The sequence below is a fragment of the Pholis gunnellus genome, assembly GCF_910591455.1.
Source record: "Pholis gunnellus genome assembly, chromosome: 1".
In the NCBI taxonomy this organism is placed as follows: Eukaryota; Metazoa; Chordata; class Actinopteri; order Perciformes; family Pholidae; genus Pholis; species Pholis gunnellus.
The window spans coordinates 918,612-976,111 of record NC_136528.1 but is presented as its reverse complement, the minus strand read 5'-3'; the positions used below and the strand labels follow the sequence as shown (position 1 = coordinate 976,111).

Below are 57,500 nucleotides of genomic sequence, written 5' to 3'. Positions count from 1 at the left end.
TCTGAAAACTGTTTTCATTCATTGTTCCTACAGTTATCAGTCCAGTCCAGCTCTCTGGTTCTGGTCTGACAGTGAATGAACTGGTCTGGACGTCCAGGTCCTCTGGTTCTGGTCTCTTATTGATCCAAAGAACGTAAACCTGAGGATCAGCCTGAGGACCTGAGAGCTGCAGGAAGTGTTGAAATATTTAAAAGTAAACTTCAAACGTAGCCAGGCCTTTGACTAAGAATGGTTTTATTCTATTGTTATTTCATTAATTACTCATTTCATTGTATTTAAGGTGTATATATTGTATTATATTGTATTGTTATTGCATTATATTGAAGTTGAAACACTGTATTCACGTTCTGTATGTAAGTTGTAACATTTTTTATTAGTATTTTTATTGTATTTAAGTTGAAACGTATTGTCGTTGACTGTTATTTTATTAGAGAGAGAGAGAGAGAGAGAGAGAGAGAGAGAAAGAGAGAGAGAGAGAGAGAGAGGCTGCTATTGGCTGAGCCCTGTGTGGGGGCGGGGCTTACCCTGTCGGTGGGGGGGTAGCTCTGCTGCACTAAGCCTCATTCTTCACGAGGAGCTGAGCGGAGACAGAAGAGAGTCTCTTTCTCCTCATAACGGAAACACCGACAACAGAAGACAGCACCGACACCGGGCTTAAACCTGACTCCTCCAGCCCGGCCACGGTGCACTGTCCTCGGGGTGAACTGTTCACGGACCCGGCCTCTTCCTCCGGAGCTCTGCAGCCTCTCTTCACCGTGTGGACACCTGGCTCCTTCTCTCCTTCTCTCCTTCTCTCCTTCTCCTCTGCGCGCGTGTGTTTCAGAACGGAGCGCACACGCACACACACACACACACACACACACACACACCTTGTGGATTGGAGGCTCGTGCACAGCCGTGTCCGTGTCTCTGGGTGGATTTGTGAATGTTTTTACGAGCTCTCTGGATTAACACTCTGGAGGAACAAACAGTGGAAGTACCAACCTGCACAACTACAGGAACAGGTGAGGGACATTTACTGTGTAATACTCAGAGAGCAGTACTGTTGCTCTGCTGCTGCTGGATTATATAGAAGAGTGTGTGTGTGTCCGTGTGTGCGTGTCCGTGTGTGTGTGTGTGTGTGTGTGTGTGTGTGTGTGTGTGTAACCCAGCTCCATGTGACCCCAGTGTTTGGTCTAACTGAGCTACATATCTGAGCCTTACACACACACACACACACACACACACACACACACACACACACACACACACACACACACACACACACACACACACACACACTGATTATTTGAAATGTAAATAACAATTCACTCCACACAATAATTCTGTCACATATTGATTTATGTAATTCCTTCATGAGGCGTTTTGATTGAACCTCTTGTGAGACCTGAGAGCAGCTACATGTGGAGTTAGTGTATAAATATGAAATATAATAACACGTGCTGCACATGATCAGAGGAGTTCATGACTGAATGAGTGTCTTCAGGGGGGTGGATGGATGAAGAGGGGTGGATGGATGAAGAGGAGTGGATGGATGAAGAGGGTGGATGGATGAAGAGGGTGGATGGATGAAGAGGGTGAATGGATGAAGAGGGGTGGATGGATGAAGAGGGTGAATGGATGAAGAGGAGTGGATGGATGAAGAGGGTGAATGGATGAAGAGGGGTGGATGGATGAAGAGGGTGAATGGATGAAGAGGGGTGAATGGATGAAGAGGGGTGGATGGATGAAGAGGGTGAATGGATGAAGAGGGTGGATGGATGAAGAGGGTGAATGGATGAAGAGGGCTGGTCCCTCCTGATCTTCTGGAAGACGTTTCAGTGTGAATGTGTCGCTGTAAACCGATCCGTGCGCTGCGTCTGTGATTAGTTATTATGAATGAATTATTGTTCTGGGTGATGCTCCTCCTGTGACCACAGCTGTCCTCAGATCAGGAGATCTTAAAGGTTTACAGCTCAGTGATATTTATAGTGAACACGAGTTCACAGTGACGCGTCTCAGGGTTTAGCTCAGCGCTAACGTGCAGCTAAGACAGGAAGTAAAGGTCTGCTTCCAACAACAAAGGTTCGATTTAAAGGCCTCGCTCACTCTGTGAAACGGTCCAAACATCAGCTCACGTTCTTTCACTTATTCTTCATTTCAAGACATTCAAATACTCGATACAATACAACCAAACCCGCCGTCCCCGTCTGAGCCGAAGAGGTGAACTCGTCTTGATGTGTTTCCTCGTCCAGCAGAGATCATCAGAAGTCTTTGTGTTCCTGTCACCGGATCAATAGAATCAACATTCTCTCTGTTTTGCTCTGCGTTTGGTCTCCACCACCTCCCGAAGGAAGTGAAGGATTCTCTCGAGCTGCTAACTTCTCTTCAGCCGCTAGTCTCTGCTGGACTGGAGCCTTCTCTCGGGGGACCAATGAGTCTGTGGTATTCACAGGTATCGATCGGCTTCAGTGATGGAAACGAGACGACCGGGGCTCATTGTTGACCTCATTGTTGACCTCATCGTTGACCTCATTGTTGACCTCATCGTTGACCTCGTTGTTGACCTCATCGTTGACCTCATTGTTGACCTCATTGTTGACCTCATCGTTGACCTCGTTGTTGACCTCATCGTTGACCTCATTGTTGACCTCATTGTTGACCTCATTGTTGACCTCATTGTTGACCTCATTGTTGACCTCATTGTTGACCTCATTGTTGACCTCGTTGACCTCATTGTTGACCTCTGTTCTGGAGCTTTCTTTGTCGTCTCGGCCTTGAGTTCGTCCGTCTCCGTCCAAGCAGCGTTCAAACTGTGTTCAAAATCCACCATCCATACATCGCTCCATATACATTATACAACTACAACATGTCGGCCCTTTTGTTTCGGACGTGTTCTAGAAGTGCGACTTGTTTATTCTCTACTTGGCAGCACCTTGAACTGAAGAGCTTTTGGCACCTTATCCGGTATTCGTGGTGTTGACGTTCTATTGGACTGAGGTTTGTTTGTTGGGTAACTTTACTGAATCCAACCTTGAAACGAGCCACGAGAGGAAGCTCTCAGAGATGTAAACCAGACGTCTCTGTTGGAATGTGTCTCTCTGATTATCGGTGTTTTAAGAGACGTGAACTCTTCTTGGATCATGTGGAACGTCTCCATCGCTCAGACTGATGCTCTCTGATGTGATTCCTGATCCTCCGCACGAGATGCTGCTCACTGTCTCCATGTTTGTTTAGTGAAAGAAAGTTAGTGTTGTGTTTGTCGTCTTTGTTCTGTCCTTCATCATTTAACGGCTGCGTGCCGTGTGTCCATGTGTTTGTCTTTTACGAACAGGCCGACTCGTCTGACGAAGGGAAAAGAGTCGATACGAGACTTTTAGAAACCTGCACACGCGTTCATTTCATGTAACTGTGTGCTGTTTCCTGGAAACAGTTGAACCAGACGGGAAATATCCTGCAAAACCCCCAAAACTAGGAAGCTCAGAGAGCCGAGGAGAACTGCTGAGTCAGCTGATAATTCTCTGAGAGCAGCTTTAAATACAAAAGAAAGATGTTTTGTTCTTGAATAGCAAGAAGCATGTGATCCATCCTAAACTAACATCTCCATGAAACCAGAATCCTAAAGGAGCGTCGCCACGAACACACCGGCGCTGGAACAGCTGCTACTTCTTTGACACTCTGCTGCTTCCTGTCGCTCCGACGTCTCCGCCCGACGGTTTAGAACCCTCTTCCTCCGAGCAGGAGGGAGCAGCGTTTAAATATTCATCACTTAGTCAGGTGAGCCACCGAGAAGCTTCACCTCCGGATGACTCCACACTTAACCCGGCCAGGAAGCGTGAAATCAGATTTAGGAAATGAGAAATTCCGTTCTGCGGAAAAATCTCTCAAGTGTGCGATTGCACTTCCTGGTGAGTCGCCGTTAAAGGAGCGCCTCAGATTTTACACCTGAAGATAAGCTTTCATGTGGAGTACTACCACAGTACTACCACAGTACTACCACAGTACTACCACAGTAGTACACTAGTAGTACAACAACTAGAAGAAGTACTACTACGGTCTAAAGATGTCATTGGTGAAGGGGTTCATTTCAAACTCAGTCTTTGTTGCAAACCTGCAGGTTGGACTTTAATGAAAGGACAGTATCAAGATGCATTGTGGGAAATTTGAATTTTGGCTGTGTGATGAATGAATACTCTAGTTCCTGTCGTTTTTAAGGCGATGCATATACTTCACCTTCTGAAACAATATGCTGCTGTGTTGTGCATTATTTTCATCAGCTTGTACGTTTCGATCAGAAGCTGAAACAGAACTCACGCTGGTTTCTGTCCACTGATGCAGAAATGTAAGTTTACTCGTTTCAGTTCCTCGAGGTTGTTTGTGGAACATGTGAGGTTTGTAATTAACTCAAGATGTTCTTATTTACTAAATCCTGTCAGAAAAGACAATATATAAAAGAATAGAATGTACTTTGCGTAATGAGGTGTGTTGGTGGTGAAAAGCTCATAAAACATCAAAGTAATCCCCGAGGTGCTGCGTGTTAGCAGCAATGTGCTGTTATTTTACAGTATTAGTGGATTCAAAGAAGACGAGGTCGTCGTTCAGACATTCAGGAGTCAAACATAATATTCATGTCGCTGCTTCCTGTGAATGCTCGATGTGTAGAAAGCCTAAAAGCAGAACGAATGAACGGGAACACCTCAGTGAGTAAACTTCTGTTATTCATGTTTCATAATTAGTCTGTTTCACCAGAGATGGAGATTGTTGGAACATTTGAATCAGACTTCAGATGAGTTTATATATATGAAAATAATATGAATTGTGTTTTTTGTACGTAGTTGGAGCTCAAACAAATAATAAAGACGTTGCATTTTGTTTGTTTGATACAAGTTATTATTTCATTCTCAGGACAGAGCCAGGCTAGCTGTTCCCCTCGGTTTCCAGTCATTGTGCTAAGCTAAGCTCCTCCTCCTCCTGCAGGGTTTTAACTCTGTGCTCTGGTCTTTAATGAGCTTCCTGCTCTATTGTCTGCACTACAGTAAAGTGGACCTAACCATTAGAATCTGGCTGATCAATATTTCAGAGCGGTATAATATGAGCGCTACAGCTCTGCTGAGTGCTCTGCAGCTCTTCCTCTTCTTCTTCTCTCTCTCCTCCAGAAACAGCATTTCATTCTTCTTCCTCTTTTAATCAGACACAAAAGTTCTGACTGCGTCCCGCGTTCACCGTCCTGCTGCTGCAAACAATCACTGCAGCGCCACACGTGGATTCATCCGCCGCTGAAAATAGTCCCCAAACAAATGCACGATTTCCTGCTGTTTCCTGTTTGCTGTTAATGGATTTGTTGACAATAAGAAACACGAAAACAACATTTTGACCTTTCTTTTTATTGCAGAATATCTTCCTTTACTTCATACGAGCCTGTTTTTAAGCAGCAGGGCGGCAGACAGACTGATAATAACCTGAATTAAGAACTATTATCTGCTGATTATGCCCATGGCTGCCTCCTCCTCCTCCTCCTCCTCCTCCTCCTCCTCCTCCTCCTCCTCCTCCTCCTCCTCCTCTGCTTTCCCCTTCGTGCTAATGGTTCCTCCATTAACCCCACCTGATGGCTGTGTGGGTGATTACAGATTTATTTACGGCCCGTGGCCACACACAATGAGAGATAAATAAGGTGTTTGACCGAGCAGAAGGGACATTAGCCGGCCGGGCGTCCACACACACACACACACACACACACACACACACACACACACACACACACACACACACACACACACACACACACACACACACACACACACACACACACACACACACACACACACACACACACACACACACACACACACACACACACACACACACACACACACACACACACACACACACACACACACACACACACACACACACACACACACGGAGGCTTCTGTCTTTAATGGACTCTGTAGCCAGAAGGTCCGACCGTGACGTCCTCGTCTCGCTGCTGTTAAAGGTTTTTGTTCTTCCTCTGCAGCACAATATTTAAAAATAAAATCAATACAGACTGATTTCCTCTTCAGCCTTTTAAGCTCTCGGGGCAGCGAGTGGAGTCGTCTGACGTATCGTCACCTTTGAGCTTCACTTGTTGGCGTCCAGCTGTTCCAGAGCGACATGACGCTTCCTGTGGAGTGGTGTTTAAGGACGCCGTGTCGTGTTTCTGTGTGATGCTTGAACCCTCATGTTGTGTTCGTTTCTTAGGTACAGCAATGATGTTCAATCATCCTAAAGTTGTCAGAAACCAAAACATCCTAATAAATATAGTTTGTACCTCATCACCAGCACATTACTAACGATTCCATCAGTATTGAGTGAGTTATTCCCCTCCATAGATCGTAGCTCAATCAGGATAACGCACTCGTTTATATACATATACTAAATACATGTTCAAACTATATTTTAGGTACATTGGAAAAACCCAGATGTAGATTGCATCAGTCTGCCATAACATGTTTCTTTCTACATGTGGTGATGTAGATAAATAGAGACGAGACGTCTGCTGTTCAGGGTCACATCGACCCGCTCGCTCATATGACATCACATCACATGAACCATTTTCTTTTTTTGATTACACTAATTAAGCAAGCAGAAGAAGTACTTTCAAATATCTGTTCTAGATGTTCAAACTTTCTAACGGGTCACTTTGACCCGCAACACAACAGGTTAGACTCGTGGAGGTTTGTCTGGAGGAAATGTTTCTTTCTGTCAAACATGAAAAATGATTTTTCATGACAATCCTCCGTTTAGACTTTAGTGTTTGTTTTGTACAAGAGGAAACCTCGACAAACGTCAGCAGGTCAACTACCAACTACAGCAACAAAACCACCAGCAACGCATCGTCTGAAGTCTTTGTGTCTCCGTAGCATTTTACAGGTGGAACAGAAATCTGAGACACAAAAACTTGGGAGCTGTCTCTTTGTAGCTGTTTTGTGTCTCTCTGTAGCCGTTTTGTGTCTCTCTGTAGCCGTTTTGTGTCTCTCTGTAGCCGTTTTGAGTGTCTGTAGCCGTTTTGTGTCTCTGTAGCTGTTTTGAGTGTCTCTGTAGCCGTTTTGAGTGTCTGTAGCCGTTTTGTGTCTCTGTAGCCGTTTTGAGTGTCTCTGTAGCTGTTTTGAGTGTCTCTGTAGCCGTTTTGTGTCTCTCTGTAGCTGTTTTGAGTGTCTGTAGCCGTTTTGTGTCTCTCTGTAGCCGTTTTGAGTGTCTGTAGCCGTTTTGTGTCTCTGTAGCTGTTTTGAGTGTCTCTGTAGCCGTTTTGAGTGTCTGTAGCCGTTTTGAGTGTCTCTGTAGCTGTTTTGAGTGTCTCTGTAGCTGTTTTGAGTGTCTCTGTAGCCGTTTTGTGTCTCTCTGTAGCTGTTTTGAGTGTCTCTGTAGCCGTTTTGTGTCTCTCTGTAGCCGTTTTGTGTCTCTCTGTAGCTGTTTTGAGTTTCTTTTGTCCACCTGATGAATGTAAATCCAGCGTTCTCTCTCTTTTAGCTCTGCTTTTGGTTTCCACCACCTCCTGAGACGAACATCTGTCTCTTTAGCTGCTAAACGCTCCACTGTGTTCACCAGCTAGTCTCTAACTGAGTGTGTCTGCTGTTAGCTGCTGAGTAGCTTCGTCTTAGAAGATGACGTGAGAACATCCATCAAGTGTTTACATGAGAATCTCCAGCTTGGTGAGGACAGGAGGTCTGTACTGTCCCTTTAAGAGGAAGACTGTTTGCGCTAGGAACTACAGAAGCTAGCTTGTTTTTATCCGTTGCTAACTTTTCTTTGTGTCCCTAAAGAAGATGTCTGAGTATAACGTTTTTATAATAAAAAAAATGAAAATACAATGTGATGAAATACTTCCAGAACCAGGGACTTATTTCCTCACTTCCTTTAATCTGCAGTAAAACATTCTTCTCTGCTTCTTTGTATCGTATTCATCTGAAATTGAATACGTTCTCTGATCCTCTCGTGTGAGGATCCAGATGTGTGTAGCTGGTCTCTTCCTGAACCAGATCCAGACCGCACAGACTCTGCAGACTAATAATCCGTCTGAAGCTCTGATTGATTTCAGTTTGCGTCTTTGTGCTGCTGAGAGCTGTTTGTCAGATTTATGCTTATTGAGCGATAACAAGCGAGTCTGATTCTGCTTTATGGCACATTTATACATGTTCCATTTTGAGTCACCGTCTGTCGTTAAAATGTCCTCTGATGGGAGTTTTATTGTCATCTATTCAATCATGAGTTTGTGTAAAGAGCTTTATTTTTGTGTGTGTTTTTTAAGACCGGTTGACATTTGAGAGAACGACGGGCGCTCTGGAGAAAAGCCAAGGATTGAAATAAAAAGAGAAAAAGCTTCTTTGTGGCTCTGAGTGGTTTGATGTCCTTGTGTTTTTTTATTTATTATTTCAGCTTCAGTACGATTTCAGTTGGTCACATGAAAAGTGACAACATAGTGTAAAGAAGGAGAGAGAGAGCGGCTTTCTGCTTCATGTCTGAGGAGGAAAACATTGTGATTCTGGTTCAGGAATCAGAACGAACCCGATTCCCACATGTGGGTTGGGTTCAGGCTTCCTCTGCTCTCTGAGTGGTGGCGTCATGTCGGCTTTCTCTTTGTGTTAACGTGTGATGGGTTCTAAACACCGGTGGACTTGAAAACATGACGTTTGTCTGGAGGAAATGTTTCTTTGTGTCAAACATGAAGAGAGATGTTTCATGACAATCCTCCGTTCACAACTCATATTTGTTAGGGTTGAACTTCTGTCTCGGTCCCATTTTACAGGTGAAACTGTTTTGGACTAAGTGGACGTTTTGCATCTCTTTTGAAGCTGTTTGAGTCTCTTTGTAGCCACGTTGTGTCTCTCTGTAGCCATGTTGTGTCTCTCTGTAGCCACGTTGTGTCTCTCTGTAGCCACGTTGTGTCTCTCTGTAGCCACGTTGTGTCTCTCTGTAGCCACGTTGTGTCTCTCTGTAGCCACGTTGTGTCTCTCTGTAGCCACGTTGTGTCTCTCTGTAGCCACGTTGTGTCTCTCTGAAGCCATTTGGCTGCTCATTGTAACCCTTTAAGTCTGTTCTGAGTCTCCCTGTGCTGGTTCTGCATCTTTGTGGTCCTATTGTAGTAGTCTATTGACCATTGGGATTCACCCTGTGGATAACATGAATGACTTAGAACAATAGAACAGTATAAATCTGCTGCATTGAATCTTAACTGTATTCATGATTTACCTGAGAACCAGACGGACTGAACCTGTGTTCCACATCTCACATCTCTGTGTGTGGAAGGTGTTCAGGTCTTGGTTGAGGGTTTAGGGATGAAGCCTGACCTCCTGAGTCCTCCTCCAGAGCTGCTGCAGCGACGATCCGCCTTCAGCTCAGAGCTGCTGGTGGGAGGCCGGCTCTCATTTGACGCCTGTTATCGACGATCCTGCTGTTTCTGTCTCTGCGCTCCGGTTTGTGTGGAGCATGAAAGACTCGCTGTGTTTTTGGAGGCAGAAAACAGGTTTTCACTAACAAGGGCCTGCATGAAGAAATATCACATATGTGGAATGTGTCTGTTTTTACAAAGAAGGGAAGCTGCACGACAACGAGGATGGAATAATAAATAATATAATAATAAATCTCCACCTGGATGAGACATGGCTGCTGTTTATAGAGAGACAGACTGTGATCTGTGTGGTGCATTAACCCGGAGAGCTAATGGTCAGTAATGGATGAAATGAAACCCAAATGAACCAGGAGACAACCTCCTGATGCTTCACGTGTTAAAGCTGCATTCTCTCTAGTGTCCACCAGGGGGCGACTCCTCTGGTTGTATAGAAGTCTATGAGAAAATGACTCTACTTCTCTCTTGATTTATTACCTCAGTAAACATTGTAAACATGAGTTTATGGTCTCAATCTCTAGTTTCAAGTCTTCTTCAATACAGCATGATGTTCATTTAGTAAATGATGGTCCATTTAGAGTCACACAGACCATAAAGCAGGGGATGCTTTAGGGGCGGGGCTACACAGTGATTGACAGGTCTCTACCAGAGACGTATACGGTGTCTCTACGTCACTCCTCCTCAGTCCAGATATGGTCACTTCCTGTTCACTGGTTGCAGAAAAAACCAAGATGGCGACGGCCAAAATGTCGAAGTCGAGGCTTCAAAACTTCTCTTTCTGTATTTAGAAGTTTAAATGTCAAAGACTCGTAGAATTTGTATTCCTCCTCCGTTTGATTCTTCTTCTCTTGTGAGAAGATTGAAACAAGTTGCCGTTAACTTGAGTTGTTGGAGGTGTTTTGGTCCTAATGGGTTCTGTGTTTACCCTGTGTGTGTGTGTGTGTGTGTGTGTGTGTGTGTGTGTGTGTGTGTGTGTGTGTGTGTGTGTGTGTGTGTGTGTGTGTGTGTGTGTGTGTGTGTGTGTGTGTGTGTGTGTGTGTGTGTGTGTGTGTGTGTGACTCCTGCAGAGGAATATGAATGGGTGATCATTGAGAGGAGGTTCGGGGGGGGGGGGGGTGGGGAGGCGTTTAATCCTCAGGAGGCGTCGCCTCTTTTGTCCTCGTCTTTCTCTTCGTATTGAGATGAGCGGAGAGAAGCTGTTCTTCTTTAGAGGAACATGAAGTCCTTCAGAGCGATTTACATCTCAGAGAGACCTGGACCCTGAGCTCAGACCAGGTCTACGCTTTGTTCTCAGATGTCAGTTGATGGACGATGTGACAGAGGAACAAAGGTACAGAATGAAACGTCCTCGTATCAGGTCATTAAATCAGATTTCAGAGTAAACACACGCATGTAGAGGACTTGAAGGAAGAAGACCAACGTGTCCTCAAAGAGACTCTCTTCCACCACAAACACGTCTGATGTGTTGAGCGGATCTCAGCTCAATCCACTGATGACTCAGCTGTTCTTTGGTGAGTATTTTGGTGCTATTGGTCCTTTTAGTTGATGGACTCCGACTAAAAGGTGAAAGAACAGTGAATTCATTCAGGACGCTCTTCGGCTGTTTGTGGTTTTATAGTTCAGAGTCAGAGTTGAAGAAGCTACGCCGTCTTTAGCGTCCTGACTTCTGCACGGAGACACGATGTCAGTGTGTGACGTGGAACCTCCTCAGATACGTGACGTTAGCGTTAAACCGATCTGGGATCAGTCAGAAGTTAGGAAGATAAAAACGAGCCACACTAACTGCTCCGAGCTGAATGCTAATATTGATGCTAACCTTTTAGAGTGGTGTCCAAATCGAATGTAAATTATGAAAACTGTGAGAAGTTTTGTGCAAAATAACGTGGAAAACATGAATTTAGACTTTTACAAATCCTCCTCATTACGTAGTTATTTCGGCCTCTTTTTTTATCCGTTTATTGCCGTTAAATCAGAGCACAGTGTGTTTATTCTGCGTTCAGCCGACGTGTCTCATGAGGTGAAGTGAACGCGGTGGACCGGTGGGTTCTTTGAGTCCCTGATGGTTTTGGATGTTCTCCACACGGAGCTGCTCCTCCGGTCCATTTTTAGACCGTGACGACGCTCGTTGACGGCCCTTGAACGCAGCGGAGTGATGAAGATCCTCTCTGCTGCTCTCAGAACAGCAACTACATCCACGAGTACACGTTGTTATAGCTCCGTGTGGGACCGAGGCCTTCATACCTCCAGCTCCTACACTGTGTGTGTGTGTGTGTGTGTGTGTGTGTGTGTGTGTGTGTGTGTGTGTGTGTGTGTGTGTGTGTGTGTGTGTGTGTGTGTGTGTGTGTGTGTGTGTGTGTGTAATATGTCAACAAGCCCAAAGTGAGCTAAGCTGGACTGTAAACAACAGATCTGTTTATGAGAGAATGAGTGACTTCTCCACCAGACCAGGGCTCAGGGTCCGGGGCTCAGGGTCCGGGGCTCAGGGTCCGGGGTTCAGGGTCCGGGGCTCAGGGTCCCGGGCTCAGGGTCCCGGGCTCAGGGTCCCGGGTGTAGCGATCCACGTATCGTTGGAGTATCTTCGGTGGAGCTGAGGGTGTAATGAAGCGCAGAGCGATGCTGTGATAACCTCATTATTCTCCACCGCTCGCTCCAAAGTACTCTGTCGACTCCACCAGATACTGAAGCAGCAGAGAGAGCGAGTCGATGGGTTAATCGTGCATGCAGAGTGGATATAAGCGTGTGTGTGTGTGTGTGGACCACATCTTTGTGCTGAAGCTGCTGTTACTCTGGTTGTTTAAAATGATCGTGTACTTACATCAGTGTGTTTTGGAATTTCTGCTTTAGCAGTTTGTCAATATTTAATTTCAATATTAAAAGTAAACTAATGGAAAAAAAATGTAAATAATGCAGAAATAGTCTGTGTTTAGATGGGGTTATGAAGCATGTATCCCAAACATTCTGTAGCTTTTTACTTGAGCAGCTTTTCTTCTTCTCTGATCCTTCTTCAACATACTGGTGAAATTACACGACTTTCAGTACCACGGTAAAAAAACAAAATGTTAAAACAGCTCATAATTCATCTCTAATTTCTATTTTATATTCATGTGAAAACATCTAACAATTTTTCTCAACAAAAACTACATTTTACAGATTACACGTGAACATCACTCCTCATTCTTAAATCTAACCGATCCAACCAACAAAGACAACGAGCGCTAGCCAATCAGAGGCAGAGTAGGGCGGGTCATTTCGTTAGTCTCAAGCTCTTACCCGGAACTTACGCTTTCACAAGAAACGATAAACCCAACTAAGTAGTTTAGTTGACTCAACCTAACTAAGTAGTTTAGATGTCTCAACCTAACTAAAGTAGTTTAGTTGACTCAACCTAACTATGTAGTTTAGTTGACTCAACCTAACTAAAGTAGTTTAGTTGACTCAACCTAACTAAGTAGTTTAGTTGACTCAACCTAACTAAGTAGTTTAGTTGACTCAACCTAACTATGTAGTTTAGATGTCTCAACCTAACTATGTAGTTTAGATGTCTCAACCTAACTATAAACTACATAGTTAGGTTTAGACTTGGTAACAAAGTATCTGTTCACTAACTAATTGTATCTTTGGCTGATTTTTATCTTCTGACAGCAGTGAAAACATCAGTGAACCTCAAATCATTTTAATGTCAGGCTCTTTAAAAATATCTTTACATATTTCTGTTATGAGTCTCCCCCCCCTCCTCATTGCTGTATGCTGAGCAGGAGTAGAACTGTAGATGAAGCTTTTAACCTCCTCCTCCTCCCCCACCCTCCAAGCCAAACCAGAATCCCTCCCAGAGTCCCTGAACTCATCTAAAAATCTCTCTTATCTCAGCTCCTCCCTCTCAGTTTTGCAGCAGGCAGCAGCTTCCTCGGCTGTTTGTACTATTACTGAGAATTCAAGAATCCACAACCTAAATTCACCTCGACATCCAACCTGAGCTGCTTCTGCTGCTTCACGCTGAACACGCAGAGAATAAACCTGCAGCCCTGCAGCACTTCACTGCGTCACTTTGTCACTCTAGGCGACAACATAACTGCAACTGACGGGAGGGAAGGAAACCTGAACAAACTATAATAATAATTATAATAATAATAATAATAATAATAACACATCTGTAGATTGTCATCATCTGATTATCTACGGATCGTTCACACATCATTCCGTCCTAAACTCTTATTTTCTTAAAACAAACAAAGAAGGCCAGAATCTGAAAACAAATTCTTGAATTAAATCAACTTATTTTAAGGATTTGCTACAAATAGTGTAATTTTCTTGATTCTACTGTAGAAATCTACTTTACTTTCTCCTTTCAAGATGCTGACACTCGTATCTGGAAATTAACCGCTCTGGAATTGACTGTCAATGTGGCAAAATGGTGTCTTCCACCCAGTGCATTCTGGGCATTCCGTCAACCTCCAGGTTCTAAAAAGTAAAGTCGATGCGTCACGTGTTAAAGCTGCATTCTCTCTAGTGTCCACCAGGGGGCGACTCCTCTGGTTGTATAGAAGTCTATGAGAAAATGACTCTACTTCTCTCTTGATTTATTACCTCAGTAAACATTGTAAACATCCTCAGTCCAGATATGGTCACTTCCTGTTCACAGGTTGCAAAAAAGCAGAGATAGCGACGGACAAATCGCCGGACTCGATGACATCACGATGACTTTGTCCACTTGTTATATACAATTTATGGTTTTATCTCAGATAAATGGGGCAGAACAGGACTGTGTTTATCAGCCGTAACAAACCATCAGTCATGATCTTAGTTTTGTTCTCTGTGGCGCCGCCTTTGGCGACACGCTGTAACTACAGCTGTGGTTTCGGATCTCGTCGTTTCATCGTCTGTAGTCGTCGTCGCTCTTTTTCCTTCCTTCGTTCATAGTAACCGTTTACGCTGCAGTTTGATCTCAGGTCATTTTGTCCTCTTTGTGTCATGTTGCTTTGAAGAGTCTCACAAAGTGCTGAAAGCCAGACTTCATAACGCCGCCAAAAGAAAGCTGCTAATTGGCCTCCAGTCCGGCTGATTGTGTCTGTGATGCTGATGAAGTCACTTCAACTCAACTCTTTATTTTTTATATTTTTACATCCTGTCAATTCAGCTGAAGTTGAACTTGTTGGCACGCTGATGGAAGTAAAGCAGGACGGACTGTGTTTGAATGTGACGAGTAGTGAAATGGATTTATTTTAGCTACGTTGTATAACTTTAAATGAGATTAGTATGAATGTGGAGATTATCTCGATTTAGTCGTTGTTTGTCCTGCTGCTCTGCTGAATATGAATTATTTTTATCTCAGGACACGAGCAACATGTCGTGTCTCTCTTGTCATGTCTCTCGTGTGGCGTCTTCTCTTGTCTGATGAATCAGGATTGTCTAATCCCTCATTACGCTGACCATAAACACAAAGAAGACAGACACGGGGACACTGTCCTCTGTCTTTCATGCACGTTCGTCCTCAGAAACATGTGGACGCGTCTGAGCTGAACTGATGAGCTCATTTCTCATTAAATCACGTTACTGCTGTAAGAAGAAGAAGACCGGATAGATGACATGCATGTAAATGAATGTGACTCCCCAGAAGACACAAAGAGAAAGACAGACCCCCCCCCCCCCCAGCTCGTATTGAGCTTTAATGGCTGCTGTTGTTTCACACTCCGATCCGATCTGGCTGTGATCCTGTAGCCATCAGAGGGCTGTTAGCACACAAACAACAGCAGCAGCAGAAACAGCCTGGACCTCCTGCAGTTATCACACACACACACACACACACACACACACACACACACACACACACACACACACACACACACACACACACACACACACACACACACACACACACACACACACACACACACACACACACACACACACCCCCTCCTTGATGTGGATGCGGATTAGGCCGTCGGCGTGCAGGGTGAGGGTCCGTCGCTCCGGCTCACGTTCTCCTGGTTCTTCTGGCTCCGGCGTCACGCCGCCTCGCTGTGTCTCTGTTTTGCTGCAGAGACGAGCCGCCATCTGGACGGAGCAGCGAGCGCCGGGGAGGACGCCGTAAAGACAAGACTCTCTTTTAGTGGAGGTTTGGTGTGCCCCCCCCCCCCCCCCAGAGCCTCCCTAAAGTCTTCTGTAATGAGCTCAGCCTGCAGACTCTGACTCTGGTTTTACTGGTTACAGAAGCAGTCGGTAAAGTTTCTGTCCAGCATTCTTCAGCGTTTTAAAAGCTTTTTCTCCTTCAGCTCAACTGAAACGTCTCGCTGCCACGTTACAAACCAAACCAAGTGTGAGGAGACGTCGTGATGCATCATACGGTTCAAATGACATCTTATTACTCTTCGTGTGTTTTCCTACCAAACTTTCAGCAACATATGTCAGTTTCTGCTCGTTACATGAATACAGTCTTTTCAAAATAAACTTCTGTCTTCACAGGAAACTACTTAGTTCCGCTTTAGACAACGTTTAGTAGGAATAGATAGTTTTTTGGGGTTAAAATAAGGATGGCGGTGTCGTTACTGAAGTACAGAAGTTCCGTGACAGATGCATCGTCTCCTGGAACGTCGAGTCCGGTTCAGTTTTGGTGGTTCAACCTTTGTTGAGAGGTGATGCTGTCTCTTTTTTTTCTCGTTACTGATATATTGCAGCTAAAGCACTGAAAACTAAAATGAATTTGTGCTTATTTTTAAATTAATTATGGAAACACTTTACGTATCTTCAATACAGCATGATTAACCCGGAGAGCTAATGGTCAGTAATGGATGAAATGAAACCCAAATGAACCAGGAGACAACCTCCTGATGCTTCACGTGTTAAAGCTGCATTCTCTCTAGTGTCCACCAGGGGGCGACTCCTCTGGTTGTATAGAAGTCTATGAGAAAATGACTCTACTTCTCTCTTGATTTATTACCTCAGTAAACATTGTAAACATGAGTTTATGGTCTCAATCTCTAGTTTCAAGTCTTCTTCAATACAGCATGATGTTCATTTAGTAAATGATGGTCCATTTAGAGTCACACAGACCATAAAGCAGGGGATGCTTTAGGGGCGGGGCTACACAGTGATTGACAGGTCTCTACCAGAGACGTATACGGCGTCTCTACGTCACTCCTCCTCAGTCCACATATGGTCACTTCCTGTTCACTGGTTGCATTAAACCAAGATGGCGACGGCCAAATCGTAAAACTCCAGGCTTCACAACATCAGTACACAAACCAGCAGACTAAGTCCTCTTCTTACATCCGGTCTGTGGTGCAGAACCGGTCTAGTTCTGCTTTCCTCACGTTGAAACAACACAAAGATGGAGGAACACTGGTGTCTGAAATGTTGTTGTACGTTTCATGTGTTTCAAGTTTTGGAACTTAAAAAATGATGACAAGAATAATTTTCACACTAAACTCATCAAATTAAGTTTTTGTTGAGCTAATTAGCATAACCTCCCAGGAGGCTTTGCGTCTGAACTCTCCAGGAGAAACCTGGTGCCTCAGATCAGCAGCCTTCACTCCACAAATCAAATGAGAGGCTCCGTCTCACGCTGCCACCGTGGAAGTGGTCGCTAATGTTGCAGTAAAAGCCTGAGAGGTTGGCAGGCGTCTGAAAATAGCTCCGTGTTATGAAACACAAGAGAGTGTGTTTGGGGGGGGGGGGGGATATAACACAACCATGAATATGAACGTTTATGATGCTCTGAAACAGGATTTTACAACTCGGATTATTCTTTGTCTGCAGGTTTTAGTTTAGTGTTACTTACAGCCGAGTATATAAAGTATGCAGCTCTTTGTTTTTATCTATACAACACACGGTGGTTTCATCTCCGCGCTGCTGTAACGCCCGACGTGAAGCATCGTCTCCTGGAACCACAAAAAATATCGATTCATGCTCATTTGTATGAATTTTTTAATGAATGTTAAAACATTGTTTCAGCTTTTCTTTGTGTGTGTGTGTGTGTGTGTGTGTGTGTGTGTGTGTGTGTGTGTGTGTGTGTGTGTGTGTGTGTGTGTGTGTGTGTGTGTGTGTGTGTGTGTGTGTGTGTGTGTGTGTGTGTGAGAGACTGATTGATGTTCTCTGCTCGTGGCTGCAGGTGACCTGTAAGACTTTTAATGAGCTTTTACAAGGTGACACACACACACGCACTGTTTTCCAGACAGGGCTGACCCGACATGACCACAGGGCGCCCACAATGCCTCGCTCTCACACTCCTAATCCCTGACCTCTGACCCCTCCTCTGCACCGATTGCACGGGTAAAAAACACTAGGATGTGTGTGTGTGTGTGTGTTAATGAGTTAGTGTGGTCCTTCAGGGTCCAGAGGAGAAATAAAGACTTCATGAATATTTGAATAATGTGTTTATTTCTTCTGTTTCCTGCTGATGATAACGATCATAAAGTGTGTTCATCGTTACTGATCGTTCCTGTTGTTCTCTTTGGGTCTTTGTGTATCTTGCTCTGCTTCTCTGCTCTGATGACATTCACTACATTTCTCCGGACGCTTTTTAAAACCGTGTTTTCTCTGCTGAACTACGTATGAAAGTTATTGAACAAACTTGAAGTGAAGAGGAAGCAGAACCTTCATCTGAGTCTTTATGAGTGTAGGTTCACTCGTTGCATAAAGAATAAATCCAACTCTTCAGATCCTGTTTATTCTAGCGGTGTGGTTCTAATACAAATAACTGATAAAGATCATCACAATTACAAAGAAAACAATTCAACTCTTTTGTTTAGTTATTATCTCTGAAAGTTATTCATCCAACATTTGTGTCTACAAGATTAACCGAAGATTGAGGCTCCACCTACTTTACATATTGAACTATTTCCAGCCTCTCCTCTCCTCACACAGTAACACAGTGTCACACAGTGTCACGCAGTGTCACGCAGTGTCACGCAGTGTCACGCAGTGTCACAGTGTTACATATTGTCACACAGTGTCACGCAGTGTCACAGTGTTACATATTGTCACACAGTGTCACGCAGTGTCACAGTGTTACATATTGTCACACAGTGTCACGCAGTGTCACGCAGTGTCACGCAGTGTCACAGTGTTACATATTGTCACACAGTGTCACGCAGTGTCACAGTGTTACATATTGTCACACAGTGTCACGCAGTGTCACGCAGTGTCACGCAGTGTCACGCAGTGTCACAGTGTTACATATTGTCACACAGTGTCACACAGTGTTACATATTGTCACGCAGTGTCACAGTGTTACATATTGTCACACAGTGTCACAGTGTTACATATTGTCACACAGTGTCACACAGTGTCACGCAGTGTCACGCAGTGTCACGCAGTGTCACAGTGTTACATATTGTCACACAGTGTCACACAGTGTTACATATTGTCACACAGTGTCACAGTGTTACATATTGTCACACAGTGTCACACAGTGTCACGCAGTGTCACGCAGTGTCACGCAGTGTCACAGTGTTACATATTGTCACACAGTGTCACACAGTGTTACATATTGTCACACAGTGTCACACAGTGTTACAGTGTTACGCAATGTTACATAGTGTTACATAGTGTTACAGTGTCACACAGCATTACGCAGCGTTACACAGTGTTACTCCCCCCCCCGCCTCCTTATGTTTGACTCTGTAGAGTTCATGTTGCCGCTCTAGAAGGAGGAGAGTTATTTTTTTACAGTCGGTCGTTGAGTCATTGGTATCGATCCGCAGAACCTCCACAGATGTATTATGGGATGTTTTCTCTGCAGGACCTGAAGCAGCAGGTGAAAAAATGAACCAGCTGATAATAGATTCTCAGGAGAACCTCTGACCTGAAGCCGACTCGCTGTGTGTCGATGAGTGTGTAGGTGGACAGAAGAGGTGTGTGTGTGTGTGTGTGTGTGTGTGTGTGTGTGTGTGTGTGTGTGTGTGTGTGTGTGTGTGTGTGTGTGTGTGTGTGTGTGTGTGTGTGTGTGTGTGTGTGTGTGTGTGTGGGCAGCTCATGTTTACACTGAAAGAGATGCAGAGAAACTCTGATCCTCTGCTCTCTGAGTATAAACTCCATGGTTGTCCTTAAAATAATCCAACAAACTTTAGTTTTTCTTCTTATTGATTTATTTGTACCCATCATCCCCGTTGGTTGTGTTGGTGCTGACTGATCAACAGAAGGAAGATGTGTGTTTGCTTTAGTTCTGTCTTTGTCGTGATGGACTCTAGTTTATACTTTGACAACAAGGATTTCTTTCTCAGGTCTTCATCTCCTCAGAGGGCCGTTTGAGGGCGAGGATTTGTTTTTTGGGGGTTAAATTGGAATTAAAGATGTCGTCACACAGCGGACCAATCAAAGCCAAAGAGGGGTGTGTGTGTGTGTGTGCGTGCGTGTGTGTAATTGTAGCTTTTTAATCTAAACCCTTTTAGTGAGCTCAGTGTCAGCAGTCCTGATTTCCGAGAGTGTCGTCTGGAGGAGGAGGAGGAGGAGGAGGAGGAGGAGGAGGAGGAGGAGGAGCTACTGCATCAGGTGCACCCCCCCCCCTCCACGGGACTCTTCTAGGTTCACCAGAGAAACTGGAGCCTTCGTCGCCCTCCTCTTCCTCTTGTTAATGTGCAGTGGAACAGTAAAGCGTGACCTCTGACCTCCTACCAGGGAGGGAGGTGTTGATGTTTTAAGAGTAAATACTGAGTGTTTGTTGAGACCTGTTCTCCTCTCAGAGGAGAACTAATGTTTCACTCTGCTCCAATATAAAGACTTTAACGCCATCAGAGCCTCATGGGAAATGTAGTTGTTTGTTTGATGCAGCGTTGTTGAACACACCCGTCTTTGTTGCATCTGCTTAACTACAAACTGTTTGGAAAAACACACAAAAAGACACAATAAGTAACAGTCACACAACATACAGCCCTGCTGTAGAACATGTGACAGCGTACGTAAAGCGACCCCGATCTGTCTTCATCAACAGAACGAGGACGTGTTGAATCTGTCACACAAATATATGATTTCATATTTAAAAAGGCTCAGTAATCTGATGAAACAGCTGTCGCTTCATCAGACTAACGGGAGGACATCGTGACTTTGGGGACTGTTTTCAGCGGCGGATGAATCCGTCAGACCTCTAGTGAGCCGATGAGATGATTAGATATTAGATTAGATTTATACGATATCAGAGCGAATATTCTGTTTAACAATAGCCGACAGACTGAGCGTTACAGTGGTTACCTCTTTATTCTGTATCTGCTACTCATTCAGTCTCTTTGTCAAACCAGAGATGGTGACGGTTGGAACAGTTGAAACACGAACAAAGATTTATTTACTAAGTTTCTGTTTGAAGAGTTTTACAATCGTGGAGATAAAAACATTTTCACTGGGGTTTGGTGGCTTTGAGGTCAGCGTATTAATTGTATGTTTTGTGATGATATATTATAATAATTGTCCAAATGTTGATTATTGTCATTATATATATATATATATATATATATATTGAAAATGACAGTGTCCACCTTGGTGTCATATTTCTATCCAGACGGTTCAAAAGCTATGAAATATAACGCGCCATAATTCGTAAATATGCCACAAAATGATTCCTAATGAACTGAGAGGTTTTGTTGTCGCCTAAACCCAAGTTACTACTTCACCATCTTTTCCTGAACGTAACAAGTTTCCTGTGAAGACTGAAGTTTATTTAGAAAAGACATTCATGTACCGAGCTGACGCTGAACGCGCTGCAGACGTTTCATTGGCTCTCATAGAAACCTTTTCTTGAGGATCCGATGTTCTCTCACTGCTGATAGAAACCTGACGGCTGCAGAGACGTTGGTCCTGAATGAAGACTGACGGTAACCGTTCCCATCTGGAGACAGAAGCCAGACGTTAGTGGACGCTGGTCGGTGTTCTAGAGGAGCTTCAGTAGATTCATTCATTAGTTTCACCTCTTTAGAAACGCATCAGAGCCGTCAGGTAGAAGCAGCCTCGGGCTCTGGACACACTTTGCATTGCAGAAGGTGATTCCTGGCATTGCCCCCCCCCCCCCCCCCCCCCCCAGGCTACGACTCCACAGTGAGCGTGACTCTTTTCCAAAGCAGAGATGAGAGTCTGCTCCCGGCCTCCTTAATGAAGCATCTATCAGCAGAGTCTCTTTAATCACAACACAAGCAGCCTGTCGGTGAGGACCTCTACCTTCATGCCTCAGGATTCACTCCCAGCTAAATCATGTTTGGCAGATGTAAAACTACGAGTTTATTTCTGCACACTGTAGTTTACTCCAGGTGAGGAAGTGTGCAAGTCACGGAGGAATCCGACCATCAAAAGACCAGTTCTATATTAAACCAGGTCCATAATGTACAGCAGGTGATCCTGGTTTAGATTTAGTTACTGTTTCACTATCGTGTGCTGGAGTTAAATGAGATGAGATTCTGTTTAAATGTATTAGCATTAAAATGATCTTCATTGTTTTCTGATTAAAATAATTATTCTCATGAAATTGATTTTAAATGCAGATGCTCGGTGTTGCAGTCTAGCAGAGAACATCGTCATCGAATCGACCCTTCGCTAAGCCCCGCCCCTCGAACGCAGACTGGCCAATCACAGCGTAGCATCGCTCTTCTTCTTCAGGCGGGTTCTACTGGATTTTGGAGCTCGTCCTGGTTCAACGTTGTGTCGTGATACTCGTTACCCGGAGAGGTTGAAGGAGATTTCTAAAACGTTAGCGGAGCGAACATTAGCAGAGCACGTTAGCACAGCATTAACTAGCATTAGCACGTCTATGCTACGCTAGCTACTGAATGTATTTGAATGATTGTAACAGTGTTGTTCTGTCTGCACCTCCAGGTGACGCTGTGGTTCACTTTTACACTTCAGCTTCTATCTTTATCTTTTATCCTTCAAAAAATATTTTATTAGAATAAAAACTTATGAGTTTTGGACTTTGGATGATTTATAATATATGAATTTCTTATATTATAAGAAATCCTACGTATCCTCTACAAATACTATAATACTAATAATATCAGTGACGCTGTGTTGGTATGACTGCATGTCTGAGATGTTGTAAGTTGATTTACAGAAACAACGATTGTTATGTTGATATATTTCTATGAATACAAACACATTAAGCTTCATAGCCTACACAGCTGAGTGCAGAGTGGATTCACTACCGACTGGTTTCTAATAGAAACAAAGCACAACCAGCGTCTCTACCAACAGTAAACCCGTTCACATGAAGACCACGTCAGGTTGTAGACTTTGTAGTTGACGTGCTGCAGGAGATCGGTTCACTGCAGGAGATCGGTTCACTGCAGGAGATCGGTTCACTGTTCACTGCAGGAGATCGGTTCACTGCAGGAGATCGGTTCACTGCAGGTGATCGGTTCACTGCAGGAGATCGGTTCACTGCAGGTGATCGGTTCACTGCAGGAGATCGGTTAACTGTTCATTGCAGGAGATCAGGCTGAGGAAATGTTCAAAGTTCTGCTCATACCGAGGAAACCAAATCCAATCGCTTCTCTTTTTTTCTGGTGTTGAAAGACTTTTACATTCCACAGAGTTCAAAAGAAAAAGGGACAAAGCTCACCCTCTATTATTCCTGACGGTATGTAAGGTGACACCTCCCCTCTCTCCCTCTCTCCCTCAAATTTCTCCTCTCTCTTTTCCACTCCCCTCCTCCTCCCATCTGTCTGACGGATCTGAACTCGTTTCAGTAAAAAGGAGAGCAGGAGGAAGCAGAGGGGGCTGAAATCAGAGCCGGGGAGGAGGAGGAGATTTATGGCATGTTTGTGCACGAGGAGGAGGAGGAGGAGGAGGAGCAGAGAGAAAGGGAAGGAGAGCATGAAGCAGCGACAAGAGGTTGAAGAATTGGGACAAAAGTCTGTCCGAGAGAGAGAAAAAAAAAGAGTTGTATTGTCGGAGCTCTGAAGGAGGAGGATTAGAGGAAGAGGAGGATTAGAGGAAGAGGAGGAGGAAGAGCAGAACTTGGACTTGTAACCACATGTTTAGGATCACACAAACATCCGAAGGTAAGACAACGGGTCAAAGGTCCTGAAGGTTTTCACATCAGCTGCATTAGTTTAGATTTAAGACACAAAGCGAGAGGAACGACGGAGCTCCGAGCTTCACTTCAGACAGCGTTGACTTCTCTTCATCTGTTTAACTTTGAGACGTTCGTACGAAGCTTCAGAGACGCTGGTTTGTGGTTTGAGTTTCATTTGTACCGTTTCTTTGAGATATTCTAGTTTGGTGCATTTAAACAACACGCTTCACTCTCTGGTTCATTGTGTTGGAGAGACGGGAGGAGGAAGGCTTATCTGGTAACCTCGGTGCTCCAACGATCACGAGGTTCTGTGGAGGTTTATGAACGAAGCTTTGAATGTCAGATGTTATATTTTATGTCATGAGTTCATCTGAATATAACTCGTCATTTCTGTCTCCGCTGGAGAGCAAACCGCAGCTACATGTAGCTTTTTAAACGTTAAACGCCAACAAATACAGATTGAAGCAGAATATTCCATTAGATTAAAAGAGGTGAACGCTCTGGAGTCATTGGAAATGTTCTACTCACAGTATCATACTAATAATATGAGTGCAGTGTAGATATAAATGCTTTAGACACAGGGAAACAGCTGAGCAGCACTCCAATGCTGAGTTTGGGATTCAAACGTCAAAGTTATGAATGAAGCTTTGAGTCCAAGAAGCCCAGAAACACGTCTAAACATGTAACTTCTTCCTGCAAAGCAATTCATTCTGTACAAAGCTGCTGCTGTTTGGTGAACAGTTGGTGTTTACATGTTTACACGTTTACACGTTTGGTTGGTGTGCTGTGATGAATGTTAAAGATACCTGAAGCTCAGAAGTAAATTATGAATAGAAATCATGTCTGAAGAAGCTATGCAGCAGATGAAGTACAATGCAACAAACACAAGAGTACACATGATGAAGGTTAATAGAAAACTGATCCTTCTCATCTCTTATCGTGTTGGTTGATGTTCCTTTATTATTATTTAGCCCAACGGTTCATTCTCGACCTTTGAACCCTTCACGAGGTCTCCTTACTGGCTTTTTCCAGCTTTCAACCACATCTCAAAGTCTTCATCAGTGGATGCTCTGTTCTCTCTATTCTCTTTGTAGTTCTTTGTAGTTCATTCTCAGCTGATCGCCGTAGCAGCGCCGCGTTAAAAACCCGCCGTGACATCGTGCAACCAAACGAGGAACGTCTGCTCGTGCTCTTGACGATAGCTCGGCTTTGTGCAGGACGTCCCGTGTCACAGCTGGTGAGGATTCTCTCTGACCAATCGGAGGTCTGCGGTGTCTTATCTCCGCCTTCTCGTCTCGACAGCGGTGGAGCCAAAAGAAGTTAAAAGAAGATATTTAAAGGACCAAAGCTCTTTGATTTAGAAAGAATCCTTCTCATCTACGTCTATAGTATAATACTAATAATATCAGAGTAGCCCGGTCTTTATCAGACACCATGTAGAAGCTTTGGGGCTTCTAAGTATTCAATACAGCCCAGAAATAAGTCTAAACATGCAACATTTAGTTTGTACAAAGCTGTTCCAGCGTTTGGTGAACCATTGGAGCATTGATGTGCTCTTATGAATGTTAAAGATATCTGAAGCTTAGACGTCAATTATTAATACAAATCATTTAAAGGATATTATTCCTCCCTTTGCACCCAAAGCTCTGTTTTTGATTTCATCCCCTCATATTTCCCATTTTCTAAAAGTTAAAGGTTTGACTTTTAACTTGGAGTCCATGCAGTTTATAAAGCAGCTCTGGATTCATGGAGATCATTAAGAATTTAAAGGGACTCGATGTGAAAGCATTGAACGTCTGCAGACCTCGGGTCAGGTTCTCTGTTGCTGGTTGATTGATCTGATCGGATGTGATCACGTTATCTGAATGATATCTTTAGTTTAGCGTGTTAGCTTCCATAATGGCAACATTTTTGCTACTAGAGTTCAGGCTGTTTTGGGCTTCAAACTATTTTGATCAAATACAAGTTCTGCTCGTGTTAAAGCTGCATTCTCTCTAGTGTCCACCAGGGGGCGACTCCTCTGATTGTATAGAAGTCTATGAGAAAATGACTCTACTTCTCTCTTGATTTATTACCTCAGTAAACATTGTAAACATGAGTTTATGGTCTCAATCTCTAGTTTCAAGTCTTCTTCAATACAGCATGATGTTCATTTAGTGAATGATGGTCCATTTAGAGTCAAACAGACCATAAAGCAGAGGATGCTTTAGGGGCGGGGCTACACAGTGATTGACAGGTCTCTAAGTCACTCCTCCTCAGTCCATATATGGTCACTTCCTGTTCACTGGTGGTTAAAAAACAACATGGCGACAGCGAAATCACAGAACTTGAGCCTTCAAAACATCCACAAACCAACGAGCGACGTCACCATGACCACGCCCACTTCTTATGTACTGTACAGTCTGTCGTTTAAATACAGTAATCTGATTACTGCTGGTCAGCAGTGTGTGTGTGTGTGTGTGTGTGTGTGTGTGTGTGTGTGTGTGTGTGTGTGTGTGTGTGAGGTCATCAGAGGGAGTGGACTCGATTACTCGTCTCCTCTCTTATCTCCTTCCTCCTCTAATGCAGGAAGTTCCCTCCGATCGTTCTTTCAATCAGGACCGTCTCCGGTGTGATTAGCTCGGCGCTAAAAAGCCCTTCAGTGTGAATGGGGGCCGCGGCCCCCGACAGGCCGGAGCTCTGCTTTCAGCTCCTCATTTCATCATCGTAGGTTTCTCCTGACCGACGGGGTTCAGTGTGAGGAGAGACTCCTTCACACATGTTACGCTGATAATGCCAGAAACAGAAATCAACAATCAGAAAACAGAGGGAAGCCTCTTAAAGTCCTCTCTGGTGTCCTCTGTCCCTCGCTCTAGTGTCCTCGCCGGGTTCTTTGAGTGTTGGAGGCTGAAGAGGCCGATAGACCTCGACTCCACCCGGCTCCACCCGGACCTTATCTCCTCACTCTGTCCTCTCCTCATTGTTTCCTGAATCTTCTTGTCTTCTCCTCCCCCCTTCTCTCTTTTCTTCACCTTCTTTGTGTTCTCACTTATCTTTCCTCCTCTACAGTTTAATCTTTCTTTCCTAGCTTCTCTCTTCCTTATCTTTCTTTCCCCTCTCCTCCTCTCCTACCTTACCTCCTCCTCCTCACGTCTCTTTATCCTTTCCTATCTCTTTTCCTTATCTTTCTTTCCCTCCCTCTCTTACCTTTCCTCCTCCTCCCTTCCTCCCGTCTCAGCACCTTTCCTTGCTCTTAACGACATGCAGCGCATACCTCCACCTGGTTAATGACCTCATAAATCATCTGGTGTTCTCTGAAGCTTCTACACGTCTCACGGTGTTCCAGCTCTCACTTCCATCCTCCACGTCGCAGCGTTTCTGCCTCGTCGTGTTGTCGTCGACTACAGATGACATGTGTGTATATATATATATATGTATATATATATATATATATATATATGTATATATATATATATATATATATATGTATATATATATACTCGCTCCTAACGGATTCTGTAACCTCATCATAACTGTATTGAAGGCCGGTCAGAGAGCAGCTTCCTGTGTTTGGGGTCGTAGGTTAGATTCCCTTTGCTTGGCTTGTGGATCTCTGATTGTGTCTGAAAGCAGTTGAAGGAGCTGCACAGTGAACGTCTTCATGAGTGGAGGTAGTTCACTCTGTGGTTATATGTGGAATATGTTCTCCTCTTTACCTTCACCTCTACCGTTATCTGCTGTCTCTCCGTCCTCTAACGCTGTGATCGAACCTCTCGGAACACGTTCGGCCTCCGGCTGTCGGTGTGTCTGTTGTGGTGTAAACTCACAATCACACCGACGGACCTCCTGATGGAGGCGGCGGTGTTCTGAGAGGCAACATCACTGCTCTAGTGAAAGGAGTGTTTGTAGAGATCAGAGATAAAAGCTTCAGATCTTTGACACCGAGGCAAAGAGGAACATGGTGTTAATAGAGAAGTTAAACTGGTATTGATGCTATCAGGAGTCTGAGATACGTCTGCTGCTGCAGAGAAGGAAATCGTTCCAATGTGAAGCTGGAACCAGAGCAGATCTGAAGACCTGAGGTTGATGATGTTCTATGTTCTATGTTCTATGTTCTAAGGGCGTTAGAGGAACATTAAGAGGTAATGTGAGGTGTTGGAGAGTGACCGGCTCCGATATGTTCTTCCTTTAGTTTGACTTGTTGTTTGGAGCGTCTCTTCTCTCTCTGAAGGTTGACTGCGTTTCCTCTCGTTGTCTTCACCGGTTCCTCCAGCACGACCCGGTGTCGGTTCACGGCTTCAATCATTTGGACGTATTATAATATTTGGGTAATTCATCCTTCACACAGAATGGAATAACTCAACATACATGACGGATCATGATTTCTGTCATTAATTAATAATAAATAAAAGATCTGTATTTTCTCTATAAAGAGTTTACATGATTACAGGTCATAGAATCAGGTGTTCAAAGGAAACACCAGTTCCTCAAGGTTTCAAGGACCAACCTTGAATCTCAACAGAGAAAACGCCCCAAAGTCTCTTGTGCCTGTTGCTACATTTAGTGTTTCACACGAGATTTCCTGCGTTTCATGAGTGGAATGTGAGAGAATATCCATCAGCAGATTGTTTCCTTCGGCCTCTGTCGGTGTGGAGTCAGCTGAGGTTTCTCTCCGTTGTTTCCTGTCGGCCTCTTCCTTCAGGCTTCCGTCTCATTAAAGGAGGATTAATGGATCCAGACCTCCTCCTCTAATCAGGATCAGCTGTTCTCCTGTTTCAGGTCCTCCGTGTTCACAATGTGACACATTGTTGAAGCTCGTGGACTCGGTTCAGCCTCGCTGCACTGAAACTATTCATCTGATCCTCAGTGACAGCTTCATGATTAGAAAATGGACGTTTATCTAAAAGAGCTAAATCTTTCATGTGAACAGAGATCAAATGAGTTCACTTTGTCTCCTCTGGTCTATGTGGACCAGGTCTGACCCTCTCCTGGTAGGTTTACCACAGGTCTGTTTCTGGTCGGGTCTTCATTCCGGGACCTTCCAAAGGCCCAACGAGGAGGATTCGTCTGTCGTGGATTATAAACATGATATTCAAAGTTTCACTGTGTTTGTAAAGTTTAACGCCACAAATGTCTGGAAGTCAACAACAAAATAAGATCCAGGCAGCAACACACACTCTATATATATTTAATATATAATATATTTAATACTCCATGTTTTCCTCTCTTCAGATGAAAGGATGCTGCAGGAACCCGACGAAGGACTGAGCCCGACCTGAACCCCCCTCCCTCCCCCTCCTCCCTCCCCCTCCTCTCTCCCCGACCCCCCCGACCCCTCAGAGCCCCCGTTGCCGCCGTCCCACCATGAACCTGCTCTGCCGCGGCCGCCTGAAGCTGCTGGTGGCGTCTCTGACGGCCGTCGTCCTGCTCACCTGGTTATACCTGCTGGCTGGAAACCTGGAGAGTGAGTATGAGCTCGTCAGAGGGGTGAGACGAGTGAGCTCGTTAGAGGGGTGAGAAGAGTGAGCTCGTCAGAGGGGTGAGAAGAGTGAGCTCGTTAGAGGGGTGAGAAGAGTGAGCTCGTCAGAGGGGTGAGAAGAGTGAGCTCGTTAGAGGGGTGAGAAGAGTGAGCTCGTCAGAGGGGTGAGAAGAGTGAGCTCGTCAGAGGGGTGAGAAGAGTGAGCTCGTCAGAGGGGTGAGAAGAGTGAGCTCGTCAGAGGGGTGAGAAGAGTGAGCTCGTCAGAGGGGTGAGACGAGTGAGCTCGTCAGAGGGGTGAGACGAGTGAGCTCGTCAGAGGGGTGAGAAGAGTGAGCTCGTCAGAGGCGAGAACACTAAACATCGATTATCAGACGCTTTGTTCTTTCTTCGAGCTGTGATCCTGAAACACGAGGAGTCACGTTCTGCTTCAGTCTGACGTCTCAGAGCCACTGAGGACACAGTCAGCACTTTATGTTTGGATCACAGCGGCCGTGGTCAGTTTCCTGGAAGAGCTTTTATAACACACACACACACACACACACACACACACACACACACACACACACACACACACACACACACACACACACACACACACACACACACACACACACACACACACACACACACACACACACACACACTGAGTTGAGGTTTGCAGTGATTCTTTGCAACCAGAGCAGGAAAATAGAAGGAAAATAGAACTGTCTCTGTGTTGCTGGTCGTCTCTCTGAGCAGCAACACGTTGCTTCAGAAATAACCAGAGCGCTCTCTCTCTCTCTCTCTCTCTCTCTCTCTCTCTCTCTCTCTCTCTCTCTCTCTCTCTCTCTCTCTCTCTCTCTGTGTAGATCAGATGTTGGTCACTCTATCCTTTCTCTCCAGTTCAGATTCTTTTTTGTGCCAGAATAAGACAAAGTATTTATACAACACAGTAACAGGATCTATACAACTTTATGATGCCAGTATCAGAATTCAGAATGGCTTACTCATTACTACATTCTCTCTCTCTCTCTACAGTACATATATATATATATATGTACTGTAGTGGTGCATTGTGGGTACTTTTATACTGAAGGTACATTTTGCAGATGATACTTTTACTTGAGTATAATGTAATTGTACTGCAGTATTTTATTTGTTCTTTTTACTTTTCCTGAATGAAAATTTATTTATATATATAAATATAAATAAATGTATAAATTTTAAATCAGCCGGGGAGTCAGATTCAGAGGCAGCTTCCTTCCTTCCTTCCTTCCTTCCTTCCTTCCTTCCTTCCTTCCTTCCTCGCTTGTCGCTGTCGTCTCCTTTCGCCTTCAGATTAGGGTGTAAACATTCCCAGCATGCCTCACTTCAGCTGTGGGCCAGCTGCTGCTTCAACAGGGTCAGACAGAGAAGAAGAAGATGAAGAAGAGGAGGAGGAGTAGGAGGAGGAGTAGGAGGGAGAGACAGAGGAATAGAAGGAGGAGGAGGAAGACGAGAAGAAGGAGAGAGAGACAGATTTAGAGAGAGACAGAAAGCTCACTGTAGGAGGAAATAGTCTGTCTGTCTGTGTGATAATCACAAGAAACATTTTCTGTGTTTGAAAATGCGGAGTTTGTGGTTCATTGACTAAACGGGTTAAAGAGTCAAAGTGCAGCATCAGCATCTTTATCCTCACGTCCTCCTCCAGAGTCACATGTCCAGTCTGCAGCTCGACCACTAACAGAGAGTCCGTGCTGCGTTCAGGGAACCAGAGCTTTATTTAACGTCACAAAGCGCTCCTGTTGATGTGGATTTGAGTTTTTTCTGACGCTCTTGACTCAAAGAGCTCGACCCAGAGGCACTCTGGGAAGTATTCACACCCCTAGTCTGTCAGACAGAAAGAGGCGAGAGGCTGCAGAAAGGTGCAGGAAGAGGAGAAGAAGAAAGTGTGATGAGCCCACTCTGGTGTGTGATGTCACCTCGAGGTTTGTGGACACCCAGAGTTCAGGTTCACGCTTCCTGTCAGCAGCCGCAGAACTAGGTATCAATGAGTCCGTGTGTTTTGAATCCTCCGTGTCTCCTCCTCCCTAGACGGACGCTCCCTCCTCCTGGCTCCTTGCCTGGCCGACACCCCGGCGGCTCAGGTGCTGGAGCGGGCCGTGCTGGAGTCGCGGGTTCGAGAGGTGGAGGAGGAGAACCGGCGGATCCGGCTGCAGCTCAGCCAGTCGCAAGGAGGAACCGCCAGACAGCAGCAGCAGCAGCAGCAGCAGCCGGTACCGCCGGACGGTAATTACGGCAACCAGCAGTGGGGGGCCTCGGCGGACACGGGGCCCGAGGACGGGGACAACACGGCCGAGGAGAAGAACAACCACACGGAGTGTCCTCGATCGCCCACCGTCCAGAAGTGTGAGGTCAGCAGACACGAGGACCACATCAATAATAACAGCAGCAGGTGTCCTGATGCACAGCGTGATGCACAGCGTAGTTTATCACACACAATTCAAATGATAAGGAAATAAAACAGATTGTATTACTTATAAGATACTATATTATAACAATAATAAATGTTGTCTTTTTACTTTGTTATAGTAATTTATAGTGTTTTTTTCTTCATAAAAACATCTCTTCATTATTATCTTTACTGAAGTATAATAATGTGTTTAGAGCTCGTGTTAGAAGTTAAACAGATCATAATTCATCTCTAATATCTATTTTATATTCATAAACATCTCTTTCAAACTACTGGATTTATTCTAGTTTATCACCAAAACTACATTTTACAGATGACATGTGAACACATCATGATAACGTTATAATGTTCCTTCAGCCAGTACTCATGTTCACTGAGCAGAGCCTGAAGGCATCATAGTGTCACTGAAGTGGTTAGCCGTTAGCGGTGCTGCTAACGTTACTAGCTCTCCTCCTGTTAGCCGTTAGCGGTGCTGCTAACGTTACTAGCTCTCCTCTGATTGGTTTAAACACTGATTGGTTGTTTATGATGAAACATTATCAGAGATCAGAAGTTTTGTGTGTTTTTCTTATTTCCTGTAAACACGCCGCCGCTCCTCAGCCAATCACAGCGCTTCATACCGACTAATCGATGAAGGAGCTCAGTTCTCTCTTTGAAGTCATTTTTTTTTTTGAAAGCCTTTTGAGCTCCAAACTTTTCAAAGACTTCTGCAGCGGAAGAGCGAGCGAAGTGAAAGCAGACGTTTGGTGGACGAGCCAAATGTGAAATTTCACATCAGAGGCAGTAGAACGTCCTCAGTGGTGTGGAACCGCTCAGAGGTTCACATCAGAAGAAGAAGAAAGATGAACTGAGCTTCTGGTCACATGACGTCTTCCTGTCTCGTGTCTCCTCAGCTGATCCATGTAGCTTGTGTCTGTGCCGGTCACAACGCCAGCAGAGACGTGGTGACGCTGGTCAAGAGTGTCCTCTTTCACAGGTGGGTCCTGTCTGTCTGTCTGTCTGTGTCTCTGTCTGTTTGATATAAATATATATATATATATATATATATATATTTATATATTTTATGGAGGATGAACTCAACAGTGTTTCTTTTCTCTCGCTCTGTTCAGACTCTTTATAAGTTCTAATAATAGTAAAAAATAGTGTTTGATCATGAATCAGAATCAGATTATAGATTAATTTATCTTAAAAGTATAATAAGTTATATTATCTCCGGTGTGATGATCCAAACTTTCATGAACAAAATCATGTTTTTCTGGTGAATTAGATTCTTTCTCATGAATGTCAGCCTTTAATCTCTCGTGTGTTTGTGGTGACACAGTGAAGACAGACGTCCTGTTTATGATTATTTTTATGTTTTGAACTCAGGATTTATATGTTGAGGAGGTTAAGAAGGTCACAGCTCTGCTCTCGTGGATTTGTTCCTTTTTATAGACGCTCTTAAAGATTTAACGTGCGTGTACTGGAGGGTTTTATTTGATTGGTTCGAGAGTGAACAGAGTCTTTTTTTTATGTTGAACTGATTTCAATTGCAAATGAAACTGAGTGCTTCTTATTGTAGCCGGCCCTCAGAGTGAGGCTCAACGTCTGGTTCACGTTGGTTTTCGGGTCATGTGGAGCCTGTTTTCAGATCCAGATCAAACGAATGTTTGTAAAGAAAACAAGTGGAGCTGGTAGATGGTCTGAGGTGGTTTACGGTGGTTTTATCCTGCTGCTTTTAGACCAGAGGAGCTTAAATCTGACAAACAGGTGAGCTTTTATTGTGAAAGAAGCAGGAACATAATCACCCTTTTCTCCATTTCTCAGGCGGAATCCTCTCCACTTTCACTTCATCACCGACACGGTAGCCCACCGGATCCTGAGCGCCCTGTTTCAGTCCTGGATGGTCCCATCTGTGCAAGTCAGCTTCTACGATGCAGATGAACTCAAGGTACACAAACTCTATTTATCCCGCTCTGTGAGGACTCTGTGAGGACTCTGTTAGGACTCTATTAGGACTCTGTGAGGACTCTGTTAGGACTCTATTAGGACTCTGTGAGGACTCTGTTAGGACTGTGAGGACTCTATTAGGACTCTGTGAGGACTCTATTAGGACTCTGTGAGGACTCTATTAGGACTCTGTGACGACTCTATTAGGACTCTATTAGGACTCTGTTAGGACTCTGTGAGGACTCTGTGAGGACTCTGTTAGGACTCTGTGAGGACTCTGTGAGGACTCTATTAGGACTCTGTGAGGACTCTATTAGGACTCTGTGACGACTCTATTAGGACTCTATTAGGACTCTATTAGGACTCTATTAGGACTCTATTAGGACTCTGTTAGGACTCTGTGAGGACTCTGTGAGGACTCTGTGAGGACTCTGTGAGGACTCTGTTGGGACTCTATTAGGACTCTATTAGGACTCTGTGAGGACTCTGTGAGGACTCTGTGAGGACTCTGTTGGGACTCTGTGAGGACTCTGTTGGGACTCTGTGAGGACTCTGTTGGGACTCTGTGAGGACTCTGTTGGGACTCTGTGAGGACTCTGTTGGGACTCTGTGAGGACTCTGTGAGGACTCTGTTGGGACTCTATTAGGACTCTATTAGGACTCTGTGAGGACTCTGTGAGGACTCTGTGAGGACTCTGTTGGGACTCTGTGAGGACTCTGTTGGGACTCTATTAGGACTCTGTGAGGACTCTGTTGGGACTCTGTGAGGACTCTATTAGGACTCTGTGAGGACTCTGTGAGGACTCTGTGAGGACTCTGTTGGGACTCTGTGAGGACTCTATTAGGACTCTGTGAGGACTCTGTGAGGACTCTGTTGGGACTCTGTGAGGACAAGGTGAGTCAAAGTCGGATGCATCAAAGAGAATCCTCTGAAGCAGCAGTCAGATGTATTTTTAAATCCACCTTTAAACGAACAACATTCAGCTTTAACGCGGCATCAAAGAGTGAGAGACATCAAGGGGAGCAGAGCCGGTTCAGACGCTGACGCTGGACCAGAAGGTCACAGCTTGTGTCTTCATGTGTGTGTCACACGGTGCGTTACATCAACACACATCAGAGTTTTACAGGATGTGACGGAAATTTAGACTGATGATGCTGAATTCAAGAAGGGAGGTCCAGAGTTCACTTATAAACATGTCTCAGTACAAAAAGTACCAAAATAATACGCGACAAAACATAATTTCTCCTGTTAAAACATTTGTATTACCTTAATAATAACATTCGTAGTCGTGAAGTTATTTTTTTTTATTATATGAAATCATTTATTTTCAGTTTTTTAACATCATTGTTTAATCATCGGTATACAATCAGATCGCCAGTCGGCACAAGCCTACTGTCTCCAGATCTTCAGTGGTTCATCCTCTGGGGAGCACGAATATCCACAACACAGTCTAACGGCTCACTTCATTTATCCAACGTTACACTCAGAGACAGACTGGAGAACAGAAGCCCTCTCAGGATCTATCACCTGATCACAGTAGAAACCTCATCATCACCGCGTACACAGTTTGGTGACAGCTCTGTTTTTGGGGGGTCGGGGGGGGGGGGGGGGGGGGGGGTCTGTAATTGAGTTGAACGAGCTGTTGAAACACTTTTCTCCCAAAGTCAAGTGATACTTCAGCACAAAAAACACAGCAAATGATTTATTTTAACGTCAAGTTGATGAATGTTCTCTTGGGAGGTGTGTGTGTGTGTGTGTGTGTGTGTGTGTGTGTGTGTGTGTGTGTGTGTGTGTGTGTGTGTGTGTGTGTGTGTGTGTGTGTGTGTGTGTGTGTGTGTGTGTGTGTGTGTGTGTGCGTGTGCGTGTGTGTGTGCTGAACAGTGAGTCCTTTATGTCCGGACCTGCAGCCTCTCGCTTCGGTTTCCATTAACTTGCACTAAAAACAGACGCGACTCTGAAGCCGAGTATATTTGCCGATGATGCATTTATTCACATCCAATTAACTGTGAATCAAGAGAATTCATAATAAACGGCAACACACACGTTGAAGCCTTCGGCCCCAAAAATCTGCTGAGTGTGCGTCTTTGTGTGAACCCACACACACACACACAGCGCTGCTGGTTTATAGAACGAGGTCTGATGTTCGTGACGGTAGAACTGGAACCTGAGGATTTGTGTTCTCGTTCTCGTGGTTTCAGTCCGAGGTGTCGTGGATTCCCAACAAACACTACTCAGGTATTTACGGCTTGATGAAGCTGACGCTCACCAAAGCGCTGCCCGCCGACCTGTCCCAGGTCATCGTCCTGGACACGGACATCACCTTCGCCACCGACATCGCCGAGCTCTGGGGCATCTTCAGGAAGTTCACCGGTGAGAGCTTTTCTGTTTCTGAGGTTTTAGTTAATCAAAGAATGTTAGGTTAGTGGTCGTTGGTGTGGTTTAATAGCCGATCGCTCCTGCTGTTTGCAGATAAACAGGTGATCGGCCTGGTGGAGAACCAGAGCGACTGGTACCTGGGGAACCTGTGGAAGAACCACAAACCCTGGCCCGCGCTGGGACGCGGCTTCAACACCGGTAAACAAACCGCTTTAACACAAAGTGCCTGAGACGCTTCACGTTGAAGCCAGGTCATCCATCATTTCCTGTTTCCTTCCTTCCTTCCTTCCTTCCTTCAGGCGTCATCCTTCTCTACTTGGAGCGTCTGCGGCGGATCGGATGGGAGCAGATGTGGCGTCTGACGGCTGAGCGGGAGCTGATGAGCATGCTCAGCACGTCGCTGGCTGATCAGGTCAGACACGTTCAGGGTCTGTCCCACTTTAAACTCACCCGGAGTCTCTCGCTGACGTTCTTCAGTTCTTTATGAACCCTTCACGAAAGTCCGCATTACTGCAGACTTTGCCCAAGGGAATTACCCACAATTCATAGCAATGTGACGTTAAACTCGGGGTTACCAGAGGAAGCACGGAGAATAATTAGCGATATTAGCTTTTTAGACAAATTATGCGACATAATTCATCCGCACCATATTCAGTTGTTTTGACCATATATGGTCATCTCCCTGACCTTTGACCTGCAGGAACAGCGTCGATCCTTTTCTTTATTAAAGAAGAAGCCTCACTAAACCCTGAGGTACAAAACAACGAGCAGATAAAGAATATAATATTATAATATATGTAAGATAAGGTTATTTTATCAGATGATGAAGTTAAACTCTGTTTATAACAACACAGTGATCCAGTCACAGCATGTTGTGATGCAGGATGTGATGACCTCACACCTTCAGGAGAGACCACGAGGCTGCTCCGTGATCAGTAGAACCGTAGAACCGCTGCGTTAACGCCGCTCTGTCCTCTGTTCTTCAGGACATCAGTAGAACCGTAGAACCGCTGCGTTAACGCTGCTCTGTCCTCTGTTCTTCAGGACATCTTCAACGCCTTCATCAAGCAGAACCCCGTCCTGGTGCACCAGCTGCCCTGTTTCTGGAACGTCCAGCTGTCTGACCACACGCGCTCAGAGCAGTGCTACACCGAGGTGTCCGACCTGAAGGTACGCTCACACGCTCATACAGTACATATAAATATACACACGTGTGTATTTATATACAGTATATACACACTCACCAGCCACTTCATTAGGTCCACCTTGCTAGTACCGGGTCAGAGACTGTTAGGGAGACGAGGTGTTGGAAACGTTGCTCACACATGTTGCTCCACATGATGAGGAGCTCCCGGTCCACCTCATCCCAGAGCTGCTCTGCTGGACTGAGATGTGGTGACTGTGGAGGCCGTTGAGTACAGTGAAGTCATCGTTCATCTAGAGGCCTAAAGGCATTGAGCTGCTGCCATGTGATTGGCTGATCAGCTGTTTGTGTTAACAAGCAATTGAACAGCTGTGCCTCATAAAGTGGTGAGTGTGTATATATATATATATATATATATATATATTACATATGTAACAGAACGCTGTGTTTCAGGTGATCCACTGGAACTCTCCGAAGAAGCTCCGGGTGAAGAACAAACACGTGGAGTTCTTCAGGAACCTCTACCTGACCTTCCTGGAGTACGACGGGAACCTGCTGAGACGAGAGCTGTTCGGCTGCCCGAGTCAGGCCAATCCAGAGAGCGTCCAGGTTAGACACACACACACACACACACACACACACACACACACACACAAAAAGAACCGGACCTGATGATCAGAAGAGAGAAACCAGAGAGATGTTTGGTTTCCGTTGGCCCTGACAGACGTCCTCTGTGTCTCTGTAGCTGCAGGCCGCTCTGGAGGAGCTGGACGAGGACGACCAGTGTTACGACTTCCGTCGGGAGCGGCTCACCGTCCACAGGGTGCACCTGTACTTCCTGCAGTACGAGTACACGCCCACCGAGGACGACACCGACATCACGCTGGTGGCTCAGCTCTCCATGGACAGGTACCCCGACCCAGACCGGCCAATCAGCACGCACAGTTTTTACCGAGGTTCAGAGTTCCTTCTCGTCCTCGGAAAACAGCCGTTTGAGATGGACCAGGTCCATTTTAGCTTTCTATCGTATTACGGCTAAAATACAGGCCTTTGGGTGTTCTTCATCTGTATTTAATGTAATGAGCCCTAACGTTGATCATCGTCCATCTCGATAACACACTTCTTCTTCTCCGCCTGCAGGCTGCAGATGCTGGAGGCCATCTGTAAGCACTGGGAGGGCCCCATCAGCCTGGCGCTCTACATGTCCGACGCCGAGGCCCAGCAGTTCCTCCGCTACGCCCAGGCCTCCGAGGTCCTCAAGAACCGCAAGAACGTGGGCTACCACATCGTCTACAAGGAGGGCCAGTTCTACCCCGTCAACCTGGTGAGGAACGTGGCCCTGAAGAACGCCAACACGCCCTACGTGTTCCTGACGGACGTGGACTTCCTGCCGATGTACGGCCTCTACGATTACCTCAGGTACGACGTCGCAGACCCAGAACCCTCAAACCAAAGAAGGGACGACAGCAACGCATATACTCCTTTATACAGCGTTTTGTTTTCTGATCGATCCGTTACTGGATCATCTATTATCTGTACCGCAGTATTTAACCCCTTCATGACATAATATTACTATGACTTCCTCATAATGGTGTCATTATACTACTCGTATGCTTATTGAATATAAAACGTTCACTCTTTATGTTGAGGAAAATGGACGTCTGCTAGTTTACTTCATGGTGACACACATTCTCCATTTAGTAGATCATTTAAAATCATGTTAGCTGAAGACAATTTGCAATTACACCTAATATTATTATATTATATATATATATATATATATTTAGAAATGTCCACGTGTCCCCGTCTCACCGTCCCGTGTGGTCCCTACAGGAGGACTGTGGTGCAGCTGGACATGGCTCACACTAAGAAGGCTCTGGTGGTTCCAGCGTTCGAGACGCTTCGGTACCGTCTGTCCTTCCCCAAATCCAAAGCCGAGCTGCTCTCCATGCTGGACGTGGGGACTCTCTACACCTTCAGGTAGCTGCTCACCAACAAACGTTGTTGTCAACGCAGCGATGAGCTAACGATCCTCATCACGGAATCTGTTCTCCCCTCTCCAGGTATCACGTGTGGCCTAAAGGTCACGCTCCTACCAACTATGCCAAATGGCGAACAGCCACCACGCCGTATAAGGTGGAGTGGGAGTCGGACTTCGAGCCGTACGTGGTGGTGAGACGGGACTGTCCCGAGTACGACCAGCGCTTCGTGGGCTTCGGCTGGAACAAGGTGTCGCACGTCCTGGAGCTGGATGCACAGGTACGTCTGGTGGACGTGGGCTTTTATTTTGACCGTCGCTACCTCGACGTGGGACCTCGAGCGCACCGGTTATACAGTGTCGATCGCAGTCAGCGACACCACGTATTGTTTCTACTTCATGTTCTGTCGTCTCACATCGCTTTGTTTTGTCCCCTCCCCCGTCAGGAGTTCGACCTCATGGTCCTCCCCAACGCCTTCATGATCCACATGCCCCACGCTCCGAGCTTCGACATCTCCAAGTTCCGCTCCAGCTCCAGCTACCGCAACTGCCTGAACACCCTGAAGGACGAGTTCCACCAGGACCTGTCCAGGAAGTACGGCTCGGCGGCTCTCAAGTACCTCACGGCCCAGAGGACCATCTGAGGACCCAGAAGGCTGCCGAGAAGCCGGGGGCCGGTCCGTCCGTCGGACCCCCCGGACGCGGACTAACGTCGCGGCACACGGCGCCAACAATGACGGTAGAGCTTTACGGCCCTTTCAGAACATTCTCGGGGCTCCCGAGCGTTAAATTGTCCAGTCGACCGCCGCCTCGGGGGCGACTGCGGATCTCCTAAACGCTGGACGGACGAGTGCGGACTGTGACGGGACTAGCTTTAAGGCCGGGAAACAACAACCATATTCTTACAAACTTGTTCTGACAATCAGGGCTTTTCCTCCAGAAGACGTGTGGACGTGTGGTCCAGACGAACACACGGACCACATCCACACTGGAGGAAGATCACTCTCCATGCTGAGATAGTTCATCTCCTCATTTCTTCTTTTTTCTTCTTCGCTGTGTAAAATCACAACCAATGAATAAGGATCGCTGACTTTTACCATGTTTTTAGATTTTTTTAGTTTTTGCCTTCTATATTTTCTGACCTCGTTTAAAAAAAAGAAGAAAAATCTCCATCTCGTCCCATTTCTGACTTCCTGTAAGCTTCAGGTGTGTGTGTGTGTGTGTGTGTGTGTGCGTGTGTGTGTGTGTGCGATCACACACTTCTTGCATGTAAAGAGTTTCACTACACAGAAAACTGAATTTTTTTTTTTTTCGTCTTTCATCCTCTGAATGATGTGAATGATAACCGATATGTTGATTATTGATTGGGACCAACTCGGACGCCTGACAGCGAGTTGTTGTTAAGTTATTCAGCTCCAGAGCTTCTTCTTCGTCGTGTGTTTGTTGCGTCTGATTCACTGTTCAACGTGCCGACTACTGAACCCGCTCCTGCTTTAGTGAAGTCCAACTGAAATCACAGACTCACTTTTCTGCCGTCGGGTTAAATTTGTAACGGAGAGAACGTTTACCGAAATGTTCTTTCCGCCTCCAAACTAGTAAAGTTTGTATTTTTTAGAGTTTCGTCTGATTCATGACCAGAAGACTTTTCTACAAGTTCTAGTGAGGAAACAAACAAACAAACTATTTTATATCAAAACTGTAAATGTTCGAAGTGAACACATGAATTAACAAAACGAAACAAGCCGACGTCTCACAATAACGGGAGACGTTAGCCTGGAAGCTAATTTTAGCTACAGTTCACAGTCTTTTACTGTTTTATGCAAATACAGTTTTGTTTGTATGAACTCGTTTATTGGCAGACGAGGAGGTCGTTGAACCTCACATGTAAATACACGTTTGGATACGGACTTTAGTTTTTATCCACAAAGCAGATCTTTATGTTGCAGAAGAAGTAAACGTGTTTCACTTTCAGTTGGACTTTAATCCTCCTCACGTCATCGTTTCAATGTTTGTCCGTCTAAAAGAGAAACGTTCTGATTGTTTGTGACCAAAGTCATCGACCAGATTTACTCAAAAGTCCGTTTGTATTCGGTCTCCCCAGAGGACGATCCCGGTGAGTCTCGAGCCTCTCGGGACTCGTTTGCATCGTCTTCTCTCGTCTGTTCATTGTTTTTAATCTGAACAAAAGGCAGGAAGCCCTGAAGCCCCGACATCTCGTGTGAGGCGGGTTCTGGAGTGATGGTGTTGGTGACGGGGGTCAGACTTTTTCTTTGGTGAGTGTGAACTGAAGAGCCCCCCCCCCCCCGCCTCATTGACGTGTTGTTGCGTGTGGTAAATGCTAGTGCCTTTGCTGTGTTGTGAAACTGGATATTGATTGTACTGTTGTACCGACAGGGCCTGCAGATCGTCAGGCGCTCTATTTATTATTGTTGACTCAAATCAATCATATTTTTCTATGTAAGTGCTTTAAATAAATTTGCCCTTTTTTTAACACTTTGGTGTATTTTTTATTTATTGTTTTTCACACCAGAAAGAATCTGCAGCATCTCCAGCTGACGGCAAACTTTAATTTGAATTCCTGCTTCAGTGACATTAATGTTATTATGGGATTTAAATTCATACGCTGCAGGGCAAAGACATGATATCTCTGGATAGCCGATACGTTTTTAATATTTACCACGGTGTGTGTTCGATCGGTCTAAAAAGAAATCAATTCCAACACGAGCGAGATGATTCTGGACGAACAGACGTCCTCTGTTTGAAAGTTCATCTCAAGAAATGATTGGATGAAAGAAAGACTTTAGTTCTATACAGAGTTTATACATCCGTCTATCAGGAATATTCCAGAATGTCAGATGAAGAAGAATCATAAAGCAAAGGACCAGAGAGCAGCTGGATGCGTGTATATTATATCTGATGTATTTACTGTAGGACCGATCTCTCCTCGAGCGTAAAAGATGTCCACGTCTCCCCTCCAGGTCCTGAGCAGCAACATGAATTATTAGTGTCTCTCTGCATGTAGGCCATTACAGAGAGTCACTGCACACGCAGCACGGTCCGTCGTCTTCATCAGGCTGGACTGAGATGAATGTATGAAGACGAGAGAGCGCAGAGTTCACCTGAACGTTACCGTGTTCATTATTGGTTTACGGTAAAAACTCGTAAAACTCTGCTGATGTTTCCAAAGTCGAGCATGAATCAAAAGGATCAAAACCGACGTGATTCCACGACAACGATGAGAACCGACAGCTGCTAAACGTGAGATTATGTTTCTACGTTTAAAAAGGTCAACCTGCTGATGACATCATCAATACGCATCACACCTTCATCACCACGGCCTCCATATTTCATCATCTTCAGCAATCGTGTTCATGGACTCACAAAACAGAACATGAAAGATTATTATGTCACTGACTGTTTACCATACTGTACTATGACTTCATATTCACCATACTGTACTATGACTTCATATTCATCATACTGTACTATGACTTCATATTCATCATACTGTACTATGACTTCATATTCACCATACTGTACTATGACTTTATATTCATCATACTGTACTATGACATGTATTTATGACAATAATTACAACACTAGGACTTTTTATTAACGTTGTCATGATTTGCTGTAGTCAAACATTTATGCCATGTTGATGACGTACTATCACTAAACCATAGTTATAAATCTATTATACCATATAGGTTATACCATAGTTATACTACACCATAGTTATACTAAACCATAGTTATAAATCTGTTACACCATATATAGGTTATACCATAGTTATAAATCTATTACACCATATATAGGTTATACCATAGTTATAGTACGTCATAGTAGTGTTTGATCGCTTCATGTGATTGCTGAGACTCACTGAAGGAACGTGAGGTTAAGGTATTTGAGAAATGACCTTTTAATGGCGAACTATAGTACAACAATGAACACACACACACACACACACCTACCGTACACACACACACACAGATTGAGCAATCGTCTGTCAGCTGTTGTCCTCCTCTGGCGTGTATTGCCACAGCCTGGAGATTGAATTGTCGTGTTGCTTGAATAATGTTCTTCAGCTTTTCTGTTCACAGAAACAGCAGAAAACAATAACTGTGCAGTGAAGCGTGTTCCTCATCCCTCAGAGATCTGCATGTAGCTTGATGGTCATGTTGTGCAGAGCGATGCTCACTCAGCAGAGCTCAGTGATGGACACAGAGATGGAGGAAGCCGGTCACTCTGTTCTCTGTTCTCTGACACTTGAAGAGTCGCTCCCTCCACTGTGTGCGTCTGTGCTACACACTCATCCAGCGTCTCTGTGGTGCATCTCATGGATCATAGTGCTGCAGACGCATCAGCAGCTAGCCTCAGCGCTAACCCTGAGGCTACGCTACAACACGCAGAATTCATCAAAAAAAGATCTGAATATGAATCACTGAGTGTGTCTGAACACGTTCTGCCTCTGAAGAAGACTCAGTAGATCTACACACATTTTAATGTTGTATTCAAGTATTCATAGCAGAAATATAAACATGGACATACACACATACACACATACATACATGCATATATATATATTAACACATACGTATATACATAAAACATATACTTATTTACATACATACATACATATATATATACGTATATATATATACGTATATATATATGTATATATATATATACATACTGTATATATGTATGTATATATATACATATATACGTTTCTCCAGCGGTGGACTAAACGTCTCTCTGATCTCACAGCAGTCGTTTCTTTCCGTCATAAAACTGAACCTCAGAAGACGAACATCACGTCTGATCTTCATCCTCAGCCTCATGGTCGCAGCATCACAACGCTGGTTTCAGTAACAGTTCACATGAGTTCTCCTAATGATGTCGCTGTGTTCTGCTCAGAGGCTCTGAGAGGAGCTGAACATGTGTTCAGAGCGAGGGTGGTCCTCCAGCAGAGCTCCTCATCACCAACATCAACGGTTTCAGGTTCAGGGAGCTGGAAGAGAATCACACTACAGACGACATTGTGTGTCCAACATGTAGCATCTTGTATCTGTGTTGAAGTCCTGCTGAGTTCTGCTCCCACATTGTTCAAATGTTCATGAAGAGAAGTTTCAACTCGACTTCAACCAACGCTGAAGGTTTGATGTTGATGCTTTTGTTCTGCTCACGTTTAAAGTGAAATCCACAGAGTCTCAGTTTCCTCTGAAGAGTCTCGTGATCATCTTTAATGTGTCACTAGTTTGTCTCATAGACGTCCTGCTAAATAAACATCTTCGTATCTTTCTCCTCCTCCGACACTCTGAGAGCTCCGATCCCAACGCACAGAACCAACCGACAAACATCTGTGTCGTCTCTATAGATCTATATAGATATATAGATCTATATATCTATATAGATCTATATATCTATATAGATCTATATAGATATATAGATCTATATATCTATATAGATCTATATATATATATATATATATATATAGATCTATATATATATATATAGATCTATATATATATAGATCTATATATATATATATATATATAGATCTATATATATATATAGATCTATAGATCTATATATATATATAGATCTATAGATCTATATATATATAGATCTATATATATATATAGATCTATATATATATATACACAGACACTCGTTTTTACCCCTTTTCACTGGCTCCGTGCCATGTGACGCGAGTTGAAGTGCATATATAATTCTTATTAATAATTAGGGAATTATTAATCTAATTAATATTATAATTATAATTAATTAATATGTCTTTTACCTCCATTCAAACAGAAATAAGTTGAACTTAAACTAGTCTTTCTTAGTCTTTCCTGTTAATAATCATCCTGATAGGATCTCCTCACAGAAACAATGATTTTAACACTAAAGTCAAACTTGACAGACAAAATAAATCTCATCAAAGTGATCGCAGCTTTGAGCTCAATATTGCGAGGCTGCACTCTGATATTATTTATCTCTATTATGTTTGTTTATCTTTATTTTATTGGTTCAATTGTACAAAATAGATCAAACTAAACATTGTGTTTCCAGGACTCTGTGATGACTTCATCCTGGTCTGAGGGGGGGGGGGGGGCAGTTATTAGTGTCACAGCCGAGGCAGGATCGATGTGTCTCCAACTTAAAAGAAATAAAAAACCAACTCCCACCAGCGACCCAGAGGACTCTCCCTCCTCCTCAGATCAATGGCAATAACGGCAGCCTCCCCCTCCTCCCCCTCCTCCTCCTCCTCCTCCTCCTCCTCCTCCTCCCCCTCCTCCCCCTCCCCCTCCCCCTCCTCCCCCTCCTCCTCCTCCTCCTCCTCCTCCTCCTCCTCCTCCGGCTCAATAAAGAGGAGGCCGACGCTCCGTCTCTCTCAGCAGTGATTAGGCTCACAGCAGGAGAGCGGCCGGGTATCTATCATATTTACTCCGGCTGCTTATTGTGCCGTCTCGTGTTTTATCGACTGCTCGGCTCTCCGGAGGCTTCGGGGGGTTCGTCCCTCGATGACGATGATCCGGAACCTGGAAGTGATGAAGAGGCCGCCGAGGTAAACACAACGGCTGCAGATTGAAGGTAACGTGTTTATTAAAGCGCTAACATGGAATAAACCATTTAAAAAACATATCTAATGAATGTCACTGCAATATTAAACACGAGGTTCAGTTAAGAGTCATTTTAGAGACTGCTGCTGTCCCGCGGGAAACAAGGCATTTACAGCATTAAACTGTTAAAAAACGGTTTAAAAACTGCAACCGTAATCTGTGAGAAAAAACGGTTTCTGTCTAAACCTCATCGTGAGTTGAGCTCAGTTGTGTCGGAACGTTTCAGGAGAGACGGTGAAACTTCACAGCTGCTGTTAACTTCCTGGTTCCAACAGTTTCATGAGAACAAAGAACAATAGAGAACAATAGAGAACAATAGAGAACCATCTGTTCTGACTCTGTGGTCTGAAACAGAGACGCTTCTCGACGAGATGAACTGGATCCTTTTATTGGTCGTCATTAAACGCGGTGACCACAGAGACCCGACGGAGGTTTAACACTCATTAAATATTGATACGCTGACGCTCTCGTTAACACAGATTTATGGCGATCGGGCGTCTTTCAGACACAATTATAGAACAATGATTTGATCACCGCGGCGACGCAGCAGCTCGGATGACATTTGAGCTGCGATTACATCAGCAGGCGATAGAAACTAAACAGAAGATGTTAATCGTGAACCGGGACGACGTTAAACTCAGAATAAAGGTTTAACGGTGTTTATACTTCACTTTAAGCTTTTTACATCTTTCATCATCCTGGATCAGATTTAGTCATCAGAAATGGAAATTCTACTAATTTATATTTATATTTAAATTTATAACTAGAGGTTCTGGATGAAGTCGTCTCCCCGACCTTCAACATGCAGAAGGTCACATGTCAACACCGGGTCGAACGTTTCACGTTTCTGTTTCTCTCGTTGTTTCTTCGTGAACGAAGAAAAGAATATTTTTGGAGGAACTAAATATCTCGTTTGTTAAATCCTCACAGAATGAAATCTTCTCCGGGACAACGTGACGCTGCAAGAGTTCAGTGAGGTTCAGCCAACAGGAGCGCTGAGTTCGGCTGAGGACGACTATAATAATGAACATAATAATCAAAGCTGGGATTAAAAGAACTACGCAGAGTTAAAATCAAAACCACGACAGCAGTTTGAGACACGAGAACATCTTAACTGTTGAAAGTTTGTCTTCAGGACGTTTAAACGGCTGGTTTATTGTTTCATTTACGTTTTTATGTTTTACCGTCAAAATGCTCGTTTTCCAACATCCTGCACGATGAGACTGCAACACACACACACTGACTGTGTACACAGGCTGGTGCTCATGGTAGGACTTCTAGAGTAGGTTTTAAAGCAGACAGGAGTTGATGAATGTATGAAGAGTTCTACGGGTAGTTTGGATCCACACATTAAACAAACTAACTGATGGAGGCAGCGGTTCATGTGTTCATGAGAGCAGAGAACTCTTTAATACGTTTTTCTGCAGCTTTACCTCAACACCCGACGTTAAACCGCTCTCTTCAAAGTCACCGGACTCCACCGACAAACCGGCAGAACAGCACGAACACAACCGGCTCCAAGAAGAATCCAAACTAAAACCTTCAACAACGTTCCACAGCTAACGTTGGGCTAGTGCTAGCATCCAAAGGATCCATTATTACCTGGAGCTTCACCCTTTACTACTCGTTACATCATCACTGACCGTGTGACGCATTGCATTGTGGGACTTGCAGCAGAAGGCCCTGTATGGAACGAGAGCAGCGAGCTGTGAGCGGAGAGGGAAGGTCCACGAGGATCTCTGGTGTTTTCCTCAGCTGGCCGTTCAAAGGTCATCTGATCGCTACGCGTTATTCTGTCAGATGGTAATATTTGACATCAACAGCTCCATGAACAGCTCTGCCTGACGGCAGCGGGGGTGGTGCTTGTGGGATGATTTGGGTTTTACTTTGATTGATTGCATGTCATTTAGAAACAGAGCGCTAGTTTACTGCAGGAGGGTCAATACATCGGTCTCACCAAACAACAACGTTCACGTCAGAAATGAAAAGGAGCAAAACGTTGAGGAAGCTGTTAAATGTGCTGTTTATATTGAACATAAACATTTATTTTCCACTTCATCATCGACTCATCTTCCTCCTCTGGCGGAGGCGGGTCGACCTCTCACTCCTAACGCCACGTGAACCAATCAGGAGGCGGAAGCAGAGGGGAGCGCTTAACGAGGGCGACGGGGTGAACACACATTTACACCACGCATTCATTAGAGAGTCACACTGCAGCGTTGGGTAAATGAAGGCCAACCAGTGCAGTGTTGACGCTCTGCTAAGTGTGTGTGTGTGTGTGTGTGTGTGTGTGTGTGTGTGTGTGTGTGTGTGTGTGTGTGTGTGTGTGTGTGTGTGTGTGTGTGTGTGTGTGGCCCCAGGTCTCCAATTACAGACCAAACTTCTCATCTGGAACAGAGGCCAAAACACCTGCTCACAACATCTGCTGAGCTCCCTGCAGGAAGCGTGTGTGTGTGTGTGTGTGTGTGTGTGTGTGTGTGTGTGTGTGTGTGTGTGAGTGAGTGTGTGTGAGTGCGTGTGTGTGTGTGTGTGTGAGATTGTGTGTGTGTGTGTGTGTGTGTGTGTGTGTGTGTGTGTGTGTGTGTGTCGCTGCTCTGGAGCGAACACGGCGGTTTTTGACAGTTTTGGGGAATTAAACTTTTACATGTTTTGGATCAAACTCTTGTTACAAAGTGGAGGTGAGGAGGTCTCATGACAGACATCAAGTTGCATTATGGGAAGTGTAGGATCTCGTGTTTCTGGAGTTTGACCAACTTTATGAGCTGCATTCAATTTGAAATGTAAAGTCAGAGTTTTCCATTCTCCGGTCCTTCATTTATGTCTTCAGTCGGGTTTAGGACTCAGAAAGTCAGATATATTTATATATATTTATATATATTTAGATATATTTAGATATATAAATATAAATATCACAGCTGTCGTCAATAATCTTTGATTCTAATTTCTTATATCTGATCTGTGCATCACCATGTCTTTGCTTCTCTGTCCTTCTTTGCATTCAGCCAATCAAACGACTTCCTTCTCTAACTCATTTGCATAAAGCAGCAGCGGAGCGGTAACTGTTGTTAATTTGTTGCCCGGCCACAACCCCGTCTGCCATAAATCACATTTACATAATACCAATTTGCAAACAGCAAAGAGGTTCAGAGGGAAACATAATGGACCCGGAATTAATTTCAACATAATGAGCATGTTGTTAATTAACAATTCAGCAAAGCAGCGAAAACGTTCACGACTTACAGCGAGTGTTGCTACGACTGAATCCTGCAGCAGCTTCATCGGGACCAACACTTCCTGTTTCAAAGACTCTTTTATGATCATTTGAAACAGCAGCAGTGAGCATGTCCCAGCTGTCCTCATGTGTCTCCATCCAGCAGTGTGAAGGTTCACTGACTGATGGCTGGACTCTGCTGGACTCTGCTGGACTCTGCTGGACTCTGCTGGACTCTGCTGAGCTCAGCTGCATCATCTGATCCTGCTCCTGCAGGCTGAAGCCTCTCAAACACCGGACTCTGGATCAGTCCGTGCTCCGCGTCCCACACCTCTTCATCTTTCTTCTTCTTCTTCTGGGTTTCCAGTAGATTTGACGCCACATTGCTGAATCTCAAAGCTTAGATTGCATCTGAAGAAGTTGTAAAGATTCTCAGAGGAGTTTGAGCAGAATCTTTGTCACAACATCTTCTTCTTTTCACCCTCCGAACCGTCCACGACGTCCCTCTGCATGTTCCCCTTGAGGAGTCTGAACCTCCCTCTCTGCCGCGGCAGCGTTCTGGTGTTCTCGTTCTATTGTCACTAATGATAGATTTAGATCTTCTAACGTGTCCTCCGTGAACTCTTTGCTGCCTCGTTTCACTGCCCAGCACGCACCAGGTGCTGCTTCCTGTTGATGAACCGCTCTGCAGGATGGGGGCGGGGCTAAACAACGTCTTTGTATTCTTTCGCTTTATTCAGCCAAGATTTCTACTTCACAAGATACAAATAAACCAATAAATGATTCCCTTAAATGCATTCAATGTGAAGGAAATAAGGGAAATAAGCAGAAGGAAACCAAAAGCATCTCTTGGCACCTTTTCTTTTTTTCCAGGATTTCATGGCGTGAGCCCCAAACCAGTGCATCTCTACCGCCGTCACACATCCAGAGTGTGATGAACACTCGGTCCGGAGGCCTCGGCGGTAACAGAGCGACTGCACGCCGGTCTTATCTGGACTCACCGTTTCCAGGCCAACCAGCGTGGGAGCCATCCGGCACACAAACTGCGGTGTTTTTAAATTGATTAACTCATTTATATTCATGCTCCGCTGCTTATTTGAGGACAAGACAATGAAGAAGTCCCTCCAGCAGAACGATGACAGCGGACGAATGAATCACAGACGGTGGCCTCTTTTAATAAGCGAAGCGTCGTTTTGTCTTTGTGGAGGAACCGGGTCAGGAACCGGGTCAGGAACCGGGTCAGGTTCAGGCTTCAGGTTCTCTTCTTCAACAGTAACTAAACCACTAAACATGTTTAGTCATTTAATTTGAATACTACATATTGTGTTATGAATATGAATACCGGTTATAACGTGCAATTTCATTTAGCTATTGGTGGATCTGGAGCCAGGTGACGTATACAGCGGCTAAGCCCCGCCCCCTCCTGGTGGACCACCATGGGACCTTATTGGAGAACGATGATGTTCAGTGTTCAACAGCGAGAGGCAAATAATGTTCTGATGCTTTTTGAATTGTGCCATGAATTACACAAATGATGTGTGTGGATTTAAAAGATCATTTTGCTTGTGAAGAAAGTCTCATTTTGTCGTAAAACTGTTGAAAGTGTAAGACTGTGAAAACAGCCAAAAGTGTCTTCAGTGACGTCTCTGTAGAGACTCCATGTCCGTGTGTTTGGTACCAGGATGTTCTCACACCAACAACCTGTCTCACTGCTTCCTTCTTCTCGGCTGATGAAAGGAGTCTCTGGATGGAAACACATCAGGTGAGACAACGTTACATTTGGAGCAAAGCTAAGTTAGCTAGCTAGCGAGCCAAGCTAACAGCCATGTTGGTTTTCGTTTCACACGAAAACTTAATGTCACTACGACAAACTGAGACTTTCTTGACTTGCAAAATGTCGTGTTAAATTGACAAACATCTGTGAAATTAGCCATTACCCCTCCCATTAGCACTAATCGATAGCATACATATAGCTAGCACTAATGCTAATTGCTATCATACACATATCACAGCCTTGCATGTAAACTCAATTTTTAAAAGTGATTAGGACATTTTCTCTTGTTTTGATTTAGGAGCTCAGGTTTGAGTCATTTGTTAAACTTTTTGTTTTTTGCTCAGGAAGTTCAGGGTTTTAATGAGGAAACTTTTGTTAGTTTACAGGTTGAAAGTTATAACCAGGAGACAACCTCCAGCTGCATTCTCTCTAGTGTCCACCAGGGGGCGACTCCTCTGGTTGTATAGAAGTCTATGAGAAAATGACTCTACTTCTCTCTTGATTTATTACCTCAGTAAACATTGTAAACATGAGTTTATGGTCTCAATCTCTAGTTTCAAGTCTTCTTCAATACAGCATGATGTTCATTTAGTAAATGATGGTCCATTTAGAGTCACACAGACCATAAAGCAGGGGATGCTTTAGGGGCGGGGCTACACAGTGATTGACAGGTCTCTACCAGAGACGTATACGGCGTCTCTACGTCTCCTCAGTCCAGATATGCTCACTTCCTGTTCACTGTTATACATATAAATACAACATGGCGATGGCGATATCACGATGTCCCTGCCCTGCGGTCTGAGTGAGCGTTTCGACATCGCGCTGACTCTCCTCATTACACTGATTGAGCAGCAGAGCGTCGTCAGACCGGAGGAAACATCAGGAAACATCTTGGTGAGCAGCGTCCGCATCCTCCCACCGCCAACAGCTGCTGCCACCCGCGAGTGCGTCAGCACACCTGAGACCAGAACCTTCCCCACGGTAGATGAAGCTGATGTGTCCGTTGGTTTTCCTCGCTTGCCATTTAAAAATGGATTTACCCACAATTCAGTGGGTGTTTTGTCGCTAGCAGAGAGTTCTGTGGGCGTGTTTGGAGAGCCTCCAGGGGAAAACGAGAATCCACACAGATACGTGACTGGTGTATTAACATGGACAACGGACCCATGTGTGACAGCTGATGTGCTGCTGTAACAGCCTCCAGGTTCTCCTACAGATCTTGGAACGTGGCTGCAAGGATTTGCAAAAAGCTACGTTCTGCAGCACAACCTCAGAAACATCGATGGGTGAAACTATTTGTTCAAATGAGCTCCGTGAGATGAAATCTTTGCTTTTTACTCATCAAAATAGCAGATGTCTGCTCTGTGAGATGCATGGTGAGGATTGTCCTTTTATCTGTGACGTACCGAGACATTCCAAAAACTTTTCACCAAACTTTGCCGGGTTTTAACCTCAAAGTCTTCTGAGCTGAGCGTCGTCAAATCAATGCCTTCTGCACCGGAAAGGTCACCAATCTATCACATCCAGACAGCAAAGACATTCACACTCATCCAGTGTTTGGACTGAAGTGAACCGATGTCAGACGTGTGGAGAACCTTTCCCACTGCAGGAACCTCACATCACCTGAACCTGAATCATGGCCGGGCTTCTCCACTCTGCTGCACAAACCACAACATTTTAGGATACACGTCACAGAAAAAGGCAAGACCGCTTCTATACACAGTTTGGTTCACAAGCGCAGTTCAGTTTTTTAAACTTCAGTATAATTCAATCGATAGATAAGAGCAGACAGAGAGAAGACCAGAGCCGGAGTCGTCCCTTAGTTGGGACAAGTTTGCTGCCGGTCTCCAACTTTCTCCTCAATCAGAAGACGTGACGGTGAAGAAGACCTGTGAAGAGCCGACCACAGGATTCACAGCAGTAGGAGTGAAGCAGCATTTGGTTTGGAAACGTGTTTCTCTGAAGACTGTAACAATGTGCGGCCTTAGAAACAGGTCACTTTAGTAGTTTTCAACCTGTTTTCATGAACCCATGACAGGCTCAGATTGTCTGACAACATTATGGAACCGCTGATTCTGACAATGCAGACGAGGTCTTTGGCTGCTGTGAGGCCCACAGAGGAAGAGTGCTGTGAAGAGGAGGACCTACTGCTGCCTGATACACAGTGAACCAGACTTCTCCTGAGCGAGGGTTCTAACAAACACGAGCACCTTTAGCTGACGGAACGTTACGCAGCTCGTTTTGACAGCAGCCAGCTGCAGAATTCTCCTTCAGTACTGAACCTGAAGACTGTCGTCTCCATCAGTCACACACAAGAACATGGGACAAATATCAAAGTTACCCTTAAATGCTGGGTTTAGTTTTGTGTTCCTTCTTATCAGAGGACCTGGAAACACTGTCTTTGGATGCATACATCACGTTACTGTCTTCTGCTCCCACAGACGAACTCTCTCCGTGTTCAACAACAACTACATCAGGTTGTGAGTGTTTAGCTTCAGGACTACACAAGTCTGAGGCAGTTACACTGCAGCTCTTTCCCCACTCACTTCTAAAGCATCACCACTGTCCATGACAGCCTGATTCTCATATAGAGCAGCGTTCATGGACTGGAACCCTCTGCAGAGAGCAAACATGACAGGGGAGCGAGGCGATGATAGAGCCAATATCTCAGGAAATAAATGTCATCGCCTCCTTTCTTTCTCAGTCACAGCCGTCACCGAAGCCTCCGCCTCTCCGTCTTCGGCGTGTCATCTCAGATTAACGGCCCGTGGAGAGGTGTGGGGGGGGGGTTCACGGCGTTTCACAGAGTTAATCTCGGCGGCGGCGTGTTGTCAGCACAGCCGATGCGAGGCGATTTCCCCCGGGGCGGTCGTGTATCTCTCTCTCTTCCACTCCCTCTTCCTCCTCCTCCTCCTCCTCCTCCTCCTCCTCCTCCTCCTCCTCCTCCTCCTCCACTCGCTCTCTCTCTGTTTGTGAGAGGAACAGAGACTCATATAGTCCAGAAGTCGTCACACTCGACCTCAGAGTTATTTTGAAGAAATCATGTTTTTGTTGCGTGACACACACGTGTTTAATATCGACGTGACACAAACAACATCCAGCAGCAGCGTGAGAAGTAAAGGCACTAATACAACCAGAGAGGGTTCTTCTGCTCGTCCTCACAGGAGAACCCTTTGATGAAAGTTCCACCTGGTTCTTCCTTGAGCACAACATCTGTCAAAGACTACACCCAGAACGCTCTCTTAAAGGTCTACCCTTTTGAACGAGGGGGTTCTAACGAGAACCCATTTATATTCAAAGCGCTTCAACTTGAACCCACCCAGGTGGTTCTACTGAGAACCCTTTAATATTCCTAGGGTTTAATCCAGAACTCACCGAGGGCATTTCTAAAGGATTTCATCTAGAACCCTGAAGTACAGTCATGGTCCACAATCACAGTGATGAGGAGGAGGAGGACCTGTTAACCATCTGTGAAGAACTCGTTCTTCATCTTGGATGAAAAGGTTCCTAAATGGAATCTTTCACATAAAAAACAAACCTTGAGAAACCCTTTCTTGAAAAAATCGGTTCTTCAGAAGCAAATGTTTCTGAGTAGAACCTCACCCGTTCAGGAAGAACCTGTTGGGAACCCTGACTCATAAGAGCAGAGCTGTTTTATTTCCACTCTGACTAAAGGCTAAAAAGAATCCGTTTATTCCACATGCAGAAGGCCCAACGCGACAGAATAATTAGTGTTTCTTTGCCCTTACAGTGGGAGCTGAGACAAGAAGACAATTACATTGTGTCATCGGGATCAGGACAGAAAAACAAGCCTCGCCAGTGGACGGTAGTTTCACTCTCCACAGCTATTTAATGGTGTGGTCATGATGGGTGACCGCTCGCTTAATCTAAATTCAGAAAAGCAATTATGGTGACTAACTGTCCACAGCCGTAGCTGCCCTGTGAGGCCGTCGTGCTCGTTATACACCACAAACTAAACTGCTGGATGGGTGAAAAACAGAGACAACTTTGCTTTTTCAGAGAGGTAATAACTGTGACTGTGTCGTGTTTCAGTCTTCACCTTCGAGCTGAGCTGTGATTTAGGCTCAATATGCTCATACTAGCACGTTAGCATGCTAGCATTAGTATTTTACTCACAAGACGTGGGTGTGGTCAGCGTGACGTGACCGTTTGGTTCGTGGACTACGTTTAGAAGCCTCAAGTTCTGCATTTTTAACGTGCACCATCTTTTTAGCAGGAGAGGGGGCGGAGCTAAGCACGACCAAACGCTGAATAAGACATTTGTTAGCAGACCAACATGTTACAATTAACTCACTGTGGAAAGGGTTCAAGCTTTAAGACGAAAACGTGGACAACTCCCAGACCGGACCGGACAACGTCGTGGTGTCGACCTGTCAATCACCGTGTAGCCCCGCCCCTAAAGCATCCCCTGCTTTATGGTCTGTGTGACTCTAAATGGACCATCATGTACTAAATGAACATCATGCTGTATTGAAGAAGACTTGAAACTAGAGATTGAGACCATAAACTCATGTTTACAATGTTTACTGAGGTAATAAATCAAGAGAGAAGTAGAGTCATTTTCTCATAGACTTCTATACAACCAGAGGAGTCGCCCCCTGGTGGACACTAGAGAGAATGCAGGTTGAAGAACTTTTTAGAACTGGAGTTCGCCATCTGTTTTAACTCAAAGCATACTTAACAACTCAAATCTGTCAGGTTCAGATGTTGAACTGGTGGATGAAGGTGTCTCTCATGAGCTTTGACTAACGGCAGAATGAACGGATTGTGGACACAAGCTGACAAAACCAGTTTCCTTTGAAGAACTCAACCCGTTACCCTGTGGAGGTGTTCAGGTGCGTCTAACTGGACCCAGAACATGGATGATCAATGTGTGCATGGGGGGGGGGGGGGGGGATGATACGGTGCCTCAAAATGTCCTAAACTAAACTGCATCTTATATTTTTTCAACTTTACCTGCAACTGAAGAAGCTTTACTGGCACCGATACGCTGTTAAACGTTAAAGTACAGATCAGATTCATACAGCAACCTGATTATCTACGTGATGTTTTTGTCCATTTTCCAAGTGCAACCATTTTACTTGCAAATCACATGAATAACAGGGATTTCTAAACAGTCTCAGCAGCTGCAGAAGTATCGACCTGCAATGAATTCATTTCACACGTCGTTTGTAGGAATTGATCAAAACCCGTGATGCATTTCCTGGAGTCTAAATGGAAGACGAAGGAGTTCCACAAATGCAATATCCTTAAAAATGAAGCAGTCAAACGTCTGCATGTCTGTTTCTGTGACCCGTTCAAAGCCGAATGCTGTTGAATCGACTCTCCGGTTCATCCAGACAGATCTCTGAGCGGGCAGCGAGGGAAAGGACGTCACAGACTTCATGTTTCAGTGAGCGGGATCTTAAATATCTTAAAACGGTATATTTGAAATACAGTTTAGCAACCAAGCTAGCGTCTCCACTGTATCCCTGAGCACTGTTTCAGGTATTTTGTCCAAGAGGAGAGGAGGCAGAGAGGACACCTCGTGAGTGGATTGGAGGATTTAAGAGGATTTGCGGTCCTGTACTCGAGCCATGCCTGGTAGACTACGGAACCCCTCCACAGCGTAACGACAGACAATCCTGTTATCTGAGGATGAGAGGAGGGGCGCGATGTGGCGTCTTTGTTTTTACCCGCGTGGTCGTCGTTCCACAACAAAGACGACAACAAAACGCCTCCACAGCGTGAAGACATAGATTAGAGCACAAAGACACGTGTGACTGACAGTGATGTGTGTGTCAACGCGTGATATCTGATACAGCGCCACCAAAACACATCAATGAGCCGTCGGCACACTTAACTCTGACTCGAGTACTCACTAGTGCACCACACGAGGAAGTAGTCCCCAACAAAGTCCCCGTTTCCTCCTGTTTGTTTGGTAAAAACTCCACTCTGGAGGTTATGGGACTTCAAAGATGAAAGTATAGATCCTGTAGGAACCAACGGGAGACAGTCAGGGTGTATTTCAGAGACGGACTCGTGAATGTTTGAGTGTCTCGTTTCCATCTTACACTCACAATGAGATCAGATGATCACGTTCTTCATAGACACACATTAAAATACGTGTTAAGACCTCATTTCTGGTAGATTTCTTTGAACCACGAGGGTTGAATGAATAACACACATTGATGTGTTTCCTCACAGCGTGACTCCCCAAAAATACTCCAACCGGGAACAAATGAAGCACTCGTGACAAAAACAACAGTTAGAAAAAATACATCGACGTGCAAATTAATCACACGAAGAAAACGTGTTTGAATCTGATGATCTGATGATCTGATGGTCGGCACGCGGTGAAACCAAAACAATCAGACGCAACTTCAGCATGAAGGAGTCTGTGTGTGTGTGTGCGTGTGTGTGTGTGTGTGTGTGTTTCTCAGCCCATCTGGAATAATAAATTGAGTCACACCGAGGCAGGACGGGGGAATATAAAATAATACAGAAAGTGTAATAATAAAGAAGAGACAATCATTGTCGGCTGGAAAATTGATTCCATTTGTGTCGGAGGCACATCTTCATTGTTCATTGTGGCTCCGACAATGAACGACACAGTTCATCAGTTAACCCCCCCGTTCACTTCTTCTTCTGTGGTGTTGGAGGCAGTTCTTAATCAGGGACTTCAGGACTTCAGTCAGAGAGCTCCTGCTCTGTGATGGAATCATCAGTTCCTCGGTCTCCCGTCATGAACAATAGATCCCATTGTTCACCACACAGACTCTCACTGAGAGGACCTGAATGGCAGCGTGGGTGAAGAACGGCATGTCGTGTTCCCGCCGCCCTCGTCTCCTCCGTTCATTGTTGTGCTGAAATAGACTTTAAATAGACGTGAAAGCCGTCTGAGAGCTCTGTCAGGTGGAAATATGATGAACTGCATTTGTCCTCCGGATTAAAACTAATTGATTTCTCCGTCGGTACAAAGTGAAGCTTCATCCAGACCCACTGGTTCATCTTCACCATGTGGACTCTGCTGCAGCTTCCTGCTCCATGAAGAACTAATACCAGGTTCTCAGCAGCAGAACTGGACCACCAGAGTCCAGACCTGCAAGAACTGGAAGGCCGTCAGTCGGCCAACGTACGACACCAGAACCCAGCCAGGTGTGTCTCCTCTCTCCTCTCTCCTCTCTCCTCTCACCTTGGAGGCTTTTTTTCCATCCCAGTGAT

The 57,500-nt window shown here is 44.8% G+C and overlaps 1 protein-coding gene across 1 annotated transcript; it reads left to right on the top strand.

Annotated features, from left to right (window-relative positions):
- Nucleotides 1–23,186: 23,186 nt before the first annotated feature.
- On the top strand, nucleotides 23,187–41,142 carry large2 (LARGE xylosyl- and glucuronyltransferase 2). The gene is made up of 15 exons (XM_079159404.1): nucleotides 23,187–23,337; nucleotides 28,563–28,794; nucleotides 30,862–31,181; nucleotides 32,134–32,216; nucleotides 33,047–33,170; nucleotides 35,369–35,540; nucleotides 35,640–35,744; nucleotides 35,846–35,958; nucleotides 36,591–36,716; nucleotides 37,144–37,299; nucleotides 37,436–37,599; nucleotides 37,831–38,109; nucleotides 38,524–38,670; nucleotides 38,754–38,949; nucleotides 39,115–41,142. The coding sequence occupies exons 2-15, from the start codon at nucleotides 28,695–28,697 to the stop codon at nucleotides 39,310–39,312; spliced, it is 2,283 nt and encodes a 760-aa protein (XP_079015530.1). The 5' UTR covers nucleotides 23,187–23,337; nucleotides 28,563–28,694; the 3' UTR covers nucleotides 39,313–41,142.
- Nucleotides 41,143–57,500: the final 16,358 nt, after the last annotated feature.

Excerpts from the sequence above, each read along its gene's own strand:
- large2 (XM_079159404.1), top strand. The coding sequence starts at position 28,695 with ATGAACCTGCTCTGCCGCGGCCGCCTGAAGCTGCTGGTGGCGTCTCTG. Across the intron at positions 36,717-37,143 it reads CCGAGGTGTCCGACCTGAAG|GTGATCCACTGGAACTCTCC; the intron begins GTACGCTCACAC and ends GCTGTGTTTCAG. Across the intron at positions 38,950-39,114 it reads TCCTGGAGCTGGATGCACAG|GAGTTCGACCTCATGGTCCT; the intron begins GTACGTCTGGTG and ends CTCCCCCGTCAG.